The sequence below is a fragment of the Protopterus annectens genome, chromosome 2.part1, assembly GCF_019279795.1.
Source record: "Protopterus annectens isolate FY-2018-M chromosome 2.part1, PAN1.0, whole genome shotgun sequence".
Lineage (NCBI taxonomy): Eukaryota > Metazoa > Chordata > Ceratodontiformes > Protopteridae > Protopterus > Protopterus annectens.
This window is the reverse complement of record NC_056729.1, coordinates 424,561-496,649: the sequence shown is the minus strand read 5'-3', so window position 1 is coordinate 496,649 and position 72,089 is coordinate 424,561.

Genomic DNA, 72,089 nt, shown 5'->3' with positions numbered 1-72,089 from the left:
CCTGACGGATCTAGATTTTTTGAGGTGAAGCATATTCATCAAATCTGGGTTTGACATGGCCTTGTATGTTAGGCAAAGGTCACCTCTGAGCAAGCGTGCGACTGAATAGAGCTGGAGTTCTTTCAGTCGGGCAGCATAGGACAGATGTTTGAGACCCTTTATCCTTTTGGTGAGGAACTTTTGTGGCCTCTCCAGCTGCTGCAAGTGTCGGGTCAGATACATTCCGAATGGGGCATTGTACTCAATCATTGGTCTGATGAGTGATGAGTATAGGGAGACTATGACCTCCCTTGATCTAGATGAGAATCCCTTCATGATAAGGTGGGCAATGTAGAAGGTCTTCCTAACTACTTTAGCTACATGGGTGTTGAATGACAGACTACTATCAACCTGGGTCCCCAGGTCCCTGATAACTTCTTCTATGCTCAGTGGATTGCCACCTATTTGGTAGCTAGGGGTAACCTTGTTTTTCCCGAAGGGTATGACTATGCATTTTTGGCATTTAACTTTAGGCCATGGCTCTGGCACCAGTTATCCGCTTTCTGTGAGACCCTTCTGAAGGATATCTGTGTCAGATGTGTTTTCTACTATGGCGCCCAGTTTGCAGTCATCTGCAAACTTTGTCAGCCATAACCCTCCTGTGTTTGCTTGTACTTCGGAAAAGTAGATGCCAAACAAGAGTGGGCCCAGGACTGAGCCCTGTGGTACACCACTTGTGACAGGCTTTGAGTCTGACATGGCGCCAGCAACTCTGACCCTGTGGGTTCTGTCACTCAGCCAGTTTGCAACCCATCTTGTGATGTATGGGTTAACATTTAAGCTGATGAGTTTTTCAATGATACCCGAGTGGGGTATTGTATCAAAGGCCTTCACCAGATCGAGGTAGGCTGTATGGACTGCCTTTCCCTCATCAATGGCTTTGGTGACTGTTTCGAAAAAGTCAACCAAGTTTAGAAGGCATGATCTGCCTTTGATAAAGCCAAACTGGGATGGATCCAAAGTCTGCAAATTCCCTATGTCTTTATTTATGAGGTCCATTATGATCCTCTCCATGGCTTTGCAGATAAGGCTTGTCAAGCTAATGGGCCGGTAATTTCCAGGGTCGGTGGAGGCACCGCCTTTGTGAAGTGGGACCACAGTTGCAGTGCGCCACTCCCTGGGTACGTATCCAGAGGTAAGACTATGATTAAACAGCTGTCCTAGCTGTGGGTTTAATTCCTCATTGAGTTCATGGAGCACACAGCCGGGTCACCATCAGGTCGCATGGATGCTGTGTTTTTGCTTTGGAGAGAGCAGTTCTCACTTGGGTGTTGGAGATGTTTGGGGGCTGCAATCGCTTGGTATAGATATCTCTCCTTTGGGGAGGGGAGAAGTTTGCACTGAACCTGTCAGCCAGTATGTTGGCAATGTCTGTAGGATCAGTAATCTTCACATCATTTTGAACTAGTTCTGAGCATATCTGGGAGGTTCCTCCCAGGTTTCTAACATAGCTAAAGAAGGCCTTATGATTGTCTTTTGAGTCTTTAGCTATTTTTCTCTCAAAATTTGCTTTGGATGATTTTATGAGAGCTCTTAGTTTTTACTTATAGTGATCAAGGGTGTCTTACCTTTTAAGGATTTTGCTCTATCTTGTAGTAGCTTCCTCCTTTTGTTGTAGAGTTTGTTTATGGCTGGGGTCCACCAGACTGGACGCTTGCCTTTGGTACAAAGAGTCTTTGTTTTGCTTGGGATTGCCTTATCCATGCAGTCCTGCAGGTGCTGGTAGAAGGCATTTGTAAGTGATTCAGCGGCTTGAGTACTGTTTTCCGTCGGCTCGGGGCCTTAAAGGAGACCACACTAGTCTTTAGAAGTGTGAAGTCGGCTTCGAGAAGTTCTTTACTGTGGTCTTTTTATTTCAGGTGGGGTGGGATGAGGACCTCCAGCGAGATTAGTTTGTGATCTGATCTCACCAGTGAGGGGTATACTTCGGTGTTGAACATTGTGCTCCCATGTTCGTGATGATGAGATCAAGTATGTTTTCTCCTCTTGTGGGGATGGTGACTAGTTGTTCCATGGCATTTGAGTTTATGAATTCCAGGAACTTTTGGGCTAGGGTGTTTGGGCTTGAGTAGTGTTCCCAGTCTATATTAGGGTAATTGAAGTCACCTAGTATGATGGTGTTTGGTGATACATTTATCCCTCTAGTGTTTTCAGGAAGGCCATGTGAGGTTCCTGAGTTTGTGAGGGTGGCCTGTAACATGCTACAATTTGCAGAGCAGTCTTGCCTATGGTTAATTGCACCTGGATGGTCTCCGATGCATCGTGCGTTGCCACCAGTCTTGAGGTGTGGGTGTCTTTGATGAATATGGATACCCTCCTTTCTTGGTATTGTCCGGATTTTGGGGCCGGAACGCATGATAAGAGGTAAAACCTGATAGTGCTGGGGTGCTCTCAGGAGCCTTGAACCAGGTTTCTGTCACTGCACAGACATCGATGTTCTCCATACTGAGAAGGGCCTCGAGTGCGTGCATTTTGAGATTTAGACTTCTGGCATTGAGCAGCATTACCCTTAGTTTTTTCCTTTTTGTGTTCTAGGGTGGTAGGTTTAGAATTTGAGTCTTGCCTAAAAAGGCACTATGGGGTGGCAAGAGCCTTTGCCAATATCCGAATCCCAGGGTGACAGGTGCAAGCCATCCTTTGAAGCAGCGTGGCTTGTCCAGCATGTCATCCCAGGCAGACAGACATTGGATCCCCTTTGAATGACACCAGAGTTTAAGCCAATTGTTAAAGCTGATCATCTTATCTCTGTATTGTGGCATCATTCTTGGTGAAGGTAGGATACTGCTCAAGGTCAGGGTCATACCTGCCTGGGCTACATAATCAGAGAGCTCCTCAATGTCTCTTTTCATGTAGTCCAAGGAGGTACGTCTCAGGTCGTTTACACCAGCGTGGACAATGACTGAGTCGTATTTGTACCTGCTGTTGAGAGACCTGAGTGCTTGCGTTATGTGGCGGATTCTAGCACCCGACAGGCAGCTTACTGTGACCTTCTCCTTACTCAGTCTGGTGAGCGGGACGTCAGAGTGTCTGACTATGGAGTCACCAATGACTAGTGTGTCTTGCATTGTGTTTGGCCTTAAGGGCTGTGACTGTTTGACACTCTGACTGTGAGGTCTATGTGTTGCAGGTGTTGTGTTCTGAGGTGGTGGTTGTTTGGGTGTCTGCTTTGGTGGCCTCTGCTGTTTTGGTAGATTTTTGATCAGAGCCGCCGAGTATGTCTTTGTGTGTTTATGTGTTTGATTTGAGGTTGTGATGGTACTATGTGAGACTGGGTCTATAGTGTGTGTGGTAACCTTCTCCTCCTGACTGGTCTTGCCAGTCCTATGTTGAGAGAGCTCAGCCTCCAGTTTGGCCGTATAGTTGCATCTCTCGCATGTATTTGTGTTTTGTGGGAGGAGGAGAGGGTTGTCTGTGTACATGAGGCAATTGTAACATTGCCTCAATATTCCCAGGTTCACCAGCTGAGCAGGAGAGGACACTAGCAACTGATCCCTCGACATGCTAGAAGGACTAGACAAAAATGATTGGATGGGAAAAATTTACCCCGGGAGTTTCAACTGTATCCCTCTTGAACAGGGGCAGTAGTTGTTGATTTATTACCACTTAATACCTTAATATTCTTGGGAGCAGGGGATCTACTTGTCTAGGCTTTTAAGGGGTTTAGGGCAATGAGTGTAGTAACCTCCTATGATCCTATGATCCTCAGTAATGGAACAGAAATCTCTCTGTAACAAACATATAGGTGACTCCATCATATACATATGTCAAATGACCTACAAAGTTTAGCAATGCAGGATCAACTCATTTTAGCATCATTGAACCTGACTAAATGAACACTAAGTGATTTAAGCAAAACTCTGTCTCTAGGCTTCATTAAGATCTCCAGTGCAGGCTGTATGGTCTGTGGGTAAAAGCTCCAGGTGATTTGTGGTTCAGAGACACGTTAGCTGCACTGAGAAAGGCCATATTATGGGCTAGTTTACACGCCTCTGAATCACGTTAACTACTACAAAGTGCAGATCAGCACTTTCTGCTGTAGTTAGCAATGTACTTGGCCACACTGAAAGCACATGTACCTCCATTCACTTACCCCCACACAATATACATGTTAAAACATGCACACACCCCAGACCCCATACCTGTCCCAAAGTTGTCTGGACAATCCAGATGTCTCTTTTACTCCTACCTTTGTAAATAACAGAAGACTGCAGTCACTCATTAGTGACAGACATTAGAGTTTTATAAATCATATCCTTCTAAGCTCTCCCTGGTAACTAGTGTTTCCATCTATCCTTGTGATATTTACGTGCCATTAAGTCACAAGAATTTACACTTCCCCCTGGGGTCTAGTGTTTTATTTATTTTATTTATTGACATTAGTTAACCGGGTTTGTCCAGCTGGGCTTGTGGAACATTTTCAGTGGAGACCCGAGGAGAAAAGCTCCATTAGTACATTTTAAACAAGTACAATTTTAAACAATATTGATATAATAGCAGTTATAGCAAAAAGATTCACATATGTTGGGTTATATGCATAAAGTTAAAGATGTATTAAAAAGAAGCTAAGTAACAATTTTACATTGATATAGTTCAATTGGTCAACAATAAAAAATTTTTGTTTGCATAAAATTTTCTCCCTGATTCCTATGGTATTTTATGTGGCATTAAGGCATAACAAGCAATGGTCATGCCTGGTGTCTAATGGTTCACTGCAACCCAAGATCTCCATTCTGTTTAAGTGTCTCTGACATGATTTTCAAAAGTTATCCCTGATCACTAATCTTCCTCGCACCCAATGTCATATGTGTTCCCATTATTCAAGGTATGTGTGGAGCCACCTCAGCTCCCCCATCCTGCACACATGCATATTCATTCCACAGAGATGTGCACACATACACACACACACACACACACACACACACACACACACACACACACACACACACACACACACACAATGGCATTCACACTCACTCAGGCATTCACCTATACATGCATACACACTTCCACTCACCTACCGTAATACCTCACAGTCCTGCTGCTACCTGTCACCCAAACACTAGCCTATACACTCACACATGTAGCACCTCAAATGCACTCACATACACATACTATTGTAACACACTATATTACCACTAAACTCACTGGTATTTACCCCTGCAGTGATGGATAAACATGACATTCTGACTACGTTCATATCATGGCATACAAGGAGCAGCCATGGTAATCTGCACAGTCAAGTGATTCCATAAGTTGTTCAGCATGAAGAAGTCATCAGGAAGGCAGTTCTGTGGGGGAGATCACATGACTAAATAGCATATGCCTCTCCCCTAGACATCCTCATTACTATTTAGCATGACCACAGAGACAGCCTGCTGTAGTGCAGCACATCTTTTGTGCAAAAGTATGATGTTAGGCCTCTATCTGAATAACAAAAGATTACTGTAAGGTGTACACCTTGTGACAACTTTATGAAACAGTCCTCTTTATCTTCCAAGAACAACTGCATAGCTCCACTGCACAACAAGTAAAAATACAAAGATCAGCTGAATTAGTGAACGTTTAAAAATACTTTGTGGTAATCACTGACTACAAACTAAAGTTTCACATGTACTAATCATACAGTAAAAAACATCCACAATAAGCCTGGTGTATTTTATAGCACTTAAAGTTACTCACATATAAATTCATAGAAGAGGGTAGCCAAACATCACTGCAGCCTAAAAACTAAAGAAAAAAAAACATTTAGTATCCAAGATTACAACCTACAACAAGATTTGAAGGTCTGAATTAGCTTTGCCTTCAAAAATCCATCATTGCAGAATTATAGAATAACTGAAATGGATAACTAAAGAAAAACACAAAGCAAACTACAAAATTATTTGTCTACAAACTGATCTATACTCAACCCTGGCCAGCTATAAATAATTTCATAACATTGTGCATTACCAGTAGAGAAACTGTCTTTAGAAAATGAATGGCCTACTTTGCTACATTAGATGCTACAAAAGGTTAAAAGGTGTGTGTGTGTGTGTGTGTGTGTGTGTGTGTGTGTGTGTGTGTGTGTGTGTGTGTGTGAGAGAGAGAGAGACAGTGTGTGTGTGTGTGTGTATATATATATATATATATATATATATATATATATATATATATATATATATATATATATATATATATATATATTCCCTTCACAAGCTCATAATTTCAAAACTTTGAACTGCAAATGGTCAAGACCATAACATCAAAGTTTTGAAATTTCCATACAGCGTGGAGCGGGAAATTTACTGTTTTCCTTTCTGTAGTGCAATCTCAGAGTTGGTATATTTATTTAGCAGGGGGCGTGGGGGTGAAGGGGGCCTTGCCCCTCTGTAAAAATGTAAAACATTTATATTGTTTTTATTTTTTTATTACAGTTTAGAAGTTTCAAAACATTGATCTTATGGTCTTGAACATTTGCAGTTTGAAGTTTTGAAACTTTGAGCTTGTGAAGTAGAGCTATATATATATATATATATATATATATATATATATATATATATATATATATATATATATATATATACTTCACAAACTCAGTGCACAAACCAGCCAGGAAATGCACGGAATCATATTAAAACATCCACACCATCAAAAATTCCAGTATTTCAAAATACAATTTAAAATTATTTAGAACAATCAGTGCACGAACCAGCCATGAAATGCATGGAATCATATTAAAACATCCACACAATCAAAAATTCCAGTATTTCAAAATAAAACTTACAATTATTTAGAACAATGCCAAATTTAATTGATTAGCAACATATACAGCAACATCACATTAGCAAACTGGTTTTGCCCACTGATGTCATCAGTGCAATACCGGAAATAACAGTATTTTGAATTTAACTCCTAAGTTTAAATAAACAGCACAACTAAGAAATGTCATACTCTAACATGAACTATATTTATATTGAAGTCTATGAATGAATTATATTTATTTCAAACTAATACTGATCTAATAAACAATGAAATAAATTTAATAGTTAGTTATTAGAGACTTATTATAAGTCCCTTTACAACTATGTCCATGTGAGGATATCAGATATTATTTGTGCTAACATGTCTCCACTGGAATTTTGTAAATACTTCACTAGGTATAATTTTGTAAATCCATTTATGTTTTTTTTTTATTGTTTCTTTGATTTGTGTTCTTCTGGCTGATCAACTGCACATCTTTTAAAAAATATTCTGAATGCAGGTTGTGCCAGTCACCTGACCTAGAGTGATATCATTGTTTACCAGAGCTGTAAGAAATGGAATCTCCACAGCAGCTGTTTTTGTTTACTTTTATAAAGTCTGAAATATGAGAGTAGAATTCTCATAACAGCTTTCTGTGACTTTTAAAAGATTCTGCTATAAAAACAAATGCTGAGCCAAAGTACAGTTGTTTAGAGTTGAGATGAGTTACAGTAGCTGTAGTAGTCAGTGGTTGTTTTCCAGATCAGTATTTATCATTCTGAGTTTTTTAGAGCTGTTCAGAAGAAATAATAGGATTTGCTATTCTAGTCGCTGAGGACTGGACAACAGCCTGAAGAGTGGACATGTATTCTTATTTTGCTGTAGAAGTAAGAGTATCATCTTGTCTTGCTGACTTAATGAGATTAGACAGGGACAGTTAATCTTTAGACAGTTAGGAAGCTACAGTTAGATAGTTAGAGTTTTTCTTTAATCAATGAGAAACCTATCCTTCAGTGTTATTTTCGTAATTCCTGTGTGTGAAACTCTTGTTATTTAGTGTATATATGTTTTAAATCATTTTATTTATTAAATATTTTACTACATTTTTTGTGGCTAGTTATTGAAAAAGTACTTTTAGTAACATGAAAGTGTTTATGCTTATTGTGAAAACACTAGGGCAAGTCCAAAAAGCCTTACAGCTTGGATTACATGCTACCTTACATATCAAGATTTATTTTACTCTATATAATTGGACACCCCTTTTGAAGAGTATCATGGTATTTTGACTGGTGGCAGCTTTACCATGTAATTTGGGAAAGAAAACATAGCAGGTAAATCTGTGCCAGTCTTCCCAAGAGTGTTTGTATGTGTGAATATCAAATATTTAAGAGTGAGTGTGCCAAAATACCTAGAACCAGGACACAGTGCTCTGCAGTGGTTAGTGTGAAAATTCATTCAGGGACTTGGAGTGAAGCAAATAGTTCAGTCCCAAGTTTGTAGCCTGTTCCCAGTTTACCCTTAGGGGAAATTGTGTATTCTATCCCTGCTTTCAGTGACATTCCCTTACCAGAGACAGTGGTAAGGATTGAGGCTCCTTAGTTACTGCCCAGGTTTAAGTGGGGGGTCATCACAATCCATCTAAATCAAACTAATAATTACAAAACCTATCAAAAACAAAATAATACAATTATATGGAAAGGGCAATATCATAGCTGTAGCTCTTTTAACACATTAAGGTTATTGGTTTACAGAACCAAGTTACCACTGTTCATTAAGCCCAGGTTTATATAATGCCCTCAAATTGATAATCCACAATCTTTCTTTTTGAAGTAAAATGTTATGTTTAGAAACATCAGCCAAGCTTTCTTCCTTAACTATGTCAATACCTACAAAAATAAAATGTGCAGCCATACGTTCTAATGCATGTTTATATAAAGTACTCCTTGTTGCTCTGCAATTAATATTACTCACTTGAACAGCTAGCTATTCTTTGTTTTAAAGGCCTTGATGTTTGACCAAAGTAGAATGCATCATATTGGCATACTGACATGTATATTATCCATCCAGTTTTACATGTAATCAGATATCTAATGTCAAAAACGTTTGACATATTGGAAGTGAAAGATTTCATGCCTTAAATCCTTTTACAATAAATACAATTCCCACAAAATGTGCTGCCTTTTAACAAATTGTCCTTACTATTAGATCCACTATTACCGCACTTTGTATAACCAGAAAGGTATTCACCTATGGTTTTACCTTTTTGGTAACCAAAATGGCAGTATTCATCAAGACATTGCTGAAAAAATGCATCAGTCTTTAGGACATGCCAATGCTTATTAATAACTTCTCGAATTTTGAAGGTATTTGTACCATATGTAGTCATTAGTCTAGGTTTTGATCCTGGCTCTGTAGATCTTTTACATTCTTATTTGCAGATTTTAACAATTCTTCTCTAGATTGGTTGGTGGCTATAGTATGTGCCTGTTTTGCCAGTCATTCATTATATCCTCTTATAATAAACCTGGCTTCCATTTTAACTGCCTCTGATTCAAATAGTTCAAGTCAAGCTACAAATACGTCTCAGTCTTAAGATTTGTGCTATAGGTATATTTTGAATTATATGACCTGGATGAAAACTAGAGGCCTCTAACACTGCACATTTTCTGTCCAAAGAGTGCTTCGTTTCCCTGCCCAAGTAGCTGACACACACACTGTTTGAGATTTGATTTACACACACACACACACACACACACACACACACACACACACACACCGTTGAAAAAGGCTGGCACAAGTGTACTAGCTATGTCCCCTTCTGCCTAAACTAAAAGGTAGTTATGACTGCTACTAGACACTCCTACCAAGTACCTTAAGGCTCTTCCAAGGATACCCAATATACTGAGTGAAATTAAAATTAATACAAATGGTAGTTTGACCAAGAGCAAGGCTATTAGGAGTGGGCCGCACAGTGTCACCAAATAAATATGCAAGTTCTCTCAGAACTTAAATATCTCTACAAAGATCAGCCACAATGAAAAGTTTAAATATATTTAATAATAAATAATAAAAGAACAAGACAATACTAAATATCAATTCACAGTGATATCAGAGTTCAAAACCACATGAAATATTTAAAATAACATTGCAGTACAGGCTCACACAAATAAAGAAAAATAATGTCTAAACTAAGCTTTACTATATTCTTGACTGAATCTAAGAGAGCCACTATACCCTAATAACTTACTTAGAGCAAGGCGGATGGTGTGGTGAATGGTTCTTCCTGTTGTTGTCAGGCCCAAGACTGAATACAGAATGCCCTGTCTCTCTAAGAGACTTCTCAAAATTATCTAAAATATTACTGTTGGGATAGCTTGCAGAATGTCATTATTCCTGATCATCTGACTTCTAGTACTTATGCAACCCCCCACCCCATTGCTGACAGCTGGCAGTATTTAGCACATACTCATAAAATACACACACTAGGGCTTTTGCTCAGATCTTCAGCAGGTGGTGTAAGTCATAAAACAATTGCATACATCCATGCTTCCAGAGTGTAATTAGTTCACCCCAAAGACAATACAGAAAGCTTCTGAGTACAGACTTTGTGTCTCCGGCTGCATTGAAACCTGTGAGATAGCATCTGTATGGCCTAGCCTATAAAGTGATTTAATTTCAGATATTTTTCTAAAGTTTGCTTGACTGAGTTTAACCTTCCAGTTTCATCTGTTAAAACATATTCATTTAACCAGTTACAATAGTGCATGTACATTTATGTTCTCTCTAGTAAGGCACACTATGCATATATTTCAAACCCAAGCACTTTACAAAATACCTTTTAATACAAATGTCTGTACAAATCAGTTTGATATACTCATTACATACAGTTCTAATAAATTTGCAACAGCAGCATCTTGTATGTTCTAATACATTTGTAACACAAGCATTTTGTATAAATCAATTTGATATTCACAAATGATATATAATTATTTACAAAATTCCAGCTAGGTGTGCAGGCAGTACCTCCTTTCGTCACACCTCCAATCAGCTCATTCATTTCCATAGAGGTGACAGTTGAGCATTAGGCAGCATATCAGTGTTACAAATTCCATACTAGTGTCTGTCTCATCTCAACTAACCCCACTCCATAGGGTATGCTAAACTGACAGTGGCAACCTAGACAGCAAACAATGTACATGCTCTCAGCCACATCATTTTTAGGTCAGCTGTGCATATGTCACTTAATACCAAGAGTCTGCTCTTTCATGGCCAGTCACCTGTCCACCAGTAGGCTTTACACATGTGGCAATACCCTCCTCCCAGGATAGATAAATTTGAGTCAGGTCTCACCTTCCCACAATTTTCTGTGTTAGTGCTACTAATAAACATGGATGACTAGGTCTTAGCCATTTGATCCTTCTATGCCCTGGAGCCAGGCTTGAGCTATGTAACAATTATTTCTAAAGTAACAAGGGAAAAAAGCTTAAGGTTTTGTTGTGAGAGTTGTAAGAAGACTGTTTTGTGATTAAATCTAGCTTTTGCTATGCGTGCCTATGCCAGGCAGAATGAAAGCCTTACATTTATCTTGTTATTCCTAGGACAAGTTGATTTCTTAGTGAATTGTGGTAGATAATGGAAAAGTAACATTTGTGGGCTGCAGTTAAAGTTTTCTTTAGACTAGTATTAAACAGGCTACTGGATAAGTAATACTAGTAAGACTAGTATTAAACAGGCTACTGGATAAGTAAATCTAATTTGCCTGCTAAATTGACTCTGCTCTTCAGTTTTGCTAGCTCACCCATCTTGCTTCTATTATAACTTTACAGACAATAGCTTGTGAGTTACACACTCATGAGATGAACTTATCTTTAATATTGCCCTATTTCCTCTCACATTCATCCTGCTAATGACCTTTTCTAGATCATATCATGAGGGAACACCCTTTTAAATAATAAATAGTTCTTGTAGCAAAACCCGCACAGTGGTGTAGCCAAGATGAAGCAGACTAGCAGCATATATTGGTCACTGTAAGAACACAGGGGATAATGCTTACTACACTATCAATATGCTGCAGCAAGCACAGATAGAAGCAGAACAAAGCAGCTTTTTTCTAGTGCTACCTAACCTCAGTGCTCAGAGAACACTGGAAAATAGAATGCAATGGTATCATCACAGGAAACTTTTTGACTCATCATGACAAACCTCATTAGATGAAACTCATCATTATAAATGTGTTTTTCATGGTCTGATTTCTCTGCTTTTCCCTATGTTGTGTGACCAGTAGTTTGTTTATATAAATTAGGAGTGTAGAGGCACAGTCCCAAGAATATATGGGGCAGACATTTTTAATTTTGCAGAAAAAAGACCATGAAAGTCTCACTGATATGATGAGTTACAGTTTTGATAAGTTGTGAATCATACAGAAACCATGTCCACCTGAATCTATTTCTAATGAATAAAAATCCACTTACCTGAATCTCTGAAGACCGAGATGACTTCACTGAAACTGCATTTTAATGAAGTCTCAGATCACCGATAAGGATCTCCAGGTAAGTAACCACTTGGCCACCATGGTGAACGTCGCCCCTTTCCTCACTGCAGTGTGATCTTGGAGTTGTTATATTTAGTTAGGGGGGGGTGTGGGGGGCAAAGCCCCTTACATGGGTTGGTTTAATTTGCTTCAATTGTTATTATTATTTTTTTTTGTGGTGTGGACAAGTGGTTACTTACCTGTAGTTTTCACGTGGTGATCTGAGAGTTCATGGAAATGTGGTTTCAATGAAGTCGTCTTGCTCTTCAGAGATTCGGGTAAGTGGGTTTTCATTCATTAGGAGTAGACCTGTCCACCCATATATACCAGCACATAGTAATTAGGCAAAGCAAAATTAATAATGGAAGAGAAAAGGCAGCACATGTTAGTGAGGAGCAAATGCCAGGGGAAGAAGGAATGCAGAGTATTAGGGACAGACATATTGAAGAGCAATGTACAAGTAATAATAAGGAATCAAGGTCAAGGCTTTGATGAGGAAAAGTATGTGGCAGATTTGGAAGAGTAGAATGAAGAGCTGAGGAAGGTTGGAATGGGAACAGAATTAAAATTAGTTAGAAAAATAAAAAGGAAGTTTCAGCAGAAGTTTTTTTTCAGATACAGAGAGAGAGGTGAAACTGGAATTCTGGCTACATGGAAGGAGTTTGGCTTAGAAACTTTTATGGTGGATGTGGAGATTTTATGAGGTTCTGGAATTTAATTAAAAGATTTGAAAATTTGATAAGGCAGGTTGTTGGCAGGTAAGTGGCACAGGACAGGAAGGTACTACAGATGAGAAGACAGTATGAAGTAGCAGAGAGCTAGTAGCAAGCAAAGTTGGAGAAATTAACATGAAAAGATGTGCAAAACACCAGGAAATAGGGAGCTATATCCGAAAGAGGATATAGAGCTGATTCAGCCAATAAGAGTAAAGCAGAGATATGCAGAGATGCTGAAAAATGGCATAAACCATTGAAGCTGGGGATGAAAGAAGGTGACAGAGGAATCAAGGAGATACCTGTCAAAAAGGATACAAAAACAGAAGATTGGGGGGGGGTGGCAGAGAACAAGAGTGATGGAGTGCTGTGAGTCATTGCAAACAGGTAGTTCTGAGAAGCATCAGAACAGGAATTCAAGGAGTAAGTACATAGAGGACAAAGAGCACTGATATAGGTAGAGTTAGCCTACTCAAGGCAAAAGAGGTCGAGATAGTGAAAAACTACATAACTACATGCACCAAGAGAAGAAGTAAGGGAATAACAGATGCTCTGTGAACGTAATAATGGTCCCATGCCTAATCCTCATCAAGACTCTAGTAACACTGACCAAGCTTATTTCTAAAGAAGTATAGCCACATATAAAAGTCCATATGTTGTAAGGGGCCAAAGATGAGACAGTTGAAAGGACAAAGGTGATAGCAATATTTAAGGGCTTAAAGAATATTACAGCACAGCATGTTCATAGGCACCTTCTGTTTGAAAAATAGTATTATATTTGGGCATTCAGAGTCTGCCAAAGGGAGTGGGATGTGATACTGGAGTTTGCAATATTTTTTGTGGGGAATATAATTTGCAAGACTGAATAACTCTTCAGTAGGGGTGACTCCCATCTCAATCCACATTTCTGAAAGAATGACTAGGAAGGCTGATGAGAATAACTGTACTTTAAAAGAAGATGGAATGTGAGGTGGGAGCATAATGGCTGCTCAGGGAAAACCAGTGAAATGCAATGGGTGGTAGGAGGAGTGGACAAGTAACTTAGTGATGAAAAATGATGAAGGAACAGATAGCTTCTTTAGAGCAATGGACACTGATAGAGGCAGAGAAAGACTATCAGAGATGACATAGCTAGACAAATGGAATGTAAAACAGAAGCTTGGGAAATAATTCATTTAGTATCACCAGTGTGAGTTGACAGTAGCAATGGGGAATCACACATTCACACCAATTACAGACCAATACATGCCTTCAGACAATGTATAAACTATACACTGGAAGTGATGCCAACAGAGCTTATAGTCATTTAGAAGAAAACTCAATTATGGCAATATAACAAAAGGGCAATAAAAAAAAGTCATATGGAACAAAGGATTATTTCATAAATCAAGTAATAGTGAAGAACTGTAAAAAGGGGAAGAATCTAAATATGGCATAGACTGACTACAATAAAGCATTTGATAGCATCCCACATTAATGGATAAAAGAGTGCTTGAAAATGTATAAGATACACCCTACACTGATTGACTACATTACATTGACCATGAAACAGTGGCAGACCACTTTGCAATTAAGCCATGATAAAGGACACATTATTATCCCAGGAATAAAAATACAAAGGGGGATATTCCAGGGTGACTCTTTGTCACCGCTGCTATTCTGTCTTGCCCTTAACCCATTAAGCTGTCTACCTAACAACTTAACCCATGGCTATAATTTGGCTCCTAGAAAACAACAAAGTGTAAAGACTTCTCAGCTTTGTCAATGATGTAAAACTGCATAGCTCATCAGATGAGGAACTTAAAGCACAATTGCAAGTTGTCAAAACTTTAATACTGCGGTGGTGGTGCTGCGGTAGCATTGTCGCCTCACAGTTAGACATTGCACGTTTGATTCTCACTTAGAGTGTCTTCTGTGTGTTGACATGAGTGAATGGGTGTTCCTTCGTTGAAGGTTGTGCGTTAGGCCCAGCAAGCCAGCACATAAAAATCTAATGCCAATCATTAGCGGACCGGAGTTCTGCTGTGGCGACCCCTAACTGGGAAAAGCTGAAAGACAGTTTATAAGAATGTCATTTGATCTTGAGAAATGTGCAAAAGCAACCATTAAAGCAGGAAAACTGCAGCACCAAGAAACATCAGTTTGGGACAAGAAAGTGATATAAAAGAACTTATGCAAGAGGGAGTGTATAAATATTTGGGAAATGATGAAGTATCAACAATAAAACACAAACAAATGCAAATAAAACTTAGTAAGGATACTTTAGAAGACTTAAATTAATCCTGAAAACAGCATTGACTTCAAGGAACAAAATTCAAGCTATAAACCAATATGCTCTTCCTGTCCTAACTTACAGTTTTGGAATGATGGACTGGCCCCAAAATGTGTTGGATAAATTAGACAGGAAAACAAGAAGGATGCTTCATGCTCACCAAATGATTTATAAAAATCAGTGCATACCAAGATTATATATTCCCCATTCCGAAGGAGGGATGGGCCTCCTTGAAAATGATTGCATGTATAGATCTGCAATCACCGGACTGCACACATATCTGCTGACCTCACAAGACCAAAACATAGTAAAAGTTTTGAAACATGAGAGGAATACATTTAAGATGACTTCTCTGCTTAATTTAGCAGAAGCATATCAATGTCAAGCAGGAATAAAAATCAAACCAGAAGTATATAAAAATCAGGCAGCAACTGGATGTGCCAATACACAAAAGAAAGAATATAAGGTAAAGGACTAGATGAGAAGACAAGAAATGTGGAAAATGCATAAATATAGTTGTAAGTATATAAAACTTCTGGAAGAACCTTATGTTAATCAGGATTGAATGCAAGAATGGTTAAGGACAGGCAAATTCAAACCAAGAGATAAATGGTTAACATTGGTGGCCCAAGACAGTGGGCTACCTACACATTGGTTTACAAAGTCCATTGAATATGTGGAATAAACAGACAAATGTAGGTTTTGTAAACCAGAATTGGAAGTAGTTGCACACCTCATTGCTGGTTGTGACAAAGTAATGGCAGAAGGACTATATACTGAAAGGCATAATAATGTGGCAAGATTGTTGCACTGGGGATTGTGCAAACATTATGGTATTGCAGTGGCTGAAAAACACTGGAAATATGAGCCACAAAACACCATAGAGAATGATGAAGCCTACATCACATGGGATCACCCATTACCAACAGTTCAAAGGAGAGATGCTAGAAAACTGGATATAGTGGTCCATGAAAAGAAGACAAAAGTAGCATTGATCATTGAAAATGCCACACCCACTGACTAAAGTGTCTTGCATACAGAGAGGCACAAAATCATAACATGTCAGGTTTTGCAGACAGAAATGAGAGCAATGTGTTAGAAAGATACCCAGACAGTTCCAATAGTAGTAGGAGCAACGGGTCTTATAAAAAAGAATCTGCAGTCATATTTAGATATGCTATCAATACATGTAACTCCATACAAATTACTGAAGGAGTCATTACTGGGCACATTCTGGGTGCTGTGAAGAGCACTTCTGGCTGACATCAAAGACTGAAACAATATTAATTTCATGAGCTTTAATTGTACTTTGACTTAGGAATTGGGTCCATTCCCATCATGGTATTAGAAACCCAAAAGACTTGGAGAAATTAAAAAAGGAGAGAAATCAGCCTCTTTGAAGATGACATCATATTTTAGGATGGATTATAGCAGATAGAGAGAAAATGTAAGTAGGAATCTTTTCATTTGCCTCCATATCCAGATTTCTAATCCACCATTTTGTCTCATTATTTCTCCAGTTGGATATATATAGCCACATTGTTAGCTTGGTAATAGCCTGGTCATTAGTTAGTTAGTTAGTTAGTTAGTTAGTTAGTTAGTTAGTTAGTCATTTATTTTAATGCCATGTACTTAGTTCTAACCCTGCACACAATACGCAATGATGTTAATGTGGGCAAAGTAAGAGATGACTTGTTGCTGGATATCCTCACTCACAAATCCAGCACTGATGGAGCTGCTGCACAACTGCAAGTTAAACAGCATGAGGGTTACCTGATCTAGGGATCTAATCTTGGTTAGTGACTCAAACAAAACATGCTAGAGAGATAGGTGTGTGTCTTAGATATTGTCCCTTTTTTGGAACAGGCTTCCTATTCACATTAAGCAAAGCCCTTCCTCAGCACTATTCAAATGCAAATTGGATTAATGCATAGGGAATCACAAATTCACACCTAGGGTAGTGACTGTGTCCCTTACAGACAGGGACAATCTGTAAGATACTCAATGCACAGGCACAAATCTATGCCATTCTCTTGTCCCTAGGGGTCATATACAGGATAAAATTGAATTATGTTGGCTAGGCTTGTAAGGGCCCTTTAACCATTTGTCTAGTAATCTCCTATGAACCTATGAACTGCAAAACAAAGATAGAAGCTATATTCAGTTAAATTGCTATGACAAACACATATTCTGAATAACAATTATTCTATGCAGTGATTATGGGAAGTATTGTAGATTCAAGTTTCAACTGCACCATTAGATTGTGTATACATATTTACAAAGGTTCATATGGTGTCATACTGAGGAGAAAGAAACTCACAGATACACAGTTAAGAAGTAAATGCGTATTTTTAGAGTTCTGTTTGCATTTGGACTGGAAAGGTTCAGATCAGCAAAGCTGGTTATTGTACATATTATGTAGTCCTACCATACAGACATATTTTGTCTGTTTTTGGTAGATACTATCTTAGTTGTTTCTTTTAGTTTGTTAGAATTGTAGCATCTCAAATTATTTCACACTGCAGGAGTAATTATGGAGAAAACTTTTTCAGCCACAACCACAGTAAGTGAGGATCTATATAAAGAGGCACTATGAACATTTGTAACACAATAACAGCTGCTTCTTATTTGTAGTTTATTTTTAAGTGGAGGGCAGTAACTGTCTATCTGCTATGAGTTTCAGACAAAGGCAGCTCTGTCTGCAATAGACATCCAGCTAATATTTGCTATGTTTATACAATGATGGAGAACTGTAACTAGGGCATAGGGTAGAGTGAAGGGAGTGGCTGCCTCAGTTGAAAACTATTACGGGTTCAGATCAGCAAATAATGATGATGTGGGAGTGCAGGATTGGCATTGTTTTATGAAGCAAAGTGACTATTGTGGGTTCAAAAAAGGTCAATACTGCATTTGTCTTCACAGTGGAAATGCTGAAGGGCAGACTGTGTGTTGGGAATTAAATTTAGCAAGCAGCTTGCTGCAGTTTCAGCACAGAATATTTTTTTCTTGTTTATGCTTTGTTTTTTATCAATTTTGTTTAATTGTTGTTCTTCTGCATTGAGATGGGGCAGTTTGAAGACATACACAGGGCAACAGATGATCCTGCTATGCTTCTACAATGATACTCAATATAGGGGCTTATGTGAATAAATCTAACCATTTTGTTTTCATTTTTTTGTAGAATACTTGCATTTTGATTAGAAACTTGGATTGTTATGGGTAAGGTGTAGTCTGAATTTTAGATCAGTATATTTGTTGTTATTCCTTTCCTTTTTTTATTATGAGAAGAATATAGAATCTATGCTGTTTTAGTTGGGTTGGTAACCTATGTTTTGTAATCCAACTTGTGATAGGAATGATAGGCTCTGATCCAAGATAAGACAAAGACATTTATGCTGTGTAGCTATGGGATGAGGTCACCCTGTTGGATCAAATACAGAAATAGGTGTGGATCTGTCTAGTTTTTGTATAGTACCCAGTATCATAGCATTGGATTTTCTGATGTTCATTGATGTTTTTTCAGATAGTTAGATCATACTGTTAGGCTGTAGTAATATTTTTGTAGTAAAAACTGCTTTACTAATGACTATGAGCCAGATTCACGATGGCTTGCACGGAGTCTAAGAGTAGAGTAAAACTCCATGCAGCCATCATGTCCGACGAGCGATCCAGGAACAGCCTGTAGGGGCGTGTAAGAGAGCTCCTAAAACGGCTCTTACACTGACAGGGCTGGGACATGCAAATCACCTCAATTGCAGGCAAAAGGCATGCAAATGAGGTAGATTTGTGATTCAGGAAACCCAAACCTGTCCGAGTAAGAGCAGTGTTATTTACAGAAATGTACTCAGTTGACAACTGAGTACCGTTCTGCAAATAGCAAAACGGAGCCGTGACAGCTCCAAATAAAGGTTGCATCCAGTGCAGGAAGCATGCCAATGGCCAAATATACGGCCATTGGAAATGTTCCCTGATGCAAAATTAAAATAAAAATAATATTTTTTTCGCCGATTTCCAATGTTTACCATAGCGAAGCACCGTGCAAACGGGCTGCGCTCTAAAAACCAGAATACTACAAATTAAAACCCACAAATGTGGATTTTATTGAAAGTGGTAATGTACAATGCAAGAGAATGGCAGGCTGAAGACAACATGGCCACCGAGTAGAGGTTGCTAAGGGGGGAAGCTCAGTCTAAGACATGTAACCAAGCATTAGTAGGCAATCCTATGTAAATGAGTGTTAGGATAGTGAATCGCACTTTTACATAGCAAATGAGCACAGCCAGTAGAGTGTAGGAGTAGGATATGGGGAGTAACAGAGTAGAAGATAGGTGACATCACGAGGGGGGTATGTATGAAAGAAGTGAAGCTCATTGGAGCAGAGTGGCATGTGTCCGCTGTCATTTAGACATCATGGAAAGAGGTGTGTCAACAGGTAGGTTAGGGAAAGCCAAGAAATGGAAGGTGTATACCATGGATAACACCAAAGTTTCTTGCTGAGCGTGCATGCGTGCATGTGCGTGCCTGTAAACCTGAGTAAGACAGAGTGCGCCCATGTAAGCGTGAGTGTGCACGTTTAAGCCAGAGTAAGCATGTATAAGGCTGTTTAAAGAGTTGTAAGCACGTTTGCGCTGGTGTGCGCGCGTTTTAACCTGAATAAGCAAGTTTTAGTCCGTGTAAGCATGTGTGCTAGCGTGTTAGTTGCTGTGCTCGTGTTTGCACTTGTGTGTGCGGCGCTCCCCCCTGAGGAAACAGAAAGGAAAAAGGAAGTACAAGAAATAGTAGGAAGCTACCAGGGAGTACTAGCAGAGCTAGCAGGTGAAAACAATCAGAATCAGGCAATTACACAGGCAGTACACTAGCCCAGCCCAGCCTAGCACTTAAAACTCTGCAAACAACAGTCCATTATGTTTCTCACAAGAGACACTGCAGTAAGCTAATAGAAGTGAAAACTGAAAAAGCTTTACTGAGACAAAGAAATGTTAGCAGCTGCCATTGCTGTTATAAGGCAACATATGCAACATGCTGAGGGTGGTGACAATGGAAATGCTGCTGGACAACCCACAGTGAGGAGACGGAGAAGAGTGTACAGGCCTAGGGTAACCTACCAGGGGCTACATGAGCTGGAGATAGTGGAGCACTATAGAGTGGACAGAGACCTCCTGCAGCAAATTGTTGAGCTGTGCAGGCCATGCCTCACACACAGAACCAACAGAGGGGAACCCATCCCAGTGGAAACCAAGGTATGTGTTGACCTAAGAATATTAGCAACAGGTACCTTCCAGAGACCAACGGGTGATATGATGGGGATATCACAGGCATCAGCATCCAGGGTACTACACCAGTTCCTGGATGCCATGTCAGCACATGTCGGTGATCATGTATATTTCCCCAATTCCTGTGAGGTATTGGCCATCAATATGCGTCTCTTCCAGCAAATAGCGGAATATCCTGAGGTAGTGGGTGCAATAGACTGCACGCACATATGCATCAAAGCACCAGCCGGTGAGCGGGGTAGGGTCTACTTCAACCACAAGGGCTTCCCCTCCATCAACTGCCAGGTCATGTGTGATGCCCAGGGCATAATACTGAATGTGTGTGAAGGCTGCCCTGGAAGCTACCATGATTCCCATATCTGGCATCTGACGCAGCTGTACCAGACATTTGTCAATGGGGACATCCCACATGGTCACCTAGTGGGGGAAGCTGGCTATGCACTGGAGCCGTGGCTGATGACACCCATCAGAAACACACACACACCTGAACAGGAATGCCATAATGAGGCACACGCACAAACACGTAATGTAATAGAGCGTGTGTTTGGGCTGCTAAAGAATGGTTCTGGTGCCTGGACACATCTGGTGGAGCCTTGCAGTACTCACCAACTACATGTACCCAAATTGTCATGGTATGTGCTATGCTACATAATATGATCCTGCGAAAACAGCTGCAGCAGGACCAGCATAGGCCTGGGCCAAACAGCCCCCCACCATTGCCAAGGCCATCACAGGCAGAGCGTGACTTGGAGGAGGAACAACCTGAGCCTGCCCCAGTAGGCAGAAGGAGGCATGCCCAGTATGCTTTGGCCTTGGCAAAGAGGCAACGCATAGCACATACACTGGCTCAGTAGGAACTCTGGAAATGATACCCCTCTCCGATTCGCACATAAAGTAAAAGGGATGCCTAAGTTGACACTACCTGCTTCCAAACATGTGCAGGGAGTGTAGTATGTGCATCCGACATAGGTAGCCCTGCAGCACCACCTAAGGCATGAATGCCATGTGTTAAGCAATATAAAGCAGTGCTAAACAGCAATTACCACCATGTAGTATATGCAAAGAAAATCGCACACACCAACTAGTACAACTGTGGTCAATGTTCAGTAATATTGGGCAACGTCCAGCAATGTTGGTGAATATTGAGCAATGTCGAACAAGCCTGGTCTAAGTAGGGCATAGCTGAACAAAAGCCGACATGCTCATATTTGCTTAACAGGCCCTTAAGCAGTCTGGTCTGCTCAGTATGAAAATATAAAGCAGTGATGGGCCTCGGACCCAGGATACTGTGCACTATAGCCAAAGTACCGAACCACTAAACCATGACAGTATTACAGTGGTCCACCTGTATGATGGAATGTTGATAAGTCTATGCAAAGTATTCCATGGAAACCCTGCAGGCACAGCATAATCCTTGTTGAGTTATGACACAAAGGTGAGTCCTGCAGTGAGAACAGAACCTGACTTCCAACACACACAGTATAAATGTTAATATTGGTCATGTTCGCACACATCAGCAAATGTAGTGGACCTCAGATAGCAACATACTGAAGGGTCACACTGGGCATGCTCACACACTTGAATAAATGAGACAAATGTCAGGCAACAAAACATGTAATGTCAGAACTGGGCATGTTCACACACTTAGGCCATTTCTGAGTATAGCAGTGGGCCATGCATAACTGGAAGTTGCATGTGTTAACTCAGGAACCTGTCACTATACAGCAATCCACCCTGTGCACACAGTAATATGACAACAGACACATCTATAATATAGTGGAACCCTGTCATAATCAAATATGTTCTGCAGATATTGAAGTTCTTCATGGAAACTGGTAAAGCAAAGATGATAAAGACCTGCAAACAGTATCAGCAATAAACATTGTGCATCTTGAACATTAGCATAGGTTCAGAGGTCGATACTAGGCTATCTGCCCTAGGGCATGTACAAGCCTAGCCAGAGTGTGTTTGGCATTCACAACCCTGTCAGATTACTACACTGTGTGTGTGTGTGAATAGTAGGTCACACAAGATAGCCCATGTACATTTATGCTAGTGTGCCTCTGTCTAGCAGGGACACAGAAGATATCCCAGGGGTAAATATACAATCACCCATACAGTCATCAAGATGTCTCCAGTAGGTGGTCAGTGGGTGGCTCTGCCTATGTGAAACTGGGATTGCATTCTGTAGTGAGTGGAGCCTCTGGGATAAGAATCTGTCCCTCCACAATGTCCTATTAACATCTGTGCTGAGGTATATGTCCCTGCAGTGTGTAGCTCCAAGGGAGTTGGATATCCTGAGGTGGAGCATGTCCAGTAATTCTGGTTTGGGTATAGCTGTAAACAACAAGCACACATCATATCTGAGTAGGTGGTAAGAGACTGAGTAGAGCTGTAGTTACTGCATCTGAACTATGCAGGGCATCTGTGTGAGTCCCTAGATCTGCTTGGTGAGGACCGTCCGTGGTGAGTACAGTTGCTGCAGGTGTCAGGTAAGGTACACCCCAAATGTGGCATTGTAACCAAGCATGGATGTGATGAGTATAGGGGCACAATGACCTCACTCGATCTAGATGTGAAACCATATGGGATAAGGTGGCACACATAGAAGGTGTGTCCAACCACTTTGGCAACAGGAATGTTAAAGGCAACAGTACTTACAAGTGATGTCCCCAAACCCCTAACAACTTCTACCGTATGTAATGGAGTACTACCTATGTGGTAATGTGTGGGCATTTTGTTACTCCCAAAGGGGATGACTATGCAACTAATGGCATTTAGCTGTAGGCCATGGCTCAGGCACCAGTCATCCATCTCTGTGAGACCCTGATTGAGTATGCATGTGGCATCTGGAGAGTTGATCATGGCACCCAGTTTGCAGTCAAGTGCAAACATGTTCAGCCATATTCCCCCTGTGATAGCTTGTACGTAAGACAAATATATACTGAACAAGAGAGACACCAGGACCAAGCTGTGTGGGATGCCATGTGTAACTGGTGTATAGTCAGACATGGCACCTGCAATCCTGACCATGTGGGTGCTATCCCTGATCTAGGTATCAATCCATTATGTGAGATATGTGTCCAAATTGATGCTGGTGAGCCTATGCATAATGGCCCAGTGGGTTATTGTGTTGAATGGTTTTGCAAGGCTCAGGTAGGCTGTGTGGATAGCTGTCCATATGTTGATGGACCTGTTAGCCATTTAAAGAATACTTACAGGTTCAAGAGGCAAGATCTACCCACAACAATGCTGAAATGAGTAGGACACAGTGTCTGTAGGTTCCCGATGTCTATGTGTAGGAGTCCTATGACAATATGCTCCATAGCTTTGTAGAACAGGCTATATAGGCTTATAGGGCAATATTGTCTGTGGTCCGTTGTGGCACCAACTCTGTGGAGCAGGACCACAGTCGCAGTATGCCATTCCTTGGGTACATATCCTGTGGTAACTCCGATAATGAACAGTGATGTAATGTGAGGGTTGCGTTTGTCATGATGCTCGTGTATGATGCAGGCTGGGACACCATCTGGTCACATTGATACTGTGATGTACGCTGTGGGGAGGGCAGCACTCACCTGTTACTGCGTGATATCCAGGAGGTTATACTCTGTTGGGATGGATAGTTGCTCCTTATGGGGGATGGGTGGGAGACATCTGCACTGAACCTGTTTGCCAGGATGTAGGCAATGCCAGTGGGTTCAGGGTAGGTTTAGTCAGTATGCAGTAACTCACAGCATATCAGTGAATGTCCACCCAGGTTCCTGACATAACTGAAGAAGGCCGTGTGATAGTCCTACATGTCAGGTGCAATTGTCTGGTAGAAGCGGCACTTAGAAAAGTCCATGAGTGATTGTAGCTGTCTGCTAGTACAGATCGCAGATGCCTTCCCAGTCTAGGATTGTGCTCTATCATGTAGTAGCATCCTCCTGATGTTTTACAGCTTATTAATGGCTGGGGTCTACTGGACAGGTCCCCTGCCATTGTAGTAGTGGGTCTTGTTGTTATTTGGGATAGCACAATCCATGCAGTCCACTAGGTGTCCATAGAATGTGTATGTAAAGGATGCAGCAGTGTGAGCCGTATATGCCACTGTCTCAAGATCTCTGAAGGATACCACCTTGCTTCGATGAAGTGAGATGTTGGCTCATGAGAAGTTCACCAAGATTACCCAGGATGGGTGTGTGAAGGGTATATGTATGTCCTGTGAGATACATGTATGTTCTGACCTTACCAATGAGGGGTATAGCGCTGGTGTGGAACACAGAGTCCCCATGTTGGTGATGATCAGGTCCAATATGTATTCCCCCTTGTGGCTGTGCTGACTGGTTGTGCCAAAGCATATGAGTCCACAAATTTTAGTGACTGTTGGGTGAGGTTGTCGGGGCTTGAGTAGTATCCCCAGTCAATATGTGTGTATATGAAGTCACACAATATAATGGTGTCTGTGGAGACCTTCATATTCTCCATAGTTCCCACAAAAACCGAGTGTGGTTCCTGAGTTTGGGAGTGTGTTCTGTAGCAGGCAACAAACTGAAAGGCAGTATTGTACAATGGTAGTTGTATATGTATGGTCTGTGATGCTTTGTGCAGTGCTACTAACTTGGAGGTGTGTGTATCTGTGATGTATATGAATACTTCCCCTAGTTGTGTTGTCTGTTCCAAGTCTTGTTGTCAGACAGCATGGTATGAAACATAACCTGGCAGTGCTGGTGTGCATAAGCGAGCCTGAACCAGGTGTCTGTCAGTGCACAGATATTGCTCTCCTCCATAGTGAGGAGAGTCCTGAGTGGCCACAATATGAGGTTAACACAACTGTTGTTGAGCAGCATTACCCTTAGTTTCATTTAACTTCTAATGTCTATGGAGGTGGGTTTGTCTTCTGAGCCCTGCTTAAAAAAGGCACTCCGGTGGTAGCAAGAGCCTTAGCCAGCATACCAAAGTCCAAGGGTGACAGGTGCAAGCTGTCCATAGTGACGCTATGTGGCATGTTGAGGATGTCACCATACGCTGACAGACACTGTATCCTCTATGAATGAAACAAATGTGTTAGCCAACTGTTAAATGTGATATGTGTGTCCGTATGCTGTGACATCATAATTGGTGGGTGTAAGATGCTAGACAAGGTCAGGGCATACTGGCCTGGGCTACATGATCAGAGTGCACCTCCATGTATCATGTCATGTGGTCCAGGGAGTAACGTCTGAGGTTACACACACCAGCATGGACAATGATGGTGCCAGTCTTGTACTTGCTTTGGAGTGACCTGACTGCCTGTGTTATGCGGCAGATTCTGACACCCAACAGACAGCCCAAAGTGACTATTCCCTTCTCAGGGCTGGTGAGTGGTACGTCAGTGTGTCTGAACACAAGTGTCGCCTATTACAAGTGTATTAGGTGTGTTGTTTAGCCCGAAGGGCAGTGACTGTGTGGCACACTGACATTGTGAACTTAGTGATATGTGGGTATTGTAGTGGGGTAGCAGGTGTGTGTGTGTCTGCTTTGGAGGTCTCTGCTGTTTAGGTAGATTACATTTACAGCATCCAAGTATGTCAATGTGTGCTAATGTGGTTTGAGTGCTGTTGCTAGGGGATATGTGAGACTGATATGTGCTGTGTTTGATTACCTTCATCACCTGATAGACTGTGCCAGTCATGGGACGAGAGAGTTCAGCTCCCTGTATGTCTATATAGGTGCATCTCACACATATATCTGAGTTTGTCGGGAGGAGGAGAGGCTTGTCTGTGTACATGAGGCAGATGTGACATTGTGTCAATATCACAATATCCACCAGCTGGACTGAAGAGTACACACAAAACCAACCCCTGGACAAGCCAGGATATTATCATGACATACTCTGTAGCCTGATCACAAAGAATCAGTAGGGTGTTAAGCATATACAAGTGTATAACAGGGATTAGTGCTCATGTTCATTAGTGTTTTGTAAAGAGGAGCTGAGAAGGAGTCCAGACTGAATCATGACACCTCCTTCAGCTATGTCATAAATATCAATGTACACACACATATATGTCCTGAGTCAGGGCCAACTGTACCTGAGTGTCTATGCCGACATCATGATAGACAGGCCCATATGTACATACCCATCCCCCACTGACAATAGTCCACATCATCATACCAGGAGATATCACATGTAGAATGGATGAGCAGCTACCCCCACTGCCAAAAGTATGGCAGCAGGTGGAATACAATGATTCCCAATATGTGTCATACACAAACTACAGAACAAACAGATCATGCACCTGAACAGTCAGCTGAGCCTCACCCCCTACACAGGATGTGGAACGATTGAATGTGTCACAACTACATATGGCACTCCCCACAAGTGTTGGTGCACAACACACCATGGGAAGTCATGTCCAGTACGCCTATGCGGTCTGATCTGCAAGGTCATGGAGTCCATCGTGGTTGCAGTCATAAACAGAGCTATTGGAAGCTGACACACACACAACCCTACCAACTGTGGTATGTTCATGTGCGGATCATGGTTCCCAAACATGCTAGACTGTTTGCAAGGCAGCCACCCAGGACATACATCAATGAACACATCTACACATGTGTCACATAGACTTTGAATAGCCCTTTATCAACATCCCAGACACATGTAGTATCTACAAAACCAAGAAGCTGTGCATAAATATGTGTTGACATATGACGGAATGTCAATGTGTCCACAGATAGATCACACAAGGTAAGGATTATGAGGTCATGTTCAAGCTGTTGACACCTGCTGACCCACATGGACCATTCCTGGAATGGCATAAAACAAAGTGTACACACATCGTCATGTCCAGTCTGATGATGTCACCATCCTATAAATACAGCAGGAGAAGGGAAACCAGTCAGTAAAGTAAATAGCGCACCGTGTTAATGTGTCTCTTTCCAGTATCATAACCTTAGTTAGGTAGGGGTTTGAATCCTGCAAACTGTGTGTGCGTGTTGGGGGTGTGTGTGTATGTGTGCAGTTTCCTTTGAGAGGTGTTCCCTTTTTGGAGACTGGGAAAACTCAGTAAAGGAGGTACATTCCTCTTTGGAAAGTCTGGTGATGTCACCATCCTACAAATACTGCAGGAGAAGGGAAACCAGCCAGTAAAGCAAATAGTGCACCATGTTAGTGCGTCTCTCTCTCTCTCTCTAGTATCATAACATAGTTAGGTAGGGGTTTGAATCTTGCAAATAGTGAGTGTGTGTATGTGTGCAATTGTCTTTGAAAGAAGTGCCCTTTTTTGGAGACTGTGAAAACACACTAAAAGAGGTACATTCCTCTTTGGAAAGTTTGATGTTGTCACCATCCTACAAATACAGCAGGAGAAGGGAAACCACCCAATAAAGCAAATAGCATGCCATGTGAATGTGTCACTCTCTCGTATCATAACATAGTTAGGTAGGGGTTTGAATCCTGCAAACAGTGAGTGTGTGTGGGTGTGGATGTGGGTGTGGGGGGGTTTTGTGTATGTGTGCAATTGTCTTTGAAAGGAGTGTCCTTTTTGGAGACTGTGAAAACACATTAAAAGAGGTACATTCCTCTTTGGAAAGTCTGATGATGTCACCATCCTACAAATACTGCAGGAGAAGAGAAACCAGCCAGTAAAGCAAATAGCGTGCCTTGTTAGTGCGTCTCTCTCTAGTATTATAGCATAGTTAGGTAGGGGTTTGAATCTTGCAAATGCTGACTGTGTGTGTGTCACTGTTGGTCTACACGGTGTGGGTTTTGCTTTTACTATGGTATGACATAGTATGATGACAACAGTAAGTGCATTGCAGACATCAGGTATCTGCATGGCAAATATATATGTGTACATGTCCCCTCAATCAGTACATAGGTGTGAAGCCTGCATACTACATGAATACATTTGTTTCCATTGACAGGTTGTGCCACTGCTACTCAGATCGTAGGTCACATATGTATGTATGTGACATGGCCGTCCATTGCCATGTTCTGTAGCCAAGGTCATCTGTGGCACACACACCCATGACAGTTACTTAAGAGTACTGTGAGTGAGGGTATATGCCTGGGGTATATGTCAGACATGGTCATACACAACAAAGTCTGCCAAGAATGGACAGTCTTTAGAGGTGTACAACTGCCTTGTGGATATGCATTCAGGCCTCTAATGTCTGTGATATACCTTGGGACTCCACAATACCTATGGATATGTGGATACCAAGGGACACATGACATAACATGGGTCTGTATGTACACAATGGTACCCAACATACATGTTGAGGGCTACCACCAGTGTGGTACTGACGGGATAGTATGTATAGTACATGAGGATGACTATGCCATAGTCAACTTACTCCTATACAGCATGTATCAAACAACAGGTATCTGTCTGTATGATACCCTTGTGTAGGATATGAGTCCCATCCAGGGAATGCATTGTAGGCCATTCCATGCATTCCCAGATTTGGATGGACACATCCCTAGTGTGTCTGTATGTACTTAAGGGGGCTATATGACACACAGATGTGGTCACAGTAATGGGTGGTGGTCATCACCACTGGTTAGTGTTATAGTGTAGCACCGGAAGGATCCAATTGATACTGGGTTCCCTACTACTGTGTGTCATTTGTCAGGACATCATCCAATGATTGCTTATAGTCATGCTGTTGAGGTTTTGTATACTACCAGACTGTAAATCATTGACTGATATTAACGGTATCACCCGCAGCATAGTGTCAACCCATGTCATACACACATCTACCCATGTTAGTACATAACTGTAGTAGAATGCATACTGGCCATTGAAAGATACACTGGGATGTTAATAATGTGTACGACAGGGTATGTCACACGTCCCATGTGTCCACTGTGCACGTACATCCAGACAGTGCGCACCCACCATGTTCACAGATGTACACTTGCTAATCTGTACTGCACACATCACACACGTACTGTCCACTCGCTAACACATGCTGGCAACACATCACACATCATCCAAGTGGCACATGGGTGGATAATACATACTCAGACCTAACAGTGGTGTAAACAATGCTACATTGACAATCAGAGCTTTGATGCATAATGTCTGCTCAGATATACCTACAAGGATGTAGTTAGACGTCCTTGTTGACAACTCGCTATTATTGCTACACTGCTGTAGTGTCACCCTGTGCATCAGCACCATGTTAGCCTGTCCCTCCATCGATAATGCAGATGACAGGAGGCAGCACAGGTATCATCTTATGCACAGGGCATTTTGTTGCTTGCAAGAGCCTGACATTGACCCATCCAATCAACATGTCTGTGTGTGTGTGTGTGTGTGCGTGTGTGTGTGTGTGTGTGTGTGTGTGTGTGTATGTGTGTGTGTGGGACAACAGTACAGCATGGGCCAAGGTTGATGTAATGTGTGTGTGTATGTGTGAGCCCTAGTTGTTTGCTTAATGTGTGTGTGTCTGCATGCACAGAGCTCCACCATGTGGCTGCCATATACGGCGGTTTGTGGGACAGCCACAGACTGTACCTGCTTGGCTGTACAGATCACTGTCTCCGGCCATGGACACAGTACCTGTACCTGGCAGGGGTGCTATGGACGGTATCTGGTGCCAACCCTGACTGGGTACTGTTATCAGAGGCAGAGGTATGACGACTGGACCCATGTCCCTGCTGGGACTGGCCAGAGCCATGTGCACGTGGTCTACTGGGATGGACAATGGACAGGCCAGCCCCAGCATTGCTGGGGCTGGTACTGCTACTACGGGAGCGGCTGTGAGCTGTGGGCCATCCACGACCACTGCCAGCTGTTGCTGTTGCTGGCATGCGTCCACGTCGATGTCGCAACCATCCCACATGGTCCTGGCTTGAGGAAGACATGTTGTGGAGGGCATCTATTGTCTCCCCCCAACGTCTATCAATGACCTCGGTGTATGTCCGGATGGCACCGGCAAGGTGACGGATGCTGTCATTGATAGCAGTGTTATGTGCCCTCTGCGCCCTAAGTCCCTGCCTGGTGTACCATTCCATATGTGACTGAGCCTGCATTACAGCCCGGAACATAGTGATCATCGTAAGACCTGTGAGGGCATGCCTGCCAGAGGCAATACATCCAGTGGTGCTCCCCCGAGAACCCCTGAACCCCCGCCTATGTAGTACCATTCCAGGTCTATGGCTATGGCTGCTGTGAGGGGCTGCACGTGCCATAGGTACCACACTCTCCTGGTCAATGCCAACTGTATGCTGTCCCTCCCCTATGACCATTGGTGGTGAGGGATGTAATGGCAGTATGAGTGTGCGCATAGATGGGGGTGAATGCTATGTACTGTCGATTGGTGGACCAACGACAGACTCTGTCAAATCTCCCGGTGCCAAAATATATGTGTCATCATCACCACTATCCATGGCAGTGGCTTCACGTTGCCTGCTGCTTTCGCCAAGTCCTACCTCAGCACCTGTGAGAGGAAGACAGGAAACACACGTTACAGTCTACACATGCACACATGCACACATGCACACATGCACACATACACACATGCACACATGAACACGTGCACACATGCACACGTGCACACATGCACACATGCACACATGCACACATGAACACAGGCACACAGGCACACATACACACAGGAACACAGGAACACAGGAACACATGCACACTCCTCACTACAGCAGATACACACACACAACAGAAATCCAAATCATACTCAATACTGGTTGAAGAAGGGTGACAGTACCACAAGGCAAACAGTCACGCACATGTGTCACCATACAGAATAAGTGTTAATCAAGTCCATGCAGTGTGAGTGTAGACAGCCATAGCTAATGACAGTGTACATGGCTGTGGTGCATGTGTGTACATGTTCAGTGATTGCCTACACCCTGGAACACAATGTGTACAAGGACACAACATTTCTTTGCAAGTGTTATAAGCTTTGCAATGTCCTGTCCACCATCACTCACAGGTATACATGCCATGGCTGGGTGTGTTATCTGTGTGTCACATGGATTTCCATGTCTGATTGCAGTGTCTGTGTCTGTAGCAGATAATTGTGGACACAGGTGTAGCACATGCATGCTATCTACACACACGGGATGAGTGGTGCATGTATATGTGATGGGATACCAATCCTGGACATGGCCATTGTAACAGTATGGGGTGTAGTACCATTAGCCATCATCATCATGCATCATGTGGTCACTCAAGGCACTAAAGTGTGCTAGACCACTGCCTAGTATGCTGTACCTGAACCTCAGGGCCGTGGCTAAGTTCACAATTACACAGCCACATTGCACAAGGGTGTGTGAGGTGTCCAATAGGGAGCATTGCCTAACATGACTGTGTTATGTGTTGAGGAGTGTTGCACAGCCCCATGCTAGGCCCCTACCCCTCAGGTATGGTATGTGTGGTGTGTGGATGACATGTGGGATACTGAAGTGTGACCTGGCAGCGGGTGTCCAGTTACACTATGTGTAGCATGTTGAGGTGTACTGCGTATGACAAACGTGTTATGTTGTGTACATGTGTGTCAACTATGCCTATCCAATGTGCAGTACAGTGTTGCCACATTTGTGTCTGATGCTCTGTGCATTGCATGTGATAGAGGCAGCTACTGACATTACTGAGATGTTTCATGTCTCACAGCAAACATGCACAGCATGCATTATGCATAGGTGTGTTATGTGTACATGGCCTACACCTCACCTATGACATGCACAGTTCAATACCAAGTTTAAAGTGTTAACACACTCACCAGCATGTAACGTCTGCCCTGCTGTCACACCAGACGGACCTGCAAGAATATGACACAGTTTGTCAGTGGCCACAACTGTGGCATTGCTACTGTGAGTGTGCTAAACTACAGTAGAACAACAGGCATAGGTGTACAGATACTATTCAAATTATCAGTATTGCACACAATAGGCAGCACAACTGCTAAACACAGTACACATCTCACACATGCATAATCTAACAATACAGGTAACAGTAGCCTACAGCTAGGGCATGTTACCTGCATGCTCCATGTCACTATGCTGGGTGGCACCGGCCTCCATGACGACACATGTGTGATGTTGTTGTTGCTGTAGGCCAGGAGCCACCACACATAGCAGCAGTTCCTCCACTCTGGTGAGGGCGGATGTATGGCCACCCCACCACCTGTGGCAAGCTGTTGTCTGTGGATATCAGATGCACGCCGCCAGACATGTCTAATTAAATCACTGCAGTGATGGCGTACCTGCTCATATGTTCAGTTATGCATGCCTATGTCATTTACCCGACGAACAAGTTCTTGCCACAGTGCAGTACGCTCCTGCTGACAATGGCTGGCCCTTGAAAACAGCAGGGTATAGTGCTGAACGAGGCTGTGGTGGATTTCCTGTTCCTCTGCAGCTGTGTAGCAGGGATTTCTGTGATGAGCCATAAGCCTGGAAGACAAGTAAACGATATGTGTGAGCAAGTCATGTGGCACACTTAACATTATACAGCACAGATATCAGTTTACTGCCATATATAGCATCTGTTAATCTGTCAGAGGATACACACATTCAATACCACATATCAGTGCTCAGCCCACAACTGGCTGACAGTGCCTGCCACACTCCATATGACAGACCAGTATACACCAGTACTCGGCTCACTGTTTGGTATCCAATGCACAGCCTTGCCAGGGGGTACATATCAAGCTAATGCATGCAGAAATATGTCATCCATTGCAATGAATGTGAAGTACAGTTACAGTATAACCAGTAACCCACCCTAGTCATTGATGCCATACCCCTACCTAACATATGTGCACAGTTGTTAATATAGCTGGCATACTGTTGTAACAGAGTATACATGTTGCTAGGTACACACGCAAACTCTGCATCACACATGTGATTGTGGAAATGGTACAGGCATCATTACACACAAATCAGACATTCATACAACACACAAATGTATGCTAACACAGATGAGCATTTGCTATGTACCTTACAGTACTGTGGGTCCTTACTTACAGATACCTATGCCTGAGGAATGTAATCTGTGCAGACTGCAGGAAAAGCACAAGACAGTGTTACCAGGGAATGTGAACATACACCATACTGTGATATTTAGGCCTACAGCTTCAGGTGGTACAACAGTTCAAATGTCGGCTGGATTCACCAACAGTACCACTTACTGAGCATACATGTATTGCTTCAGCCTATGATGGGACACCACAGTCGTACACAAGGAACTACGTCACAACATATACCATCCTACTATGTCTACATCCCAATAACTGACACATCTTTCTCTGGCCTCACACTTAGGACACAAACGACCATGACAGAAACAACCTCACACCTAGCTATCACACCATCATAGACCTTGCACACATTCACTGTCACACTCATTCCACCTCACATAGCAGGTATTGCACTGTGTACATGTCTGTGTGCATTGTGTCATAAGTAGGTAATACGCTATTGTCCCTGGGGCCTGCAGCAGCCTAGCCATATGCTACCCTTGCCTGTGACACACATGTAATAAGATTTCACTTCCTCCTGTCAACCGGATACACAGAGGTGATTCCCAGGGCGTGTTACCAGACAATCATCAGGGGTATGTCTGACATCTGCTACTGAGGAGCCTTGTTTCTTCATGCTGGGTGGTTTACTCCAGAGTATGGCATATTTGCCACTAGGAGCCTATCCCTCCAGCATGTGCTGTTTAGTGAGGTTGCGGGGACTAGGGACCTAGGCCGTGTAGCCCGGTGGGATTGTGAGGTGTTGACATGATGGTTGTCTGACTGCTATGGGTGTGGCATACCTCTGTATGTTTGGCAGAGGTAACCTCTGGGTGGCCGGTATATAACGCACTGTATTCTGTGGTCATGTGAGTCAGTCTGCATAGGGTATGTGTTTCAGGGCAGTATTACCCTTTGTGAGGTATGTCTGTGGCCTTTCCACTTGTTGTAGTTGTCATGTGAGGTACATACCACATGGGGCATTTTGATGAGTACAGGGGAACACTGACCTATATTTCCGTACATGTCACATCGTTTGTGATTACACGTACCATGTAGACAGATTACAAGACTAGTGTGGCACTGTGAATATCAAAGGGGAGGTTACTGTCCACCTGTGTCCCATGTTCCCTTCTGACACCTTCAGTGTTAGTTAGGCAACCACCTATCTGGTAGTTAGTGGGTAAAGTGTTTTGGAATGGGGTATGGCACTGCAGTATCAACACTGGTGTTCAGTCCATGCCTTGGTCACCAGGCACCTGTTGCAATACGTCTGACCCTGTGTCTCCCTCTCTCACTATAGATATATATATATATATATATATATATATGAATATGTATATACATATATATTTATATATCACTCTATATACATATCTATGTATATCTATATACATATATGTTTATATATATATATATATATATATATATATATATATATACATATCTATATATTTCCATAGATATCCATATATATCTGTATATATCTATATATTTCTATATATATATATATATGTATATATCTATATATCTACATATATGTATATATCTATATATCTACATATATATATATGCAGAGTCGCTGTGTACCTGTAAGTCTATGAAGGCTTGTAGTCTGTCTGAGTAGCTCCCAACTGTGGACATATCCAGATGGTAGACAGAGGTCAGCCTAGTATTCTTTGACTGGGCACCACAGCAGTCTTTTCAGCACCTGAACAATGGCATTGACACAGGTGGTTGCTAGCAGTACATGGCTACATCTTTTGCTATTTCTGTGTTGTACTTCTACATAAGGGCATGCTTGTGGGATTCATTCTACAGCTATTTGCAGAGTGTGTAACAGCAGACAAGCTGATATGCCTGTGTGTTTCTGACTCTTCCAGGCCTCAGATACTCTCACATATATATTTGAACAGCCTCAGGGAAAGGTACATATAACTGGGATACACCTATGATATACTTCTGACATTTTTCAGTTCAGACTTTGGGTGATTCAGACCATTTCTATTACTACACCTTTTCTGATGTGCAAGCGGTGTCTACTCTCACTTATTGACATTTGTTATTAAGTGAGATTCAACACCTTTCTGCCTACTGTTAGTACATTTCACAGGGAGTCAGAGGGGAACAGCTAACTTTTGTTTACTAATCAGGGTCATCAGTGTAGAGCAGTCACTGTTGGGAGGTCTGGCCTGTGACCTATGCTAATATGCCAGTGTGTATCCTGCTCTGATACTGTGTGGGGTTTGTAAGCTGCTACTGTAACCTTATTCCCTACTAGCATGGCTGATTCTCTTTTCACACTCATGTCATGCAATTCAACAACACCTGCTGGTTAAGGCCCACAGAACAAGATTTGTGTTATGCCATTCCTATTTTCCCTTTACATTCACTCATGGTAATGCATGATAAATAGCTTTCAGGACTAGATTATTGTATATCTGCTGTGGTTTAGTGGCACTTCATGCAGACTGGTGAGTCCAAGGTCCTGGGTTCGAGACTGACAAGGGTATTTTTATTTTGCTGCTGAGCAATACAAGGGCCTTGTCATACAGAGTGACTAAGGCACTTTTAAGCAGTTGTAAATGGGTTGTCGTGGGTTTGCCTGACGCTTAGCAATGCTTAGCTAAGCGCACACAAGCTCACACTCACACCCCCCCCCGCTAATTACTGCTTAAAAGTTCTTACCCCCACTAACCCCTGCGCTAATTTCTTTTAAAGAAAAGAAAATGGGGAGATAGGAAAGTGGTGAAAAAAGGGGGCACAGAGAGGGACAGACAGTAGGAAAACAAGCTTGGGATGTGCAGGAAGGGTGTAGGGAAGGCCCATAGCTGCCCATTTCTTTAACAGCAACAGTGTGCATATGTTGAAAATTTGGAGTGAGTTTTGAGACCTTCCACCCCTGAGAGAGGGGTGAGGACAACATAGTTTGTTGCACTGCCAATTAGAATTATCGGTGTATATGTCCTATGGACATTTGTGCAAAATGGGAAGCTATGTATGGGGCATAATTTTTTTTCAGGTACAGATTGCCCTTTTTTTTTTTTGTTTGTTTTTTCAGGTGAGAGTGGTAAGTGAGGTAGGGGAAATAGGTATATTTGGGGAGGTAGGTTGGGGAGGTAAACAGACAAGACAAACAAGATGCATACAGGCGCGGAATTTGACACATGGGGTGGGTGAACACAATTGACGGGGAAGGTTGTTTGGAAATCGCAAGCCCATGAGCCCACAGATGGTAACAGTGGAACTGAGATCCCCACCCATGGGCAGTCACCACTGCACCTTCACAGCCCCGGGGGTGGCTGTGCTGGGGGCTGAGTAGGATGGGCAGGCTCTCCCATGAGACATGCCACTCTTGCCTCAAGCTGGCATAGGGGATCAGTGATTGAACGCTGGATCTCCCTACGCACCAAAGTCCGGACCCTTCGAAGGGTGACGGGTGGCCCTTCTCCGCCCATTCCTAGTGATTGCAGGTGTATATTCCCTACATGTATTATTACACTTGCCACCATGCATTAGGTTGTGTAATGGGTTTGGCTAGTTCAATCTATACTTGACCTATATCTCACATACTAACTGTCCAGGATGCAGATGTTACTGCTACATATTTCATGGTTGCATTTATATTTCTTTATCTACATATCTGGATGTTTTCACATGACATTTTCACTTCTAATTGTACAGAACCCTGCATTTATTGAAGCACACTTACATTTCATTGGGAACATATTCGTATGCTACTCATGTGCCAGATTTACTTATGCATGCCCAGCCAGTAACTGACTGTTGAGGACTGTATATTTACTTCACAGCTACTAGCACTTCCATCACCCACTTTAGATGGGACTGCAGAACTCTGGGTTGCCAGCACTTTCTAACACATTACTATTTGTATAATGCAAGGGTACAACAACATTTCATACTAAGTGAAACAGACACAATCTGGGTTTTAGACCTTTATTAATGACATTACACACTTTTCCACAGGCTCACTCCTTTATTTGTTTTAACGGTATATATGGCAGACATGTTCATGAAATATTATACCTTTATTAATAGGTTAGCACACTCTTTTTTCAGGCTCACTCACATATTATTTTATATGACAGTGCCTGCAGAGATATTATTCCAGACATTTTTTACCTTTCTAAATGGGTTACTACACTCTTTTTCTGTCTCTCTAACGTTTTTATCTGACAGTACATGCAGAGGACTTATTCAGTCCATTTTATGGCTGTATTATTGGACAACACTACTTTCTTTCATGCTCTCTCCCATATTTTATATAACAATACATGCAGAATAATCATTAACCTGCCTGGCGGCGCACCCTTAGCAGCCTATCTTCATAGGCTTGCTGATTCGTAACATGGTCACCTGCAGCTGTAAAGTAAATGAAGGGATATTGAGAAATTCCAATCCATTATACATACTCCATTTAAAAATCCTTACATACTGCATAACATGGCTACATACTCAGTTGTGGGGTATCCCGCATCCCACGGGCCTCCTGTATCCATTGGTTCAGGCGGTCCTCCTTTCATCTCTTCAGGTCTGCATGGTGGTGACGGACCTGCTCACCAGTCCGGGGAATGCCTGTGGCACTGGTGAGGTCACGAGCGAACCGGTTCCAAGCCTCTTCCTTGTACTCCATCCCTTGGAACTGGCCCTGCAGGAGTCTTGCCTCGTGATGGTGAACTAAGAGCCAAACCATGTATTTGGACTCCTCTGTGTCCCATCTCTGCGCTCGGAAGCGCACTCCCTCTCCAACACCAGACATTCTGACAGCAGATGTGAGCTACAATCAGTTATGGCGTGTATTCCCGCCTGTGGGGCTTAAATATGCCGCATTTCCCGCATTTTTTTTGATTGGCCAATTTGTAAGATTCTCGGCTGACTGCAGACCTGCTTAATAATGGGTAAACTACCATTCCTAAGTTTATGTATGTTAATAGTGGCTGCTTCCCCTATGTTGTCATGGCTTAGTGGTTCTGTAATTTGATTGTGATGCAAAGGGTTCTGGGTTCAAACCTTGTCATTCTTTTATTTTAATACTGTCTAGACAGGCTAGGAGGTGTGGCTGCATTTAAGCAACTTAGCTCTATGTTGCTCCCGTGTGCCCTACAGTGCCCTGGTTGGCGCGGCACGCACGTCCGCGCAAACACATTGCACTGGGTAAACCGTTTTTAAATGTTGGGCAACTCTATTGCGCTGGGTAAAGCGCTATTACACTATGGGCAACTCTGTTTAGCTGGATAAAGTGCTATTAAACTATGGGCACCTCTGTTTAGATGGGTATAGTGCTATTAAACTATGGGCATCTGTGTTTAGCTGTGTAAAACGTTGCTTAACAGCAGGCTATTATATATCTGGGTCTTTTAAAAATATATATTTTGTTCGCTGATATAAATTGGCCATGTCACTGCTTTTAATAAAATTTTAATCATATTTGTCTGGTATTATTTCAAATACTGATTTAAAACATAAATAAGAAGGGGAGTGTTGGGACTCGAACCGTGAATGCCTTCTCTTTGTGCATACACTCTACCATTACGCTATTGCTATTTGGATTAATTTGCATAAGTAGTTCTTATATGCTCTTCAATGTCACAATTATTGCTAACTGTGGTTAAGCAATGGGCATACCCAAGCAAACAAACGCAAATACGGGCAGCTATATTGTGGATTTAAAAAAAAAATAATTTTTTTCCGTTTTATAACTCTGATGGGGGTTTACAGTGTCAGGGAGTGTGGTGTTGGGTGCAAGTACATTTGAGCGGACTCGCTCTTGTCTGTTGACATTATGCTTTTTAAAACCTTGCAGGGGCGTGGACTTTTAGACTGCTTTGCAGTCGGACACGCCCCCTGCTTGCCTACTCAGTCTGTGTAAGAGTTACGGATGAGTCAGCATGCCCTCATGAATATTCATGGCACGCTGACGTCATACCGTTCAACTGCAGCCTCCGAGTAAGACATATTAAGTCTTACATGGAGGTTTCGTGAATCCGGCCCTATATCACCTGCACAAAGCAAACAATGTAAGCTTGGTAATTCTCATGAAAGGTCATTGATAAACAAAGAAAAACACAGTGAACGGAAACCAGAGCCATGGGGAACTGTAATGTTTACACTAGTATTAGCAGTTTCCATGTTATTAACAATGAGACTGAATGTTCTGTTAGTAGGATAACTGGCAAACCAGATCCACACTTCTGTAACAAAGCCATAGTGTTGGAGATTTTGCAGTACTATTGTAATGGCCAGCTATTTCAAATACTCTCTTTGGATCACAAAGACTGCATTTGTTAATATGCCTTTAATGTTTGTGAATATTTCATTTGTTAAACAGTAGATGGCTGCTAGTGTATTGTATTTGAATTTAACTCCATATTGCCTATCTGACAAAACATCATTTTTTGAATGTAATTCAGTAGTTGTTTGCTGGCCAGTTTTCGCAGTATTTTTGCTAGAAGGTTGATCTTGATTTAGGGTAAAAATCTATAGCTAGCCTGAAACGGAATGAATTGTAGAATGCTTAAATCGTTGCAGTATGGTTTGTATAGAGAGTTAGGTTGAATATATGAGTCAGTAACTTCCACTGTATTTTGATCCCTAGTTTTAGGAGAAGCAGATAATGTAGTATGTAGGTCAGAGCTATAGTTAGTTTGCAGACTTCCTTTTTGTTGATAACCTAAGAGTGTCAAGAGTGGGGAAGTTGGTGTAATGGAGTATTTGCAACTGGTTGGGGGGGTATTGAAGAAATAGCTATTAAATGTGGAGGGGGCTGGCAATGTCATATGTTATAATGTGTGTATACATTCTACTGTGTAGGATTCAACAAGAATTATAATTTAACATTTAGTCTTTTGCAACATTCTAGCTGAAGTAATGTTTTTAATGGTGTTCCTGAATAGTTTTGGATGAGCCAAACAGGTGGTTTCAGATATTCTATAGCAATCAACATTACCTTTGCCTGTACTAATTTGTTGTGGTTTCTTTTAAGGTTATTGTAGTTTAAATATTTGTCTGGATTGCTTATGTCCTTTTTCCATTCTTTCTATGCAGGATGTCTACATTTTATTTGTTGGCATAATGCCAATATTAGCAAAGGAGTTAGCTTATCTTATATGCTTTTCGTGGCTATTTAAAGGTGCTAAAAGTGTTGCTTTATTGAAACTATTGTAAGACTAGTAGTAAAATGATATTAGTGCAAGGGTAAATGCTTTTATTTTAATGACAGTATGGTAGATTAGTTAAACTACTGCTGTGGTGGTAGCGTTGTCATCTCACAGTAAGACGTTGTTCTGTTTGATTCTCAGTAAGAGCGTCTTCTGTGTGGAGACATGCGTGAATGGGCGTACTTTCGTTGAAGGTTGTGCATCAGGGCCGGCAACTCAGCACGTAAAAATCTACTGCCAATCATTAGCGGACTGAAGTTCTGCTGTGGCGACCCCTAACTGGGAAAAGCCGAAAGACACAACATGGTAGATTAGTTCAACTGAATTCTTACTAAAGAATAAATAAATTTAATTACTAGAGATAGAACAAAGTGAAACAGTGTTTAATGATGTTTTTAGTTATGTGCAGGAATAGTAAAAAGGATGCATTCCTAATTTAAGAGGCTGATGAGATTTAATCATCACTTTAATTGGGCTGGAATCCTATGGGAAATGACAAAATGGCTTAGGAGTTGTACATTTCCAACACCATGGGGTGGCATGGAAATGAGGGTTGGAGTGGAGATGAGCAGCATGAATAAATTAGCTGACATGTGTGCAAAGAAAATTAATTCCCAGGTGCAATCTACTGAAGGAGTTATGTTGATTAATACAAACTCCACAATCAAATCCTTTTGTTGTGCAAAGAAAGTAGTGATGGAACTTACTAACTGACAGATAATGTGTGTAACAATGCACACAGGCCAACCTTAAGACCTTGATAGCAAACTAGAAATTGTAGCGTCCATTCACAAATCATGGATAGCACTGCAAACTACATTCTCTAACAGCATAAAAAATGTTAGGTGATATAAGGGAGTAAAAATCAGTTACTAATAAAGAATGTCCATCATTACTAAAAATAGCTGAGGGAAATTTAATGTGTAAAGAAACAACAGGTCAGTAGCAAGAGTGTAAGAGTTTGTGTGTGTGAAGGGGGGATAGGTTAAGACAGAAAGAAGGTAGGCAGCACACTAAGACCACATACCAACTGCTAACTAGAAAATGGACAATCTACAGTCCGTGGTCCAAGATTATATTACTAAAACAAGTTAATAGTTGTGTAAGGTTAAAGCAAGTTGCTAGACCTCCAACAATGGCTGTACCTTGTACTGTAGCCAATATATCTGATGCCTTCCTACTCGTCTTTCGTCAAGTGTATGAGATTTAAAAGACAAGTTTTTGTTAGAGGTAGAGGAGGGTACATATTTGGATTCACTTGTTAATCACTCCTAAAACCTTATCCCAGACTCCAACATAAGGAAACCCAGTGCACTTAAACCTAAAGAGAGCTACTGCCTCCTCTGAAAGGAGATATTGCAGGGGGACCATGCCCAAAAGTTGAGGAGATTGCTTGTAAGGTTACAATTTCATGAAGACTAGCCTAGAGAATCTAGGTTTGCCTTGGCTGGTTGAGGGATGCAGCTGCACCCTGCAGCTTCTGCATCCATTCATTTACTAGTTATCTATTGTTTGTATATTTGTTAACTGGGTAAGTACAGTGGTCCAAAGACCCTTTTCAGGTATGACCTGAGCCCAGTGGGCAAATTACAGTTTTACATCATCAATAAACATTCACTGTTCAGAGGTGATACAAACTAGCATGAAGATTAGACAAATATTACAAAACACATTTATTAAAAAAAAGTTGTACAATATTAAGTTGATGGCAGTATTTTGGCTATAATGACAGAAGATAAACTAAAAAACACATGAGATTTTGAATTAAGGAGAATGTAGCAGTATCTGTCATCACTGATGGTGTAAGCTTACATTTTTATGTAGTAAAAGTTATGTGAACTTTTTTATCAAAACATCCCATATTATGGGTCTTTTCAGGGTCTGTGTTTGTGAAGATTATTGGTTGACATGCAGAATTAGCTTAGAGAACAGGTAACATAAGTTGATGCAGCTGTGGATTTTAACTCCGTTTAAGATTACAAGAGAGGAGGAATGGGTTGTGCGAAGAGAGACTCATGGTGTCATTTGCTATATAGTTCATAGTGTATTATGTGCATGCTGCAAGTGACAAGGGCTGTTTCCAGGTAGCAGACTGAATGAGCTGCAAACTAGCAACTTATTGACCTATAAAGCTGTTTTAATCATAGCAGGAAAAGAGCAGAACATGCAAGAACTGCCTTTGGAAATCAAAACATTCTAAGCAAAATGTGTTTTAAAGTGCAAAATCTAATTGACTAATCTTGGTGATTGCACACATAAGGAAAACCAAATTATTCAGCACTACTGTATGCATATTACATGTATTGAACTATCACAGCATTTCTAATTTATAATTCAGATGGGCAGTTCAGATGGATAGCATTAAGTGTTGTTCATCTTGTGATATGACTTTTGCGCTGGCTCTTTATATAAACATATACTTGTAATATAATCACACACAAATTGTAATAGAGGCATACCTTACATTTTGTCATGCTTAAGCCAAGAAGGTTAAGGGTAAGTGGTTCATTAATGTCATTTTATTTTCTTGATCAGTTAAATGTTAAATAATTCTTACTGAAAATAGACCTACTCAGCAGCAGAACTCATGCTGACATATTGTTGATGACTCCATGGGGTCCTTTTCAACATTTATGATAATTGACTGCCAACAGAAAAATGCCCACTATCTGCTTAATTCTTTCAACCTTTTTGCAGAGATTCCTGCTGACAAAACTTTACCTCCATTTTCTCACAGATGATATGCACTGCATTTTTGAAATGTAAATGGGTGTATATGAGTACTTAGTGGATGTCTGTGCTTAAACATTTGGAAGGATTGCAGTGTAATATTCTTATTTCCATGCTATTTACATTTACCTGTTTATTTATTGATTAAATGATTCATTCATTCATTCATATTTCCTTCCATAAATGTATTTGTGTGTTTATTTATTTATTTTGTTATATTTTTCAGTGACTTTTCCTAATTTAGGTAAATGTATTTTATAACCTTGGAAGTCAAACCTTTCTACAAAATAACAGCAAGTCAATAAAATTTAGGTCACTTGATGATCCGGTGAAATGCTATATAGAATAGTTGACTTATCAGAAATGAAGCAGAGCAAGAGTGCAGCATAAAGGACACACCATTCATTGCAATATTGTATTGCTGTTTAATCCATCCTATTCTTGTTTATGAAACTAAATATCCTACAGAATTAATAAATTATATATTGTACATGATTTTTGAAAAAAGTACAGGTGATCACAGAGCAAGAATGTGTTTTAAGGAGAGAAATGTAAGTGAATGCAGATAGTATGTTATGACTAACAAACTCATGATTGGCAAGCAAAACAAAAAAGATACAATTTAATTTATTCCAGATTTCAGAGCAGGCTATTAGTCACGGACAAAAATATTGCTTGGTATGATAATAAGTGCTCCTCATATTTTATTAAGTTTATTGTTCTCTGAAGCATTTAACTATAATAAAATAATAAGTAGAACTGACCAGCCAGAGACCCAAATGACTCTTCTATGGGCTATTATCCTAACTGGGCATAATGCAGTGGGGTGTTGGGGGGTAGGTTTAATGGCTGACCTGCTTATACTGATTTACATTTCAACTCTGTATAGTTATAAATTTCTATATTTCAGACGTTGGGATAGATGGATATAGGTTTATATTCAGGCTAGCAGCTTTTTGGAGAATGATCTAAGATGGCCATAGCAGTAGGTCCTTGTTGAAGAAACATTCATGAATAGACAGGAAAGTACTACTACTACTGCAATGGACATTAGCTGTCATCTGGGCTACAAGAAAAAATGTGTCCGATTAGATCAGAATCATCAATTTTGAAGGACCATTAAAAATCATCAAATCAAATTTTCCTTAATAAACTTAATTCCTCAATTCAGGCAAATAAGAAAAAACTGCTGCAAGATGTAATGTCAATCATTCAAAGATACATCCATGAAAAGGAATAGTCATACAGGATCTTTCCTTAGAGATGGCTCTATTTCAAATTAAAATTTGTTGTTTTTAAGCTTATTGCATTAACAGCTAAAAATTCTAATCCAGTAACAAGGCATTAACATCAAGGAAATAAAAGCAATCCTTACTTACATAGATTACAAGCTGTAGGAGATGGACATTAAACAGAATTTTTATTGAAACAAAAATGAAACAGTTAGAAGATGCAGATAACAAAGAATATAGAAATGGTTTAGAGTTGTATGAAGTCAGTGAAAAAAACTGAAGTGAGCAATATGACAAAGAACTTAACTATAATTTACAATGATTAGATATCTGGAACATCCTTCTAACAAATATAAAATAATTCCATGTAAATAAAGCCAGTTTACTAAAACATCAAGTAAAATAAAACAAAGTATAAAGTAAACTGGTACTACCACAACACTTGGTGCTTAAACAGCAGGACATTTATTACAGCTTGTTAGTACTAGACATTTACCAATATAGGCTTCTTCAGGCAAATAATCAGCTGATTTAAAACACATGACTTAAGTACCAAAAGGAAAAGGTCATGTGACTTCACCTTTAAAGAGGTAACACACAAAAAAGACCAATACACAGACCAATACTTTACACATACTAAGAATACTAAAAAATACAGATATCTGCATGTAACTAAAAAACATGTTAAACCTTTTACATCTATCTGTATATCAAAATTATTTAACTTTACTTCATTTCTCTTTCAGAACTGCCTTTATTGTCACACTTTCATTGAGACCAGGTGGACAGTATACTTTAAAAATGCATTATCCACTTATTTTAGATAATTTCTGTGTAGTTCTTCAGGTCACCACCTCTTAAGCTTTCCTGTATATTTTGTAAAATAAAAAAAATGTGAGATGTGTCTGTTTGTTTAATATGCCTGTATAATGCTTTGTGCCTAGCTGCCTTCTTATGTCAGATATATGCTCACAAATTCTCTCTTTGAACTTTGTATTTGTTTTACCTATAAAGAAGGCACTACAGTTCAGGCATTTTGCCATTTATATTATGTTTTTAGTATTACATGTCCCACAGCATCTAAGATGGAACAGTTTTAGACTAACTGGATGCTTAAAAGTTGTTTCTGTAGAGACATTCCTGCAGTATTGACAACTGTTGCATTTTTGGGTTCCATACTTGGATGTAGATGCTGAGTTTGTATACTTCTGTTGTTCCTTATAACATAAGATGTTTTTGAAATTTCTAGATTTTTTTATATCCAAATGTAAGCTTATCTACTCTTACATCTTTAAAAGTAGGAATATATTGTAACATGCACCAGAGTTTTTTAATAATATCCTATAAATATGGTACAAGGGCTGACAGAGTCTACCAGCCAACATACAAAATGTTAAGTCACATTTTATTGGATTTAGAGGTAGTGGACAAGGAAGCGCTCCCTGCTTATGTCAATTCCATGTACTTTTCTTCTAGATGCAATTCAAATTAAACTGATGGCACCTCTAGTTTTAAGTTTCAGCACAGCTTCTGCTAATAAAAGAAATGATAGGAATAATCCAGTCCCCACTACATCAAACAGAAACAAAAAAGAGATGATGTTTTTAGCCATATTTTCTTCCTCTAAGAGCATAGAACTGTTTTTTTTTTTTTCAAGGAAGTAGCGAAGCTTAACTGTAATTGAATAGTGAAATGAAGTGTGTTGTAATTCTGTTAAAATATCAATGGGAATATGTTCTCCTTCTTTAACATCTCAAAACTAGACTTATAACTGCAATTTTAACTGTGCATGCCATGTCTGAGGTATGCCAATGTTTTTTTTTTAGTTCTTTCTATGTACATTATCTTCCCAGTTATCTAAATTGTTAAGTTCTTTTAAAACTTAAATACTTTTTAACTGCCACATTGTAAATATGAACACTGACATTGCAATGCCTTAAGTCTATCTTGATGACCTGATTATTTTCCGCCTTAATTTTCTTTCTTTTTTTTTCCAGTCAGTTATCAGTGACAGATCTTTCAAAAAGTGCTATGCTTTGAGTTGTTTGGTTTTGCTGATAACATTTACAACTGGAACAGTTAAAATCCACTTTGCATAGTTGCTTTTCATACAATGATAAGTTTGATGCAGCAATCTCCTAAAATCCTCCAAAATATCTGCAAGGTATTTTCTTTTGACCCTTTGAGCTATAATAGTGCCTATGCTCTTAAAGAGACAGAGTAGGAGAACTGTGGAACTTAATTATTTAAGATCATTATTTATATCCATAGAAAACTTGTTGAAATCTCCATTTGTCAGTTCTGGACATCCAAGTTAGAATGAGTAGCACCAGCATTAAATGATCTTCTTGAAAATGCACTTGCGAAGACAAAATATTTACAAAGAAAGTGAAAAGAATGATCAGATATAGTTGTGCATTTAGACATTTCACAGCTGAGAATACAATTAGAGGATTTCTGTCTTTCCTAACTGATCAGGAACTTTTAAGAATGCTAGCTTTTCTCTGATAAATTTTAGATATTCCTACTCAGGGCTTAGTAAAGCAATTCCTATGTGCCAGACCCTTCCCATTCCTTTGTGTATATCTGCTGGTTTGGAGAATCTACACCAGTATTAGGTAGTTCAAAGTATCTCAACTTCATTTAAAACTTCATGAGTGCAGTCCTGGGTTGGCTGTCAACATTGACAAACTGGCTGCATTCACTGAAATGCTTATTGACTGTGATATAATAAAAAGCTTGCAGTGAGACTAGAATACTATTAATGATCATTCAAGAATCATCAGAATACAGTAATGCATGGTTAGTTTATACTGCTATGTGTCATTAAATATTCAAAACATTCTTTTGCATATCTCTTTCTAGAAAACTGTTACAGTAAAGCACTCATGTAAAGTAGTCAAATATCCACGCTGTCAGAGTCATTACTGAGTCTCCTGACAGATATTACAAATGTTACACCTTTAATTTCACTGCTATTGCAGGTGGGCATGATAGGAGGAAGGACAGTCCCATAGATGGTATGGGACACTTATATGTTATACAGTATTACTATGCAGGGGGTCTGTATAACCTTATCGAAAGCTGATAACAGCAAACACTCTTTGACTGACCCCTAAATGTTGAACCACTTTATAATGAAGACATGGAACAGCGATTTTTTTCCAGGGAAAAAAAAAATCACTGTTCCACAAAAAAAATAAATAAATAAATAAATAAACTACTTAAATATACCAATTACGAGATTGCATGCAACACAGTGGAGGAAATGACAAACTCCCAAAAATGGCCCAGCAATTTTTTTCCCTGGGGAAAAAAAAATCACTGTTCCGTGTCTTCACTATTTAGTGCATTCAACGTTTATGAGAAGATCAAGGAACGTTCACTCTTATCAGCTTTTGATAGGGAAATATAGACCCCCTATGCAGGAACTATTCTGTGTCCTCTACAAATATACTTTCTAGACACCTAGTTTTGCTATACATTTTTAACCTACGGATCAAATGCATTTATTTATTTATTTATTTATTTATTTATTTATTTATTTACTTACTTATTTGTGTATGTATGTGCATATGCATTCATGTATTTATTTTTTATCTATTTATTTATTTATTTACTATGGAACAACCATTTGGTAATTGATGTTATCTGCTATGTCAATGAGTCTACCATGTATTATTTTGGAAGTAGAGAAGCCTAGTTCCTTCCTGCTGTGTGACATCAGAAGTGAACAACAAGCATTTTGTTCTGGTGGTTTTTTTGTAAATAATTCTGGATGAATAAAGACAAAGATGAATAAGTCTGAAGGTATTTTGGAAGGAGGTTTGCTCTCCTTATATAAACTGAGAGAAGCGGAGTGCGATGAGTTGTCTATAGTGTTTCAAGAGTGAGAAATGGTTCCATATCCCCACTACAAATGACAGAAGTTTGAACTGGACTGAAATTAGAAAACAAGTGGATCCAAAGGATTCATTTTGCATTTAGCTGCTCTGTGTTGATGTGTAAGGAAAAGGTCACGAGTACCCCAAACAGGTTAGAATCTGCTTGCATTTATCTAATATCTTCCAAAATGTTATACAACCTTTGAATGAAGCATATGCTCTTATACTGATTCAACTATGTAGCAACAGTAATTATATTTAAAGCATATTAAAAATACTCTTCTCTTAAGTCCTCAAAGCTGTAACCTGCAATTGTTTTGTTTATTAATTTAATAAACACCAACAGCATGGGGGAAAGAGAATTTCACCTGTAGTAATGTATTTCAAAAAACAAGAAAAAAAAAAGAAAACACATATTTGCACTCAGTGACAGCTGAAGATGTATGCATTACAACCAGAGTATACTGAATTTTATATAAACATGGTTAGGGAAAGTGTGGCAGATTGCTGTCTCTTTATGTCTGAAACTGATTTGAACAACAGTTTATCTTCCCTGGTGAATAAAAATGCTGTGGCAATTTACAAAGTTCAAATGTATGCTTTTCCAAACAAAACCTTGTAATGTGTAGAGAGGTTATGCATTGCAAACACAACAAAACTGAAACATGAGGGAGAGCATATTTCATTCACTCCGGCTGTTCCAAAACATTTTGTGCTTAAAAGTAAAAAAAATGAACTGTTTATACTGACATTTTATAATGGACATAGTGCTACTATGTCAGGGATAAATTGCAGAATTCCTTACCCTTTTGAGGCCAGTGGTGTTTTTAATCCTATGCTGTGGAAGTAGTCAATGAATTTCATAATTTATTAATGATGTCGCTCTCAGAAAATGTATTGGGTTTGCTTTGAGCTCATTAAAGTTCTTTCCACAATCCTACATTTATCTGCTGGGGCTGAAAATATCTTACATGCCATAAAATAATTATTTTCACTGTGTCTTATTACTGCTAATAGAAATTCTACAACTGTCTCAGAAGCTGAAGTGCTCTAACACTTATGTTTAAATCATATTCCTTCTGGCAATTGTCTTTTTTTAAGCAGGTTATCCTTTATATTACGTCCTAGTTAGGCAAGAATGGGGTTGATTTTGTGAATGATGATTACTTCTTCTTTCAGCTTTTCCCAATTAGGGGTTGCCACAGCAGATCACTGTCCACTCATGATTGACAGTGGAGTTTTATGGTGTCGCATTGCCAGTCCAGCACCCAACCTTCCATAGAAGGCACACGCATGCATGCACTCACGACTAGGGCCAATTTAGTGTGTCCAATCCACCTACAGCATGTCTTTGGGATGTGGGAGGAAACTGGAGCACCCGGAGGAAACCCACACGACCACAGGGAGGACATGCAGATGCCACACAAAAGGCACCCCAGCTGAGGATCAAACCGGAGAACCTCTTGATGTGAGGCGGCAATGCTAACTGCTGCACCACCGTGGCCACCCTTGTGAATGACGATTACTATAGGAGAAAAAGATTTAACAAGGCTAGCAAAATGAGGCTGAACTATTGCACAGAACTGGACATAGTACATTAAATTTGACTGACCACTCTGCAGACTTAGTAGTCATATGAAGGTGTCATTCTTAATCAACACCCTACACAGGGTCAGGAACCAAAAGACTACCAAACAAAACTCCACTCACCACTCCAATCCACCACACCAAAAGTCAGGATCCAATAACATAATTTTATTGAAGGTTAAGTGTTTTATTCCTCTAAGAGGGACTTCATCTGAACAAAATCACAATTCAGACCCAGCCCTTTTATATGCATCCCATATTAACTCAATTAAACAATTAAACCATTAAGCCCTACTTACATCTTAAAATCCAATTTATAAACAATTATCTACATCCTTTTGTTAAACACTATGCCAAAATGCACTAAAAATACAGTAGTCAAACTTAATGAAAACTACAATAAAAACATTCCTAACCCAAATGTGTTTTAATTTTAATAAAAAGGCAATATTTATACTTTCATTGATTCCCGGGTTCTGTGTGGCATTTAACCTTAACTGCCACCTGAGCTCACAAGCATCTAAATGAACATCCAAAACCCTAACCTGGAAATCTTTAATCAACTGCTGCAAAACCATGAATTTGAAAACATGATCCCTAAACTCATGAACATGTCTAAATAGTGCATTGGTCATTTTACTATTTCTTATATCAAGTAAGTGCTCGCTGATCCTTTCTATAAGATACCTACAAGTTTTTCCCACATAATATGTGGGGCAATTTAAGTACTTAGCCAGGTAAACTACATTCTTACTGTTGCAATTAAAATGCCCAGTTAAATAAATGATTTTGCCATTCAAATTAAATTGATCCTTGGTTTCCAAAATGTTTTTACAGTAGGTCCCCATCCCACGTTTGAAATTGCCACTAATCCTGGAATGAACCGGGGCATTGTGGAATGAATTAGATTCCAAAATGTTCTTGAAGGACCTGTCTTTTCGATATACTATTACCGGGGGTCTACCCACAGGATGTTGACTGCAGTTATATGCTCACAGAATCTCATTCCCCATAGTAGGCAGAGAGGGATAAAATTCCAGACAGAGTTTGCCAAGGACCTTTAGTCTTGATTTTTGAGGAAGTACGGTTGATTGATTTCTTATGGACAAGCCTCATGTGTCTCACAGTATCCCACTTTTATTTCTAGCTGCTTTGCCAGGTTCTTTCTTTCCTTTGGATGATTTTGTGATGAGAATTTCAAGGTAACTACTTGCATTTACTTTGTACTTAGCTGTGTAAACTCAATCCAAGTTACTGATTCTAAGAAGACTCATTATTGTTTTATTTTATTATGAGTTTAAGCATTTCTTAGATAAGACCACTTCAAGTAAGAATAAAAACAAATAAAATATCAACATTTTATGAAAATAAATAAAAGACTGCCACCGTGTTATGCAATTACTTTTACCAAAAGGAGAAAGAAAAATTGAATGCAAACTTCATGTTATCTTGATAAGGATACCACATATAAAAGTAGACCCGTAGGACCATTAGTATTAACCTTTATATCATCTATGTAAAAAGCTATGATAAAGTTTCATGCATCCCACCTTTGTCTTGCTGTCTCTTTAGTCCTGTGCTCCCAATACACATTGAGGTCAAATTGTTACTATATTGTTACATGTTTTAAAATATACTTGGTATCTAATCTTGTTAATATATAAATTGCCCTATTTTTGATACATCCTAAAAGCTTTTGAAAGGATGGCATGTTTCCACAATTTAACCGCAAGTATTTTTGTAGATACAGATCCAAATATAATATGGCAGTGTTTTAAAAAATATACATTGACAACATGATTCAATAAAAGCAGTGGTACAGTCTGCATAAGTACAGCTCTGTCACAGTCTTTTGTATATGTAGATACATGATGCTTTGCAGACCTGGTCTTTTCTAAAGTGATTTCAAGCCTGCATAAACTAAAGCACTGCTGGTGACTCCTGGCTGAGTGAGAAATGTAAACACATATTTTTTTGTCTGTGACTTGCTGATAGAGCTGCATTCTGTTTTACCTGCTCCATTTTGTTTTCTGCTGTAAGAAATCTGCTTGGCCTGGTGATTTTGTTCTATGTGAGAGATAGACACTTACATTATCTAGGCTGCACATTTCATATGTTTTTTCATTGGTTAAATTGTTTCTTGACTGCACTTTTTAAACTGTCAAGTAAAAAAGTAGATGGAATCACAGAAGACAAAGCTGTAGCACGGTTCTTTTAATAAAAACAAACCTTGACAACAAATGGTGAGCGCTTTCACACCGAAGTGCTTCTTCAGACAAATAACATCACAGCAAAACATATTTATATAGTAAAACCACAGTCATCAATTATTAAAATGAGCAATTATCACTTATCTAAATCCCTTGATTTTAGAATGGGTCTTAAAGAAACCCTGTCAATTGAGGCTAGGTTTCCTTTCAGCACCAAACCTCAAAATCCACTGATGTTCTCTCTGTTCAGTATAATTCTTTAAATCACCACCTCTGGGATTGTTAAACACTACCTCCATTACTTTAAAAACAAAACTATGTTGCAAGTCAGATCCTAACACATGTTTAGCTAAAGCATTTGTATCATCACACTTTTTCATGGCATAAAGGTGCTCACGAATCCTCTCAAAGAGCATTCTATTAGTTTTCCCTATATAGTAACTATTACAATCTTTGCAGGTAGCTAAATACACCAGGTTTTTGGTCTTACAATTAGCATTAACTTTAAAGAAAAAAGTTTGTCCAGAGACAGGATGTATAAATTCATTAGTACCATCTATATGAACACAATACCTACAGCTGCCACAGAGAGAAGTCCCTGTAAAAGACTGTGATCAGGGGAACTCATTGTAACTGTCTCTATAACAGAGACGTTGTTTCAAAGATTTTTTATTTTTATAACTAATAAGGGGTTTCTCACCTATCAAGTCTCTAATACAAGAGTCTGAGGTCAGAATGCCCCAATTAGAATAGATAACATCATTGACCTGCTTAATATAACTAGCAAATGACAGGGTCAGGGGGATATGTCCACTTCTCTGTGGACATGGTCTCCTATAAAAATAGTCACCATCTTCAGAAAAGTATGGCTTAGCCCTCCCCATCCTAAGATTCATGACTTCTTTTGTTATTGTGTCCACTTCAACATTACTATAGCCTCTGGTCAGGAACTCATTTGACAGTGTACCCAAATCTGCTAGAAAACCTTCTTCAGTATTATTCAATCTTGACATCCTCATCCCTTGTCCCTTCAAAACATTCCTGTACACATGTCAGATGCATGCTATTACGCTGTGATAATGTGTTCTGTCTACAAGATTTTTTAAAGAGCCTACTTGTAAAATTACCTGTGGCTTCCTTATTAATCTTAACATCCAAGAAAACTAGAGGATAACAGAAGAAATGAACTTTAGAAAGGAGGTGGTACTATTCAAATAATCGAAGAACTCATTCAATTGTTGGTTGTCACCCTTCCAAAAAAGTATGACATCATCAATAAACCTTCTGTAAAATATAACTGAAGTATTGTAATGAGTACCAAAAACATAGTGTTCTTCCCAATGAGCCAATACCATATTGGCGTACCTATTAGCACATGACGTGCCCATAGCTGCTCCTTTTTTCTGTAAATAATATGTATTCTGGAACACAAACACATTATTTTCAAGAATAACTTCCAAAACAAACAAAAAAGATCAATGTGTTTCAAATCATAACCACTGTATTTTAACAAGTATTGTTTAACCATAATAATGCCATCAGTATTAGGGATGCACGTAAACAGGGATTCAACGTCTAAGGTCACTAGCAGACATTGAGAGGCAACCTCTCTATTATCATGTACGAAAGCATACACTTATTTTAACAATTGCCTTGTGTTTTTCAGCACTGTTTTAGCTTTCAAAAGTACTGGTCGAAGTTGTTTATCGACATATATAGAAAATGGTTCAGTCAAGCATTTTCTTCCTGACACTATAGGTCATAGCACATTTCATATGTTTTTTCATTGGTTAAATTGTTTCTTGACTGGACTTTTTAAACTGTATTTTAGTGAATTGTTGCATTATGTCTTTTTACTGTTTGTAATGGCACCATTTTCTGCACTTGATTTCAACTGTACTGTTAACTTAGACAGCTGTATCTAGCATGCTATTGATACACTTGAGCACTAAACCAGCCATCTTACATTAAGAAGGACTACTGTGCACCCTTGTGACAGAAGTGTGTGGATCTAACCTTATCTGAGCTGGAGATTGCTGGAGGAAGGTTCATTGGTAGCTTTCCTTTTGGTAGATTAGCTTAAAATTGTTTATTTTCTCCTATATTTAAGCCTTGTGTTTGTGTGAGTTTGAAATTAACCAGAGTTGCTCTACTTTTGGCATCTTTTGCCATAGGTCCAGAATGTTTTTACTGAAATCCAAGGCACCCGGGGCTAAAAAAAAGGAGGTACATATATCGTGTGATTCTACTGCACTTTTTAAACTATTGGGACCAGCATTGTCTGAGCTTGGGATTGCTGGAGGAAGATTCATTGTGTGCTTTCCTCCTGATAGATTAGCTTAAAAGTGTTTTATTTTAACCTGTATTTAAGCCATGCATTTGAGCTTTGCTATTCACCGGCCAGTGAGGATTAGCGGTGCCCTATAAACAAGTAACACCTTGAAACATAATTTTTCCCTAGGCATCTGTCAGTGGAACCCTCTCAATCTTCCTTGCTGCACTACAGGCAACTCAGCTGCTCACAAATGTAAACCACTTGCACACACTACTAAGCAAATAGCAACCACTACACATAACACATACACCAGTGTCAGCAAATAAGCTTCTAAGGCAAAACACCTCAAAATCTAATCTCTTAGTCCTAAGCGACTCCATATTGGGACACATAGATGTCCCCCTCATCAAGCTGGACAAAGAAAAGGTCATGGTTAGCTGCCTGTCAAGTGCCAGGATCTGTTATATCATGCATGCACTCAAGTCATTCAACAACAAGTACTGCAATGACTCTGTCATAGTCCATGTTGGGATAAATGACTTGAGACATACTTCTCTGGACTATATTAAGAGATACATGACTGAACTCTCAGATTATGTGTTCCAGGCAGGTATGACCCTAGCCATAAGCAGCATTCTACCTTCACCCAGAATGATGCCTCAGTATAAACAAAACAAGATTGACTTTAACAATTGGCTTGCCTTCTGGTGTCAGTCCAGAGGAATCCAGTATCTGTCAGTTTGGGAAAACATGGCTGATAGGCCAAACTGCTTCACCAGAGATGATCTTCACCTGTCTCCTATAGGTTTTCAAATACTGGCAAAGGTGCTTTCCTTCCCCATAGTGCCTTTTTTTAGACAAAGTCAAAACAACAAAATTTCCGATGTAACAAAATTCACTCGAGAGAAACTAAGGTTTTTCTGCTTAAGCTAGAAGTCTGAATGGGAAGTTGCACTCCCTGGAAGCACTCCTCACCTTGGAAGATGCTGATGTCTGTGCAGTCACTGAGACATGGTTCAGAGCCATAGAGAGCACCCTGGTGTGCAAGGCTATAGTGCCTTCCACGCATTCAGACCTCAAAACGAGCATGAAAGAACCAAAGGTGGAGGTGTATCCATCATCATTAAAGCAAAGTACACTTCGAGACTAGTCAAACAATATGACTCTATTGAATGACTCCATATTCAATTAAATGTGGGCAAAGTACCCTACCACATAATTACTAACTATAGGTCCCCCACCACGAACCAAGAAAAACATACCACCTACCAGGACTTACTAGAGTCACTTGCCATACAGCCCATTACCTTAGTCATGGGAGATTTCAACTATCCCTCCATTGACTGGGACACATACATGAGCACAAAAATTCTTGACCAGAGGTTTCTGGATATTGTCAACACAAATTCTCTGGAACAGATAGCCTGCACCCCGTCAAGGGGCTCAAATGTCCTGGACATACTACTTACCAACATGGAGGGGGTTACTGCACTCCCAACTTTGTGATTCCCTCCCTTGTAAGGTCTGACCATAAATTAGTCTCATTTGAAGTAACTGTTGGATCTGACATCCCCACAGGAGCAAAAACACTAAAAAACTTTTTTAAAGGAAACTGCAGCCTACTATCAGATGATATAAAAAGTTTTATACCCCCTGAAACCACAAACAATGAGTCCTGCAGAGATATATGCAAATGCCTTGTGTAAACACTTAAACAACCGTATAGACTCGGCTGTACCTGACCAGATCAAAACCAGGTCCTACCAAAAAAACAGGACAGCCTGGTGGACCACAAGTATAAACAGGTTATATAACAAGAGGAAGCAAATGATGTCTCAGAACAAGAGAGAACTGACTGAGCAGAGGAAGAATTCCCTCTACAACTTGAGCAAGCAACTCAGAAATCTTATAAAGTCCTATAAAGTGAACTATGGAGCTAAATAGCATCCCTAGCGAAAGATAATTATATGGCATTCTTTAACTATGTCCAAACTCTAAAAGGGAATGCCCAGCTATGTGCTGAACTGGTAGTGGATGGCACCACTCATAGTATACCAGAGGAAATTGTCAACCTGCTAGCTGGCAGATTTAGTGCAAACTTCACCCCCATGTCCCCACCAACCATACACCAAAGCATACATGACACCTATCTTCTGCCTAGTATCTCTAGAGAAAAGGTCATATCTGTGCTGTCCAAGGCCAAAACACAGCCACAGTGAGACCAGATAGCATCCTGGCTTGTTTACTAAGCAATCTGAAACAGGACCTACTGGACCCACATGACATTCTCTTTAACCATAGCCTGAAAACAGGCTTTCTTTCAGCAGAATGGAGAACAGTAACAGTAATCCCCTTGCACAAGGGGGGGGGTCATAAACCAACCCTGGGAACTCTAGACTCATAAGTCTAACCAGCCTCATCTGCAAGACCATGGAAAGAATCATCATGGACCTTATCAAAAAAGATATGTGACCTTCGGACTCTACACCCAACCAATTTTGGCTTTGTTAAGGGTAGATCATGCTTATTAAACCTAGTAGACTTATATGAGAAAGTCAGCAAAGACCTGGATGAAGGTAAGACAGTGCATACCACCTATCTTGACCTAGTCAAGGCTTTTGACACAATTACCCACTCCGGTATCATGGAGAACCTCTCCCAGCTGAGGATCAACTCTTACATCATTAGATGGGTAGCCAGTTGGCTCACCGACAGAACACATACTGTCAACGTTGGTGAATCTACCTCCATCAGTAGACCTGTCACTGGTGGCCTACCACAAGGATATGTGCTTTGCTCTTTACTGTTTGGAATCTATTTCTAGGAAGTCCAGGCTAAAGTAGACAGCCTTTGACTTACCAAGTTCGATCATGATTGCAAATTCCATGTAATCATTATGTCCCCCAACAATGTTAGCATATTACAGGAGGGGCTAACAGAGAAAAATAACTGGTAACAGACCTATGGTCTAAAACCAAATGCAAAAAAAGTGCATAATTACCCTGTTTTGCAAAGTAGTATTCCCTGTTAATTGCAATATTGACAGCCTATCTCTAAGTTCAGACCTAGTGGTGCAAGATCTGGGAACATAGATTGATAGCTATCTGAACTTCAACCACTAAGTTCCCACAGTGGTAAGGAAAGCCTATTACGTTGGGCATCTCATAAGTAAGGGCATCACATCCAGGTCTAAGGGTATTATAATTCCACTTTAATTGACCCTGATCAGACCATTAATAGAGTACAATGCTCCCTTTTGCATGTACCTTACCAGACACTTGCTGTATCTGGATAGACCACAGAGGTATCTCTCCAAGAATAAAACAGGGCCTCCAAACCATGGCCTATGTGGATAGACTAAAAGCCATGCCACTGTGCTTTATATGTTATAGGCTGCTGAGAAGTGACTTGTGCCTGGCCTACAAGGCAGTCTCTGACCCTACCCTGATGGAAATGCTGCACATCTGCAAGTGAAATGGCACAAGAGTCACTCACTCTAGAGATTTTAATTTAGCCTGTGACTTAAGCAGAACATGCTGGAGAGGCAGATATGTCTCCCAGAGATTTCCGCTCCTCTGGCATAAACTTCCAGTTCACATGAAGCAGAGCCCCTCACTGACCCTATTCAAGTGCAACCTAGACAAATGAATTTGAGACTGCAAATTCACCCCTGGGGTGGCATCCATGTCACTCATGGACAGAGGTAGTCAGTGCTGATCATAGACTCACTCTGCAAATTATGTCCATCTAAGGAAAATTGTGGCAACTCAGGATTTACATGGCGAGGCTTGTAAGGGCTCTAGGGCCAATAGCCTAGTAACCTCCTATGAACCTATGGACCTATGTGCACAATCTATATGCTCATGTTATATGCATGTTACTTACTTGCAAGAAGATAATGGTTCTCTCTGCTTGAACAGCATTCCCACTGCCTAACAGTGCCCTGGCATGCAGAAGTTTGTCACATCCCTGTGCCATGGGCATTGACCGAGGCCAGATGTAAGTTGTACAGGGAAGTGAGTTGGTGGGGCTCTGGGACCATTGGGGACCACTGGGGTTTGGGGCCACTGACAGACTTTATTGCAGTGTATTTCCCATGCATCAACTCATCTCATCATATGCTGACATTAGTTACACTTTTCCCTGGCCTACAACTATCATCTGTGCTATACCCACCTTTGCCTGGTAAAACACTGGTATTTGTGCTATACCAGTGTTGTGTACCCAAAATATATTACGGTGTTTGATAGGCACCTGCTGATAATAGTCTATGATGGAAACAATTGCTTCTCTGCCCATGGTTCATTACAGTGCTATCATACACATATTGGGTTGCATAATTAGTACTAGTGTCCAAGCCCACATGGGGAGCATGTCAGTTCATCAAAGGCAATTTCAGAGAACGCAAAGAAATTGAAGCCAGTTAGCCAAAACTGCCTTTGACGAAAGTAGAGATTGTCTTTTGCTCCACCACTGTGCGCCTTAGAAGTTGGTATTTATAATTCGGGGGGTGTGAGAGGTGTCCACACTCATGGGGGTTGCAAGGGTGCAAGTTCCATATAAAAATAAATAATTGTTTCAGTGCTCACTGAAGGTGGTTTCATTGACTTGAATTCAGTTTATTTGCATGTGTTGCAACTGCCTTTGATGGAGCGTCATAAATCCAACCACGTGAGATATCTTTGACCTTACTCATTGCAGCATGTCCACAGGGCAATGACCCCACAAACCCCATGAGCTATTTCATCTGTTATCCCTATCCTGCTACTATAGCCTCAACCCAATCACTCAGTGCTCTTCACGGATATAGTGACACTGCATCCATGCATGCGCATTGTACAGTATGGAGAAGTGAACTTATGCACTTAGGCAGAATGTCTGTACCTGACATAGCAGCATACCTAGAAGCTGTGTATTACACCAATAGGTACCTGTATGACTGCTCATCAGAAATGTTAATTGTACTAACGCCTTTTTTTTGTATCTTCCTCTACCTCTCTTTGTTGTTATCCTTTTTTTATCTAGCTGAAATTTTTGCTTGTTAGTTAATAATTACATTCAGGATACATCACTCCTCTCAGCATCTGTTAGGAAGTCTTTTTGTTATTTGATTTCCATCCATTTATTTTATTTTTTTTCAGCCTTTGCCACTGCTGTACCAGAAACACACATAAATGTCAATCTTTTAGCACAGGTATAGGGTCAAAGACAAAAATAATGTAGGAATAAGAGGCCCCATAACAAGAAAAGTTAATAAAATGTGTTGTTATATACTTAGAATGTTGTCTGAATAACCAATTTTGCTTTAGCATGCATTTTCCAAAAGAGATAGCATCTGAAATTCAAATGTCTGTCATTATTTAGTGACTGCAAACCTTAATATCAGCTAGAAAATACAATTTTTATTAGTAACAGACCACAAATGTGAGAGAAAAGAATCTGGACATTCTGCAATATTCGGATCAGGTGAGATGTATGGTAACACAGCATCAGCTAGCACCCTGTCATCCATTCCGCCCATCCTTCTCCCAACAGCATACCATTTGCCTTAAGACCTGCTTCCACATTAGGAGTCAGAAGTCATGTGGAATGGCATGACCTGGGGGAGGGGGGGGTAATCCCACTGGCCTCTGGTTGTTTCAAGCAGGAAAACACTGCTATTGTTCTCTGCAGTGATGCTGCCCAGGGGTCATAATTTATCACCTAGCAGTAGTTAGTGGAAGTTCTGTTAAACTGATAGACCAGGGGTTTGAGGCCCACAGTTGCTGGCTGGAAAGACTTCTCATGTAACTTATAGAGATGTACCACTGATACTGTCATCACTACCATCAAAAACTGGGTCCTGTATGGAGGCCAGTTACAGCAGAGCGTAACCATTTCCTCAGTGTAGCCCAGGGAACATATTCAAGAGCGGGACACCCAAACTATCCCCCATCCTGGTGCTTCTCTTCCTAGTATATCACCTCCTTATATTCCTTCTTGTCCAGCCCTTTCTGTCATCACTTGTCCTCCTTCTGTCTGTATGCCAATATATCCTCCTGCCCATTTATGTTTGCTTATACCTTGTTGTTCTTTGTCTATGTTTTGTTATATTTATTTGTTTGTGTGTCCCTGCTCCATATCACTACCCATATACCCTCTTTCCATTCTTTGCCTTCCCCTTGCATAAAAAAAAAAATCGGTTCCTGACCCAAAAAAAGGATATCTTTACTCCACTTCCCTACCCCACTCTCAATTTTATCTTCCTTCTTTCCTTGTGTTATTCCATGTCTTGCTGTTTTCCCCATTTCCAAAATCCTATCTTCCTTTCAGTCAATAAAACTATATAGAAACATTGCTGTGAGCCAAGTATTGTGACTTCAAGATGTGATCTTAGTGTCACAGAGTAGTGCCTGTGCCTGCTGTTTGGCATGTGTATGTTAACTCCCTAGCCACAAGTACAGATGGTACTCTGTCACTGCTGACTTTGGCATTTCCTCATGATGATTTCTTAGTTAGTTACTGCTTGGGTCATGACTTTCCTGATAGTTAGTCAATAATTACCTTCTGCATACATCTATCCTCTCTGCATCTCTGTGGTAGCCTTTGCAGAGTTACAGAAAGCATGATTCTGAATCTCAGGGATGTTTTTTTAATAAATGCAGACATCCCCCCTTCATATAAGTCTTATTGTGGCATATGTTTGCTATAGTTTCTTAGTAGATAGCATTCTAACACAGCTTGTACCTCGTTTATATGTAGTTGTGGAGTCATCAATATTTATCATTACCTTAATTTTTTGATACTGTATGCCTTTTCAATTCATTACTCCAGTAACATAAAAACTAGTCTCTAAAAATTACAAAGGAATACATGTTTTGAACTGCACTATGAACACCATCAACTGGAAAGGCAAAAGTTTGAGAAAAAAGTAAGGTTAATGAGAGCTGCAAGGAAGATGCAACATCTGCTTTTCTGAAAAACAGTGAATGATGAATTATGCAGGGCATTATGTATGAATGGTATTGTCTGATTAAACAATAAAAATACAAACAACATTAAGCAATCTTATATTTCATTGGAAATGTCCTGCGGTAATTTTGTGTATTGCAATGAACTGTGTTAGACTGTTATTATTATTTTTATTTTATAACTTTCAAGTTGTTTGACGTACATTTTGAATAAAAGGAATTGCTCATAATTTTATATATACATATTAATAAGGGTAAACAATTGTTTGATATAGTAGAAGTTAAGAGACCTTTGACCATCCATCCATCCATAATCAACTCCTTTTCCCATTATCGCGTGGGGTAGGGGTCTCACTTCAGCAGTGACAATTATCTTGAGCCAAGGTTTACATTGCTGGGTGGCTAGCTTTGCCATGGACCTTAGACCAATTACCCATTAATAAACCAGAAAACGGCTGCAAGCTGCTGGAGAAACTTAACACAGGAACCGGCAATAGCGTAAAAAACAAATTTAATTTCCGCTTTCGTCACAACTTCATCAGAAAACACATAATGTCAGGAACTAATCAGTATAAATAGTCAAGTAAATAAAAAAGCAATCAATTAATTACATATGCAAATAAGTCCAATGAAAATTGTGTTATGCATTAAAACATGCCTTCAGATCAAATTCAAAGTTGTTTTTGTTTTTATTTACATGTAGCTTACGATGTTTTAAAAAACACTTAAAATTGATACTCTCATTTAAACCAGGTAAAACATCAGATTTCAATTTAATTTGCCATAAACATTCCCGCTGTTCTATATAATTCTTATAACAACAATTAACTATATGTTAATGTTATAAATAACAATAATTACAAAAAAGGTCATGCCATAGTAAATACAAAAAGCACGATCCTCACTAGAAGCCGTACTTTTTTGGGCTCGAATTCGTCGGGGGACGAAGCTTAAATTTTAAAATAGACAGTTTTGGTATAATCAATTTAACCGACTATGTATTTAATGAGCATGAGCTTGCAGTTTTGAGTTATGGTTTTAATTTTATTCCGAACAAAAGAGCTGATTACAGTAAAACAATCATAGATCTAAAAAAATACACCAGGAAACTCAACCTTTCGTTTTTGTTACATGATACTCTTGAATTTAATCACAGCATTAGTAAACCATCTAGCTATGTTCCAAATTTACATCACACCATTAAAACTTTCGAGGATTTATGTATTAAAGATTTAGACAACATGTTTAAATTTAATCACAATTTTTGTGATAACTTATCAAAATCAGAAAGGAGGGCTTTAGGTTCTTTAAAAGCCTTAAATGAGAAATACAGGTACATGAAAAGTGACAAGGGCTCAAATATGGTTATAATGGAGCAAGAGCAATATAATTCTAGAATGTTGGATATGCTCAGTAATCCAAATGAATATGAATGCATTCCTTTGTTTAAAATCTTAAAAAGTTTTGGAATAGTACACTCACATCTTTATGATGCCTTGATGTCTAGTGAAATTGATTTTTCTTTATACAATTTCTGCACAGTGGAAAAACCTAAGATAGGTGTTATATTCGGAGTTCCTAAAACCCACAAAAACATACTTAACCCACCATTACGTCCCATTGTTTCTTCACCACACTCTGTTACAGAAGGTATTTCTCTGATTATTGATGCCATTTTAGGTCCTTTGATTTACAACAATGAGTCATACATTAAGGACTCATGGCATTTCTTAGATAGAATAAGAATCCTTTCAAATGACACCCAGTTTGATGCAGAAAAGCATATTATATTTACCATGGATGTTATTTCACTATATTCTTGTATACCACATGACCAAGGAGTTGAAGACGTCCGAAGCTATTTAGTTAAGAACAACCTATTTAATAATTCTGGTATTTCTGTTATATGTAGATTTCTGGATATTATTTTGGAAAATAATTTTTTTAAGTTTGGGAATACTTATTACAAACAGAAGTGTGGTGTAGCAATGGGATCTCCAGGAGCCCCGGCCTTTGCGAACATGGTCATGGCTTGGTGGGAGTTGGAATTCCTTACAGTGTTAAAAAATGAATTTAATATTTTGTTTTTTGGTAGATTTATAGATGACTTGATTTTTATTATTGAAGGCAATACAGATATTGTTAATTTATTTGTTAATAAAGCTAATTCTTTTTCTAGTTATATTAAATTTACATTAGGGGATGCAGGGTTGGCAGTCAATTTTTTAGACACACACATATGGTGGGATCCAGAAGAAAAATCTTTTCATAGTAAAATTCACAGAAAACAGACCTTTACCAACGGTTATTTACATTTTAATAGTGGTCATCCTATATATATGAAGAAAAACATACCTAGAGGACAATTTATTCGAGCTTGTAGAATGACCTCTAAAGATGAGATGTTAATTTCCGAATTTCATTTCATAGTTAATTTATTTTCACAAAGGGGGTATGATCAATCATTTTTATTTAATATTGGGGAAAATATATATCACAAAAGGTCAATTTGCTTCCCTGCAATAATACATGACCATCAAGGCATTTATAAAAATAACAATTCCAACAAGAGCCATAATGATGTAGTATGCTCTTTTGACATAAGTAGTGATTGTTGTCATATTAAAAACATTTTACAGAACAATTGGAAAGTTATACAAGGTAACAGGGACATTTTGCGTACTGTAGGGCCTGAACCAAGTTTTGTTTTTCGCAAATGGAACACTCTTAAAAATATTTTAGAATGCAATCACAAGAATCCCTCCACACATCTTATAAACAAAAAAGGTATGTATCGATGCCAACATTGCCAAGTTTGTAGGTACATTTCTGAGGGTCCCTTTATTAATATTGTTAGTTCAAATAGGGTTTTAGAGGTTAATGATTACATTGACTGTAACACTGAAGGAGTGGTTTATGTGAGTTTATGTTCCTCATGTTCAGCCTTCTACGTGGGAATGACCACCAGGTCATTAGCCACTCGGATCAAGGAACATTTATATGCCATTAAAGTAAAAGATTTTAACAATGCGTTATATAAACATTCTATTTCATGCCCTAATTATAAAAAAAATTTATTTTCTGTTTTGGAAAAATGCAAATTAGATGGTAGGGCTGGGGATTATAAGAATTATATAGAACAGCGGGAATGTTTATGGCAAATTAAATTGAAATCTGATGTTTTACCTGGTTTAAATGAGAGTATCAATTTTAAGTGTTTTTTAAAACATCGTAAGCTACATGTAAATAAAAACAAAAACAACTTTGAATTTGATCTGAAGGCATGTTTTAATGCATAACACAATTTTCATTGGACTTATTTGCATATGTAATTAATTGATTGCTTTTTTATTTACTTGACTATTTATACTGATTAGTTCCTGACATTATGTGTTTTCTGATGAAGTTGTGACGAAAGCGGAAATTAAATTTGTTTTTTACGCTATTGCCGGTTCCTGTGTTAAGTTTCTCCAGCAGCTTGCAGCCGTTTTCTGGTTTATTTGTTCTTTATTGGGTGTTCGTTGGAAGCAATTACCCATTAATCCTTATATACCAAATACAATGCTTTGCATTTATTCATAAAATAATTTGTATAGTAAATAGATGATAACAAACAAAATACTAGCAAAGAGAAATGCACAATCATTCATGTGAGCTAAGTAAATCTATAGACAATGCAACAAGTCTGTCTCAGCTAGTATTGCTGCTTATTTTTGAAGCAATGCACACTCACCTTTAATGCAGTCTATAAAATAATAATCAATGATAAAACAAGCATCAAATGAGACTTCAAAAAGGCACTTGCTTCAGGATGACATTCTTTATAGAAGTATGAAAAGAGAATGTTGCTTGCCATCACATAATCAAGGCAGACTGGAAAAAGTGCTGGTGTGGTACATTACTCTTTGCTACTGTAATAATAAACTTTATGTAAAGAATAAATAATTCTGGTATCCATTTCTGCCAGACTGTGGGAAAACCATACTTCTTGAGATTACTTACAATTTCTAAAGGTCAGTTATCTCTTGACTCCACATCTACCACCAACAATTCAGATACTGAAGAAACCAACTCTAATGATAAAGTATATTCTACAGTCCTGTAATGAAGCATCCTGAAGAAACTAAAACTGAAAACACCGGCAATGCTGTATTTGGTTATTTAATGAACAACCGTCTTGGAATTGCTCAGACATTATCAGTTAACTTCCATATGAGTAGCCTGTATAGCCTGTATACTGTGCCTCTATATGAACAGGTAGTGGTAAACTGTAGAGCCATATATAGAACAGTTTCAAGTTTTCCTTTCTGACATAATATGTACTTAAGATAGACATCCACAAGCATGATTTATTAAAATCAGGACAGAAATGCAATGGAAGTTCATGAGCAAACCAGTACACCAAAGCCAAATTATTACTTGTTTCTGAATATCAAAAAGAACTTACAGTAGCTATTTGGATTAAAATGATCAGGATATTTAAACAAAGGATTCATTTTATTTAGCTCAAGTTAACAGAATTTTATAAGATTAAAGCATGTATGTTAAAAAACATAATGATTCATCCGTGTGAAATAGAATGGAGAATCTTTGGTAGGTGCTGCAGCTTGTGATGGTGTACATTTCCTTAGTATGATTCTGCATTATATCTGGTTTGAAGGTGTGAGAAGTCTTGTATTCATCAAGGTTCCTTTCAGAGTATTAAACTCACAGTATGCATTGGCAGTTCTTTGTGTAGAAAGGAATGTTCTATTTTGAGTGCCAGTTTAGTATAGTGTCATCACTGCATAAAAAGTATCTCTAAGTTTGCAATTCCATATAAACAAGCCCAAATTCTGGGAAGTCTTATCTGAGGACTCTCCAACATTTTCCTTTTCTGAATGCTTATTATGTGGGGGAACTTGTCTGCTAACTGTAAGCATCATTGCCATTCAGATTGTTTATGAGTAAAATGGCATATTACAATTTACAAGCATCTTACAGCAAAAATCAGCATTCAAAATCAAGCTCTTGGCATCTGTCTGTCTGTCTATCTATCTATATACATACAAGGGTGGACCGTCAACTGACACTGAAAACGACAGACCTATTAGCCTGACTAGTCTAATATGCAAAGCTATGAAAGGAATTATCATGGAAATGATCAGCAAAGACCTAAGCAACCTTCAGATCTTGGAACCAACTCAGTTTGGCATTGTCAAGGGTAAGTCATGCATATTAAATCTGGTGGACATTTTTGAGAAGGCTACAAGTAATAGATGAAAAGAAAATGGTTCATACTGCCCACCTGGACATGACTAAGGTGCTTGATACAATACCCACTTGGGTGTAGTTGACAGACTCACTGAACTAGGCATAAACCCCCACACAACTCACTGGATTGCCAGTTAGCTCACAGACAGGACTCAAGAAGTCAAGATTGATGATGCCACTTCATCTAAGGGACCAGTTACCAGCTGAGACCACTCATATTTGTCATCTACTTTTCAGAGGTAAAGGCTAATGTCAAGAGCCTTTGGCTGACCAAGATAACAGATGACTGCAAATTAGGAGCTATCATGGATTCCTCCCATGACATAAACATTTTACAAGAGGGTATAACACAGAGAAAAGACTGGTGTCAAAGTCCCAGATTAAAACCCAATGCCAAGAAATGCATTGCATTGCCTTTTGGAAAAGTTGCCACCCAGGCTAATTACTCCATCAATAAAATACCCCTAAGAGAAGACCCAGTAGTCAGGAATCTCAGAATATATGTAGACAGTAATCTGGCCTTTGATGAACATGTTGTCTAGGTTGTAAAAATATCATTCTGTGTCACCCAACTTATAAATAAGCCACAAACAAGGAACCAATAAAACTTGAAGAACAAAAGCCAGAAGCTTATGTCACCACCACAAAAACAAACTCAAAAAGTAATCCACTGTATAATATAAAGAAACCAGCAATGACAACAGCTTAAAAACAAAAAAAAAACTTGTTTAATAATCCACAATTAAGCGTTTTTGTCCCACAACATGAATGGGACTTCTTCAGAGTTAAAAGATGCACACATACACAGCAAGTTTAAATAGTGTAAGAAAAACTCCACTCCCCAGAAAACTCATCAATCAACAGATTAATTACTTAATTGCAAAACTTAAAGAGACAAACCAAAATTCATGCATTTGAGATATAAACAAAGTAAAATGTAAAGAAATAACATAGCTGAAAAAATGAAAAAAAATTAAAATAAAATGAAATAAAAAAAAAAAATGTCCACACAATACATGGCAATGTTTCTAGCAGGTAAGTGCTTTTAACTTCGGAAGTCTACTAATATAAATATAATCATTAAGCTCCTTTGGACCAGGGGCATTAGTTTTCAGTTGCCACTCAAGCTCTTTGACTTCAAGTTTAATCTTTAAAGCCCCCCTCTCAAATCATTATCAAGGACATCTACAATAATAAAAAAAAACAACAAATTAATGCCCTTCATTTTTATGAATGTGTCTCCATAATGTGTTCTTCTGTTCTTGTTTTTTTTTATTCCTCTTAAATGTTCATATATTCTATCTTTAATGGTCCTTTTGGTTCTACCTATATGAAATAACCTGCACATCAAGCATAACAACAGACAGACCACCATTTTTGTTTCACAATTACATTTCTTGGTCCACTTGATAGTACCAACCCCATTTAACCAGATATATTCATCTTTTAAAATAGAATGGCACTGGAAACAACTCTTACATTTGGACATTCTCCTGGTATGTATAGTGGACATCCTAGACATAGCACACCATTCTAAAAATTTCTTGATGTTACAGTTCCTTCTAAAAATCACTGTGGGGACCTTTCCAATACTATCAAAGTCCATTCTAGCTATATCAAAAATCTTTTAATTGTTAAATAAAATGTGTCTTATAGTCTCTGCATCATTACTGTAAGTGAGGATACAACCTCTCTAGAATTGCTTGTGATTTGGTTTGTCCATTGACAAAATATTGCATCCCATTCCTAACAATGGCTTATAAATCCCTTTTGTCCGTTTACCATAAACCTCCATAAATGGCTGTTCCAAAAATTCCATTGGGTACCCTGTATTTAGTAACATTGTTCTTAATATTGGAGATGGTTTTGACAAAAAATGAGTTTTATTATTCAGTGAATTGTTATTTACATCCTAGAGGCACAGCCAATGAGCTATGTTTGCTCCAATATATGCTGAAATTTTCATGGGTTACTTCAAATTAATAGAAATAAGTTCCCCTGCATGTAGGAAGTTGCACAGCAAGACACAAGCGCAAAAATAAAAAATTAAGCCAGCAACTGGTGAGCCATGGAGAAAAGTAGTTTATTAAGACTACTAAAAACTACTTAAGACTTCATAAAGGCTTAATTCAAACAGACCGGTTTCGGCCTGGGTTTAACCTGGCCTTCTTCAGTGTATTACAGAAAAAAACATGCCAAATAAGAGAAGTCTTATATGGTAAAACAAAACATTTGATTGGCTGACAGAAGACATCACAGTCATTAAACTCATGAATATTCATAATGCAATAGGTAATATTGAGATATCACAAAATATAATTCATAAATATTCATTTAGCCCTGGATTAAACAGGGCACCAAGTTTGGTTATCCATTTCTTTTCTTTTGTATCAAGTTTACTGTGCCAACCAGATTTCTGAGTTCGATCACCAATAAGTTTGTCAATAATAATAAAATGAAATTTGGCTGTTTGATGTTTTAGTGTGTGTTTGTATAAAGCATGTGTGGTTCTTTTACATTTGATGTCACTCAAGTGCTCTGACATACGTAACCTGAATGGCCTGGAGGTTTGACCAATATAAAAAGAATGGCAGCTACAGCAAGCCATATAAATAGCCCAGTCAGTGTTGCAGTTGGCAAAAAATCGAATGTCATATACTGTACTACTGTTTTTACTGCTGAATTCCTTTGATTTCAAAATATGTTTGCAGTTAATGCAATGACCACAAGGGAAACAGCCAATAAGTTTGTCACCCATAATGGTGGTCTGATACAACTGAGGTAGCATAGAATCAGAATGATGTTTATAATGATTGAAATGTGCTGCTAGTTTTTTTCCTTTTCTGAATGAAAAAGAACATACATTAGGAATTAACGTATTAATATTACCATCCGCCTTCAATATGTTCGGATTTTTGGATTAATTGTCTATTCTTTACATCATTTTGGAAGTTAGTAAAGGGCAGCGACTGGTTATCAGAATATCTCCTGGTGAGTCGTTTACCACAACTACGCGCAATTACAAAATATGCGCTGTGTTGATGTGGGCGTTTACTAACATTTATGTTTCAAAAGGATACATTAATCAACGGATTAAACTGTCTTCATTTGTTTGGTGCAGTGTTTATTTTGGATGTACCAAGTGTTCTACTGGTTGGGGAACTTTGATCATTATTTGGTGATACTAACTGGCGTGTGCAATTGAAGTCTCCTCACGATTGTGACGAATTTATACCACTTTGGGGGACATTTTGATCATTTTGTTTGGTAACGTATTTTACTACATTGTCATTGGAAGTATCGCCATATACAGGAACAGACACTGGGATTTATTAGGTCGTTGGATACCAGACCTCGAATTGGGAATGTGACTACTGTGCTCGATCCTTATAAATATGTTCTTTCTGTAACTTTACTATATTTATGAGTAGGGATATTATTCCTTTTCTTTTTTTTTGGACATTATTGGATATCACTCATGTTTCTCACTTTAGCTAAATTCCTATAGATGTTCGGAACTATTGTTACTTCTGGTAAAGTGTTTTTGAACTACATTCATGTTCTATAGTTGTTGGCTATAATTGTTGCTTGTTTATTTCATCAGGATACAAACCAAAGTGTTAGTATTTTATGTGATGTATACAAATCACATTCATATAATTACTTTATGTGAACTGTATGAATGTCTAATATTAGTTGGTTATTATTTTTGTCAGCGAATATTATTGAGACCACTGGGATCATCTTTGAAGCATGCTTTATATGTATACACTCATATGACTTTTTTCAGGATCATATGTATATGTTTTTTTGTGTCTTACAAATGCTGCAGATCAGTTTAAATTTAGCTTTAAATATTACATAGGTTGAAATAACAATAATGTCCAAGCTCATGTGAACTTTTCACTCATGTTTGGATACCAGTATGTTTTGAACTAGTATAATTGTTATACATTATTAATATATTTTTGCCAAAATTTTTGTTGGTTATCTGCAGTATATCCTGACACTATTTAGTGGTCTCTATACAAATTCCTCAATTATATTGTTTTTTGAAAATTATAGTATCAGAGGTACATCTTTTTGGATAATACAACATGCACAATCTGTTCATTCTACTTGGGCTGTTTATATCATTCAGGGTCTAATGGCTATACTTTTTTGATGTTGTCTTGTCTCTCGGATCTCTTGGACTATATATATATATATTATTGCCCAGGTTATATTAGTATAACAACCTTTTTACAAACAGATATATTTGGGGTGCTAAACATTTGACCTGTTTAGGAAGTCTGGTACTATGCATTAGTTTGTCACAGTTTTCATTTATTTGAATTGGAGTTTTTATACCATTATTGTCCTGTATTGGACGTGGCTACTGTTTGTACAATCTTGTACAAATCGTAATATTGCCATTATTGTCCGATTATTGATTGATTTTTTCTCAATACAGGGCGTGGTTATTTTCATACTTATATATCACTGACTTTACATTACTGATGGAGTTAAATAAGATATTTTTGGATTTATCATCCGATAAGGATGATCTTGCACCTTTTGGTATTGGCCAAGTTTCTGAAGGTTCAGCCAATACTAGTTCTATGAAGCCGGAACAACGATGTGAAAAACTATTTGGTGATCTTAACAAAAATATGAAAACACTCAGATCTTTTGTTTGGCACCTTAAATTACTCAAGGCGTATTTGGTCAAGGGCATTAGTCCGAGGGGTTTGAGGGTCAAAATTCAACCGCTAGTATCTGACACTGATGATATTTTAACTACTGAATGGTTATCCATTCAACAAGAATGTTCTATGAAGTTTGTTGAATCTTTGTCCAAATATTACACTAGGACCATAGATAAAGAAACCTCTAAGGTGTTACAACTAATAGAAGATTGTAACCAGTATCAGAATGACACATTTTTTTCTGTATCATTATCTAAACTTAGTTCAGACTTGTTAAATTTTGATAATCATTTAAAGGAAAGAAAACTCAAAAAATTCTCTCGTGATCAGTCTGACTACGAGAGGGGGCAACCCTTTAAATATACTAGACATGTCAGATTTCAAGAGTTGCACAATAGAAATACACCAAGTTCTAAAAGGAAACGTCCACGTTCCATTTTGAAAGGACGTGGCAATCACACTGATACCACTGATTATGATACATCATCAGGTATTGACACGGAAACACAGCACACCATGGAGCCTCCCATACCTAAACGTACAAATTACACATCCCCTTTAGGCAACATCGAGGGAAGAGAGGAGGCAGGAAACACAAGAAGGG